This window comes from Mirounga angustirostris, unplaced genomic scaffold (genome assembly GCF_029215605.1).
Source record: "Mirounga angustirostris isolate CCGP_5_RB_7025 unplaced genomic scaffold, mMirAng1.0.hap1 SCAF_11, whole genome shotgun sequence".
NCBI classification, from domain to species: Eukaryota; Metazoa; Chordata; class Mammalia; order Carnivora; family Phocidae; genus Mirounga; species Mirounga angustirostris.
In genome coordinates, this window is record NW_026991719.1 from 39,136,141 (window position 1) to 39,207,884 (window position 71,744).

Here is a 71,744-nt window from a genome sequence, read left to right on the forward strand (position 1 = left end):
TCTCCACACCCAGTGTGCAGCCCATCACAGGGCTCTATCCCATAACACTGAGATCACGACCTGAGCCAAACTCAAGAGTCGGATGCTTAACCAACTGAGCCACCCAGAAGCCCCCAAAAAGGGAAGTCTTGAAGCTTGTGCTGAGCAGGCTAAGTGCTGATTTGTTGATCTAGGCCTTCCTTTTCCAGGAGAGCCGAGCATAGAAACTTGGTTAAGTTTTGGTTTGCTGCCACAGGGCTTAGCATGAGTGACTCCATCTTGGGTCTAATCTGGTGCCTTTTACAGTGTTTGGATAACTCTATCTATGTAAATGCCATTTAAAGCTGAGCCCTGTAGTATACAATGCTCACTCTTCCTTTCCTGAGAAACTTCTAATTTTCTCAGAAGTTCTTAACTGTGTTAATTCTTTTGCTTGTTTCTCTCTGTACTTACTGTTAATTCAAATTCAAAGACTTCACCAATGGTCTAAATCTTCTCTCAAAACATTCAGATGCTTCAGGTTTGCATGAGTTGCATCTTCCTGACAGAATGGTTGAAGCCTTCTGACCTGCTCCCCTGTGCACTGGGTGGCCCCATACCTGGTGCATGGCTGTCTCCTGCCACCAGGGACTCCTTTGTCCCGTGCCCAAGCCCTTGTTTCCTACACCTCGGGCCTCCTTTATCTTGGTCTATTGCACTCTTTGGTAGAACACATCCTCCCATAGCTTCCTAAGACAGGATGCTTGAGAATGGAAACTTCTAGAATTTGGATGTCTGGACTTGATAGTTTGGATATAGGACTGATTGATACTTTATTTGGGGTAGAAAATTGAAGGTGGGAAATAATTTTCTTTCAGAATTTTGAAGTTGTTGTCTTCTGGCTTCTAGTGTTGTGAGGAGTTTGAGGCTATTCTAACTTCTGACCCTTTTTAGGTGACCACTTGCCCCACCCCCAGCCTCCTGAAACTTGTAGGGTCTTTCCTTTGTCCCTAGGGCTCTCAACACTCATGCATTGTAATGGGCACTCCAAAGTCCTTCCAATGTCAACACTAATGATGTTTCATTCTGGAAAATCTAATTTTCTTGTTGATGATCTCCTCCTGTGTGTGTGTGTCTATTTGTCTGTGTGTGTTTCTGTTTGTGTGTCTGTGGACACACAAAGGAGGGGGGACCTAAAAAGAATTAACACAGTTAAGAACTTCTGAGAAAATGTGTGTCTCCATGTCTGTGTCAGTATCTGTTTGAGTATGTGTGTCTGTGTTTCTGTATGTGTCTTTGTGTGTGTGTTTATGTCACTGTGTGGTGTCTATGTTTATGTATGCATCTGTGTGTGTGTTCTCTTTGGAACTCCTGTTATTGGATATGGGACCTCCTGGACTAATTCTGTAATTAAGTTTTTTTTTCTCATTTTTAGTCTGACTTTTTGCTCTGCTTCCTAGGAATTTTTCTACTGCTCAACCCTGGGGAAATTTGGGGCATCAAAATATGTGATAATAATAAATTACAACCCATTGAAAAAAATAATCTTCCCATTATTATTCTGGACATAAAAGAGATGTGAAAGCAAAAAGAAAATAAGAATCCACGAGTCCATATTTACATAAATGTATTAATAAGTAAGTAGGGAGGAAGAAAAGTTCTTTTGCTTTACAATAGAATGCCAACCAATACATGTAAAAGGAATAATAAAATTAAAAAAAATCATCATTTGGCAACCACCATAGTAATAACTGATTCAGGCAAAATTGTCAATGGATGCTAAAACAAATGGGAGGGATTTTGATGAATAGAGGATACTTGCATAATCTCAAAGGATTTCTTCTCCAATTACAGGTTAAATTTACAGTGCTGGGACCTGGTAGACCTCAAGTTAGCCAAGTGAACATCATGAATAATGGGACAAACTGACCTCATATGTTTTCTGATAAGGAACAACAGACTAACCCAAACTGAGGGAAATTCTACAAAATAACAAGCCTCTCTTCTTCAAAGATGTCAAGCTGATGAAACACACACACACACACACGCAGGCTGAGAAAATGTTCCAGATTAAAGGAGACATGCCAACTAAATGCAGTATATGATCCTGAATTGTATCCTGGGCCAGAAAAAAATTTCTATGAAGAATATTACTGGAGAAATTAGAAAAATTTGAATAACACCTGTGGTCAGATAACAATGTTGCATCCATGTTAATCTCCTGATTTTGAGAATTGTGCTGTGGTTATGTAAGCCTTTATTTTATTTTTAGGACATAAACCCTGAAGTTTTTAGGAGCACATCTGCAACTTATTCTAAGATGGTTCAGAAAATGCTGGTTGCGGGCGGGGGGATGTGGGAGGGGGGAGAGAGAGAGAGAGAGAAAGATAGAGGAGGAGAGACAGGTAGGGAGGGAAAGAAAGAGAAATGAAGAGGAAGAAAATGAGAAAGCAAACATGGAAAGAAGTAAACAACTGAGAATACCGATACAGGGTCTATGGAAATTATGTGTACTCTTCTTTCAACTTTCCTGAAAGCCTGAAATTATTTCAAACCAATATTAGAAAAAAAAAAAAAAAAAGAAAAGGAGGGGGGACCTAAAAAGACAATGAGGTGCTCTGGCCAGCCTGTGGGGATTGTCAGCTGTGATCTTCCCTGTAGAGACATGAGTGGGGTGGTTGGGGGGCTTGCGATGGCAGGAGTTTTTAGCCTTTTCCCTGGGGGCTCCTTGGCCAGTTCTCCTGCCTGGGGTGGGGGGTGGAAGGACAGAGAGCCTGCCAGCGCAGGGGAAGGCATGGAGCATCTGCTGTGCACACATGCCCTCGATCTCCCAGTTTTCAGTGTGACCTACTATTCTAATCTCTGTGCTGTCCCTAAAGACCCTTGGACTCACTCTCCCCAGGGAAGGAGTTTCTGATCTTTTGTTGGCTCTTGGAGGGCCATCACCTGGCCATTACCTTGCTGTGAAGGTTGGGGCGGGGGTTGGGGGGCAGGGGGTGGGAGATCCGGGTTCCATTTGCTACTTCTTTTTTTAAATTTAAATTCAATTTAATTAACATATAGTGTATTATTCGTTTCAGAGGAAGAATTTAGTGATTCACCAGTTGCATAGAACACCCAGTGCTCATTCCTTATGCCCATCCCCCAGTACCCCATCCCCCCACCCCCCGCCCCTCCCGCAACCCTCAGTTTGTTCCCTAGACTTAAGAGTCTCTTATGGTTTGTCTCCCTCTCTGATTTCATCTTATTTTAGTCTTCCTTCCCTTCCCCTTATGTTCATCTGTTTTGTTTCTTAAATTCCACATATGAGTGAGATCATAGGGTATTTGTCTTTCTCCGACTGACCATTTGCTTCTTAAAATGGCCTTTTAAGACTTATCCTTATTTCAGTCTTCCCCCTTACTTCCTGAAGGATCTGGTGCCACCAACTCCTCAACTTTTTGAGAGATTCTGTGGTGTAAATTGTAATGGTTCTCGGTATTCTTTGCTGCCAGCTTCAGATTCCGTTCTTTTGGTCCTGCTAAGTTATTTGCTTTCCAGCGTTCAGAGTTTTGTTTCTATTTTTCTCCTCTCATTTCCTCCTGTGTGCTAGTCAATGCCTATTAAAAATTCCACTTACTCTCATTTTTGTAGAGGTTACAAGTGTTCAGTCGTGATTTTTAACAGTCAGTCTGTGCCTAAATCTCTCTGCATTCTTGATTACTTCCTTTGGGTAGCATCCCAGAAATGAAATTATTGGGTAGAGTATGCAATCCTTTTTGAGGCTCTTGATGAACTTTGCCAAATTAATTTTCATTAGGATTATATTTTCACCAAATTTCCATGACTTGCCTCTTTTCCTGAATATTTTCCCTGCCTTGGGTAGAATCATTACAAAAATAAAATACGAAAATACGCGTTACTTTAACCAGGGGAATGTGAACTCACTTTTGGCACATATTCCCCCCTCAGGAATGATTTTTCAGAGAGAAGCTCCAGATAGGGGCTTGAGGCAGAAACGTGGATTCAGCTAAATAGGGGGGAGTGCAAAGGTGTGAAGGGGGATTTTAACTTGTGCTATACGCTCTCTCTACATCAGGTACCATGGTTTGTGTGTAGAGGGGAAGGAAGCAGAAGTGAGTATGTGAGCCCCAGGTCTCTACTGCTTTCCAGTGTGGTAGGGGTGGCCCTGGCTCGAGTATGGGCACATTCACTTAAGCCAATTGAGTAAGAGAGGAGCAGAGAAAGAGCAGTAGCAATGAAAAGGCTTGTAGTCCGTGAGCTTCACCCTAGAGTAAGCCCCAAATGGGAGACCTGAGTCTTCCTTTTTTTTTTTTTTAAAGATTTTATTTATTTGGGAGAGAGAGAGAGACAGGGAGGGAGAGCACAGAGGGAGAATGAGAGGGAGAAGCAGATGTCCCGGTGAGCAGAGAGCCCGATGCGGGGCTTGATCCCAGGACCCTGAGATCATGACCCGAGCCGAAGGTAGACACTTAACCTACTGAGCCACCCACGTGCCTCGTGAGTTGTCCTTTTAATCCAACTCAGTTTCCATGTTTTTTTCATAGTCAGGACCATCTTATCACATGGGTAAAGCTTTCACGTTTTGGGCGATGTCTTTTGTTGTATACAGCACAGCTCCAATACGCAAGCCAGCTTCCTCACCTGGTGCCCAGCCAATTTCTCCCTCATTCCCCAAGTTGCTTTTTTTTTTACTTTTTATTTTGGAATAATTTTAGATGGACCCAAATGTTCCACACCAGTATACAGAATTCCCATCTGATTTCCCCTAATGTGAACATCTTACCAACCATAGGACAATTATTAAAACTAAGAAATTAACATTGATGAAATCCGATGTACTAATCGAATAGACCTTAACTGGGATTTCACCCCTCGTCCCACAGAGAAAAAAAGAAGCAGCCCACAATAGCTGGGAACTGGCCCCTTGGTGGAGTTCAGGGCTGGCCTGGCCCACACCTCAGGGCCTCTGTGTTCTTCTCGAACATAAACAATCACTCAGATCACGAACATCAAACAAGTCCACTCTGTGACCACAAAGAATCAAGACAAAACAAGGCCATGCTGTACTCATGTCTGAACACAAACAACAGCACGAACATTGTGGAACCAAAAATAACCGAACTTCCCCTTATCCTGGCTACTATGAGTGACTGCTGCTTTCCTAACAACAGTGTTAGCTTACTTCATCCCCCCTGTCCTAGAGGTAAGATTTATGGAGGTGTACAGTCATGGATTTACCCCCACTTCTTGACAGCATCCAATCCAGAGCAAAGCCCCACTCCCTTGAACCCTCCCCAAACTCACCTAACAAGCTCTAATCCTCTACAACGTCCTTTCTGCCCCCAACTCACTGAGACACCTTATGGCGCTCCGTGGTGTGCATTTCCCCTGTTGCCATGAGCAATAAACCCAACCTGTTCCACTTGGGGGTGTGTTCCTGGCAAGTTTTGGCTGGTGGGTATTGACACCACTGATGTCCCTTTTCTGGGACAGGATCCCATCGAGGACCCCACATTGTGTGTAATTCTCACACCCCCACTCTGTGCTAATTCTATAGTCCTTCCTTCCCTTTCATGGCCAATTGTAGGATGTCCCTCGATTTGTTAGGTGTTATCTCATGATTCGATTGAGGTTTTGCATTTGGGGCAAGAAAACTTCAGAAGTGATGCTGTGCCCTTCTCAGGGCATCATCTCAGGGGGCACACGATGTCTATGTCACTTATCATCGCTAAGGTGGACCCTGATGACTTGGCTAAGGTTGTGTCTGCCAGGTTCCCTCACCATCAAGTTACTATTTTTCCCTTCGTTCTTTTTTTTTTTTTTTCTTCATTTTTTTATTCTTATGTTAATCCCCATACATTACAACATTAGTTTTAGACGAAGTGTTCCATGATTCATTGTTTGTGCATAACACCCAGTGCTCCATGCAGAATGTGCCCTCCTCAATACCCACCACCAGGCTAACCCATCCTCCCACCCCCCTCCCCTCTAGAACCCTGTTTGTTTTTCAGAGTCCATCGTCTCTCATGGTTCGTCTACCCCTCCTATTTCCCCCGCTTCATTCTTCCCCTCCCGCTACCTTCTTCTTCTTCTTCTTCTTCTTTTTTTCCTTAACATATATTGCATTATTTGTTTCAGAGGTACAGATCTGAGATTCAACAGTCTTGCACAATTCACAGCATTTACCAGAGCACATACCCTCCCCAGTGTCTATCACCCAGTCCCCCCATCCCTCCCACCCCAACCCCCACTCCAACAACACTCAGTTTGTTTCCTGCGATTAAGAATTCCTCATATCAGTGAGATCATATGATACATGTCTTTCTCTGTTTGACTTATTTCACTCAACATAATACCCTCCAGTTCCATCCACGTCGTTGCAAATGGCAAGATCTCATTCCTTTTGATGGCTGCATAATATTCCATTGTATATATATACCACATCTTCTTTATCCATTCATCTGTCGATGGACATCTTGGCTCTTTCCACAGTTTGGCTATTGTGGACATTGCTGCTATAAACATCAGGGTGCACGTACCCCTTCGGATCCCTACTTTTGTATCTTTGGGGTAAATACCCAGTAGTGCAATTGCTGGATCATATGGTAGCTCTATTTTCAACTTTTTGAGGAACCTCCATACAGTTTTCCAGAGTGGCTGCACCAGTTTGCATTCCCACCAACAGTGTAGGAGGGTTCCCCTTTCTCCGCATCCCCGCCAACATCTGTCGTTTCCTGACTTGTTAATTTTAGCCATTCTGACTGGTGTGAGGTGGTATCTCATGGAGGTTTTGATTTGGATTTCCCTGATGCCGAGCGATATTGAGCACTTTTTCATGTGTCTGTTGGCCATTTGGATGTCTTCTTTGGAAAAATGTCTGTTCATGTCTTCTGCCCATTTCTTGATTGGATTCTTTGTTCTTTGGGTGTTGAGTTTGATGAGTTCTTTATAGATTTTGGATACTAGCCCTTTATCTGATATGTCATTTGCAAATATCTTCTCCCATTCTGTCGGTTGTCTTTTGGTTTTGTTAACTGTTTCCTTTGCTTTGCAAAAGCTTTTTATCTTGATGAAGTCCCAATAGTTCATTTTTGCCCTTGCTTCCCTTGCCTTTGGCGATGTTTCTAGGAAGAAGTTGCTTCGGCTGAGGTCAAAGAGGTTGCTGCCTGTGTTCTCCTTTAGGATTTTGATGGACTCCTGTCTCACATTGAGGTCTTTCAACCATTTGGAGTCTATTTTTGTGTGTGGTGTAAGGAAGTGGTCCAGTTTCATTCTTCTGCATGTGGCTGTCCAATTTTCCCAACACCATTTGTTGAAGAGACTGTCTTTGTTCCATTGGACATTCTTTCCTGCTTTGTCGAAGATTAGTTGACCATAGAGTTGAGGGTCCATTTCTGGGCTCTCTATTCTGTTCCATTGATCTATGTGTCTGTTTTTGTGCCAGTACCATGCTGTCTTGATGATGACAGCTTTGTAATAGAGCTTGAAGTCCGGAATTGTGATGCCACCGGCTTTGCTTTTCTTTTTCAATATTCCTCTGGCTATGCGGGGTCTTTTCTGGTTCCATACAAATTTTAGGATTATTTGTTCCATTTCTTTGAAAAAAGTGGATGGTATTTTGATGGGGATTGCATTGAATGTGTAGATTGCTCTAGGTAGCATGGACATCTTCACAATATTTGTTCTTCCAATCCATGAGCATGGAACGTTTTTCCATTTCTTTGTGTCTTCCTCCATTTCTTTCATGAGTATTTTATAGTTTTCTGAGTACAGATCCTTTGTCTCTTTGGTTAGATTTATTCCTAGGTATCTTATGGTTTTGGGTGCAATTGTAAATGGGATCGACTCCTTAATTTCTCTTTCTTCTGTCTTGTTGTTGGTGTATAGGAATGCCACTGACTTCTGTGCATTGATTTTATATCCTGCCACTTGACTGAATTCCTGTATGAGTTCTAGCAGTTTTGGGGTGGAGTCTTTGGGGTTTTCCACATAAAGTATCATATCATCTGCAAAGAGTGAGAGTTTGACTTCTTCTTTGCCAGTTTGGATGCCTTTGATTTCTTTTTGTTGTCTGATTGCTGTGGCTAGGACTTCCAATACTATGTTGAATAGCAGTGGTGATAGTGGACATCCCTGCCGCATTCCTGACCTTAGGGGGAAAGCTCTCAGTTTTTCCCCATTGAGAATAATATTTGCTATAGGTTTTTCATAGATGGCTTTTATGATATTGAGGTATGTACCCTCTATCCCTATACTCTGAAGAGTTTTGATCAAGAAAGGATGCTGTACTTTGTCAAAAGCTTTTTCTGCATCTATTGAGAGGATCATATGATTCTTGTTCTTTCCTTTGGTAATGTACTGTATCACATTGATTGATTTGCGGATGTTGAACCAACCTTGCAGCCCAGGGATAAATCCCACTTGGTCATGGTGAATAATCCTTTTAATGTACTGTTGGATCCTATTGGCTAGTATTTTGGTGAGAATTTTTGCATCCATGTTCATCAGGGATATTGGTCTGTAATTCTCCTTTTTGATGGGGTCTTTGTCTGGTTTGGGGATCAAGGTAATGCTGGCCTCATAAAATGAGTTTGGAGGTTTTCCTTCCGTTTCTATTTTTTGGAACAGTTTCAGAAGAATAGGTATTAATTCTTCTTGAAATGTTTGGTAGAATTCCCCTGGGAAGCCATCTGGCCCTGAGCTTTTGTTTTTTGGGAGATTTTTGATGACTGCTTCAATTTCCTTAGTGGTTATAGGTCTGTTCAGGTTTTCTATTTCATCCTGGTTCAGTTTTGGTAGTTGATACATCTCTAGGAATGCATCCATCTCTTCCAGGTTATCTAATTTGCTGGCATAGAGTTGCTCATAATATGTTCTTATAATTGTTTGTATTTCTTTGGTGTTGGTTGTGATCTCTCCTCTTTCATTCATGATTTTGTTGATTTGGGTCATTTCTCTTCTCTTTTTGATAAGTCTGGCCAGGGGTTTATCAATCTTGTTAATTCTTTCAAAGAACCAGCTCCTAGTTTCGTTGATCTGTTCTACTGTTCTTTTAGTTTCTATTTCATTGATTTCTGCTCTGATCTTTATGATTTCTCTTCTCCTGCTGGGTTTAGGCTTTATTTGCTGTTCTTTCTCCAGCTCCTTTAGGTGTAGGGTTAGGTTGTGTACTTGAGACCTTTCTTGTTTCTTGAGAAAGGCTTGTATTGCTATATACTTTCCTCTTAGGACTGCCTTTGCTGCATCCCAAAGATTTTGAACAGTTGTATTTTCATTTTCATTGGTTTCCATGTATTTTTTTAATTCTTCTTTAATTTCCTGGTTGACCCATTCATTCTTCAGTAGGATGCTCTTTAGCCTCCATGTATTTGAGTTCTTTCTGACTTTCCTCTTGGGATTGAGTTCTAGTTTCAAAGCATTGTGGTCTGAAAATAGGCAGGGAATGATCCCAATCTTTTGGTACCGGTTGAGACCTGATTTATGACCTAGGATGTGATCGATTCTGGAGAATGTTCCATGGGAACTAGAGAAGAATGTGTATTCCGTTGCTTTGGGGTGGAATGTTCTGAATATGTCTGTGAAGTCCATTTGGTCCAGTGTGTCATTTAAAGTCTTTATTTCCTTGTTGATCTTTTGCTTAGATGATCTGTCCATTTCAGTGAGGGGGGTGTTAAAGTCCCCCACTATTATTGTATTGTTGTCGATGTGTTTCTTTGCTTTTGTTATTAATTGCCTTATATAATTGGCTGCTCCCATGTTAGGGGCATAGATATTTACAATTGTTAGATCTTCTTGTTGGATAGATCCTTTAAGTAGGATATAGTGTCCTTCCTCATCTTTTATTACAGTCTTTGGTTTAAAATCTAATTTGTCTGATATAAGGATTGCCACCCCAGCTTTCTTTTGGTGTCCATTAGCATGGTAAATGGTTTTCCACCCCCTCACTTTCAATCTGGGGGTGTCTTTGGGTCTAAAATGAGTCTCTTGCAGACAGCATATCGATGGATCTTGTTTTTTAATCCAGTCTGTTAGCCTGTGTCTTTTGATTGGGGCGTTTAGCCCATTTACATTCAAGGTAACTATTGAAAGATAGGAATTTAGTGCCATTGTATTGCCTGTAAGGTGACTGTTACCGTATATTGTCTGTGTTCCTTTCTGGTCTATGTTGCTTTTAGGGTCTCTCTTTGCTTAGAGGACCCCTTTCAAGATTTCCTGTAGGGCTGGTTTTGTGTTTGCAAATTCCTTTAGTTTTTGTTTGTCCTGGAAGCTTTTTATCTCTCCTTCAATTTTCAATGACAGCCTAGCTGGATAGAGTATTCTTGGCTGCATAATTTTCTCATTTAGTGCTCTGAATATATCCTGCCAGTCCTTTCTGGCCTGCCAGGTCTCTGTGGATAGGTCTGTTGCCAATCTAATGTTTCTACCATTGTAGGTTACATATCTCTTCTCCCGAGCTGCTTTCAGGATTTTCTCTTTGTCTATGAGACTCGTAAGTTTTACTATTAGATGTCGGGGAGTTGACCTATTTTTATTGATTTTGAGAGGGGTTCTCTGTGCTTCCTGGATTTTGATGCCTGTTTCTTTCCCCAAATTAGAGAAGTTCTCTGCTATAACTTGCTCCATTATACCTTCTGCCCCTCTCTCTCTTTCTTCTTCTTCTGGGATCCCAATTATTCTAATGTTGTTTCGTCTTATGGTATCGCTTATCTCTCGAATTCTGCCCTCATGATCCAGTAGTTGTTTATCTCTCTTTTTCTCAGCTTCTTTATTTTCCATCATTTCATCTTCTATATTACTGATTCTCTCTTCTGCCTCATTTATTCTAGCAGTTAGCGCCCCCATTTTTGATTGCACCTCATTAATAGCCTTTTTGATTTCTACTTGGTTGGATTTTAGCTCTTTTACTTCTCCAGAAAGAGTTTCTCTAATAACTTCCATATTTTTTTCAAGCCCAGCTAGTATCTTTAAAGTGATGATTCTGAACTCTAGATCTGACATCGTACTAATGTCCGTATTGAGCAGGTCCCTGGCAGTCGGTACTGCCTCTTGTTCTTTTTGTTGAGGTGATTTTTTCCGTCTCGTCATTTTGTGCAGAGGAGAATAGATTAATGAGAGAACAAAATGCTAGCAGAGTAACCACGTCCCCAGAAAATATACTCTAAACAAATCAGAAAAGACCTGAAGCAGTGGGATAAGAAGGGGAAAGAGAGAAAAAAGAAAAAGAAAAAAAAAGAAAAAGATGAAGATAAAAACGAAAACAAACAAAACAAAACAACAACAACAAAAGAAAAACCAGAATGTGATCAAATATGATCTATATGGTATATAGATCAGTGCCACACACTAGATTTGGGGTGTATTTTGGTCTTTTAGAAGAAAGTGTCTCCCAAAATTTTAAAGAAAGAAAAACTTATATATGTACAAAAATAAGGGTTGATATGATGAAGGGATGGAAAATGACTGTAAAAATGGAAATTATAAAAAATTTTATAAAAGGAATTGATAAGAAGTTGTTTGAAAAAAGAAAGAAGAGGATTTAAAAAAAGAAAAAAGAAAAAAAAAGGGAGAGGATGTGATCAGGCAGGGGAATAGAAAACACCATATACTAGAGATTTAGGGTATATTTTAATCTGTTAGAAGAAACTATCTCAAAATTTTAAAGAGAGAACAACTTATATATATAAGCCAAAAATACGGGTAACTACTATGAAGGGATAGAATATGACTCTAAAAATGAAAAATAAAAATGTTTTTTTTTTTTTAAAAAAGGGATTGATAAGATGTTGTTTGAAAAAGGGAAAAAGAAAAATTCAAAAAGAAATAAAAAGACAAAAAGACAGTTAAAAAAAAATTAACTTTAAAAGACTAAGGAATCATGGTAAAAAAGCCATGAATTCTATGTGCAGTAGTCCCTTAGCGCTGGAGTTCTGCTGTTCTCATTGATCGGTGAACTTGGTCTTGGCCGGCTGTTCTTGCTGATCTTCTGGGGAGGGGCCTGTTGCCGTGGTTTCCAAATGTCTCTGCCGGAGGCGGAAGTGCCCCGCCCTTGCCCCCTCCCGGCTAAGTCATCTGCTCGGGTTTGCTCTCCGCGGCTTTTGTTCCCTGCGAGCTTTCCGTACAGCTTTGGAGGCGGAGAGTGAAAATGGCGGCCTCCCAATCTCCGCCCCGGAGGAGCCGAGAACTCGGGGCCCCGCTCCTCAGTGAGCCCCCAGAAAAAGCCGTCAGTCACTCTCGTCTCCCCAGTCTCCGGCCACACCCCGTGCTCACCCGGCCTGTGACCGCGCGTTTCTATCTCTGGCCCCCGACCCCGGGCGGAGTCTCCAAACCCAGCAGATCCCTGCGGTGCCCTCCCGCGCGGCTCCTCCCGGGGGAGGAAGGGGAGTCTCCCCGGATCTGCCGCTTGTCGGGTCCCTGCTGGAGGAGCAGGGGCCCGACTGGGCCGCGGATCACGGTTTATGGCAGCCCCGAGCTGAGAGCCCGCGCCTGGGCTCCGCCTCTGCAGCCGGCTTCCCCGCTCCGATCCCTGGGAGCTCTGCCACACTCAGGCACCCCCGGTCTTTCTGTGACCCCGAGGGTCCTGAGACCACACTGTCCCGGAGGGTTCCACCCCCCGCTTAGCCACCAGAGTGACGTCCCTCGGCGGAGCAGACTTTTAAAAGTTCCGATTTTGTGCTCCGCGGCTCTATCACTTGCCAGAAGCGGCCGACGGAGGCCCCTCCCCCGCCGTCTATCCTCCCAAATATCGCCTCAGATTCACTTCTCCGCACGTCCTACCTTCCAGAAAGTGGTCGCTTTTCTGATGAGAGAGTTGTTGCTCTTCTTTTCTTCGATCTCCTGCTGAGTTTGTAGGTGTTCAGAATGGTTTGATCCCTATCCAGCTGAATTCCTGAGAGGAGACGAAATCCAGGTCTCCTACTCCTCCGCCATCTTGCTCCGCCCCCTTCCCTTCATTCTTAATGAGTAGACTCAACTCAAGACAACTTTGAGTTGATGCAAATGTCCTGTGTCTCCTACTTTCATCTGGTTTGAGCTCCCACTGAGGATTCTTGCCTGCAATAATTATTAGTGTGGTGTTTGCCAAGTGGTGACTTTTCACTCCCATCATTTCTTCTACACTTATGAATTGGAATTCTACCCTAACCAAGAGCTCTTGCCTCCCCCCCTTACTTACTTATTCAAGTATTTATTTATATCAGTATGGTCTCCTAAGAATTGACTTTAATTATGGATTATAATCTTTGACTATCACTATTTATTTTGTAGCTCAGATTGTCCCAGATTTGGCAACTGGGAGTCCCTTCAAGTTGGCTTCTGTGTCCTTTTGACATGCCCCCAATTTTCTGAGCATTTCCTTTCTTTCTGGCAGCATAAGATTATTCCAGAATCATCTTCTGCTTTCCTAGTCTTGGAATCAGCCATTTCTCCAAAGAGCTCTGGTTTCTTTTACTGGAGAAACCAAGACCAGGTAGTGGGGTGTTGCTGCTTATAGGTCTTCTCTGAGACAGAGCTGGGAAATAGAGTTCTGACACTCACATCTGTATTTCTGTATCTATCCATCCATGTATCTACAGCACAAATCCTGTGTTTTTAGTGATACTTCCAATTCCAGTCCAACCTTAGAGGGTTGAAGTTTGCCCTCCCTCCTTCCTTGCTTATAACTCCTTTCTCCAATGGTAAGAAGCCTGTCTCTCATTACCCACAATATATTTAGTTACCTGCTCAACACTTAAAATAATTTTGGAACAGCTAACCCACATCCCCATGGGAAAAATTTTACTAACTAGAGCACAATTTTTTGTGCATGGTTCTTTGTCTCCTTTCTCTTTCTTCTAAATCGAGGTGAAATTCACATAACACAAAATGAACAATTTTAAATTGTGTGCACGGTTCTTTTTGTCTTTAGCCTTATACTGTTGTAGTCGAAATGCTTACTTTTCAAGTTACTTAGGCTAGTTCTTCCGTGTTGTTATCCTAGTCATGTGTAACACAGTTAGGTCCACTGGCTATGGTTTGTATTACATCTTAGTGCAACCCACATCCTGGGGGATCTTAATTATTTATTTGTGGGTTGTGTGAGGCATTCCCGTGGTTCTAAGAGTCAGATTTATACAAAAAGTTATACTCAGAGAAGGTTGACTCTCTCTTTGTCCCTACCTCCATTCCCATTCCTCCCTTCTTTCCACCCCATTCCCACCACCCCCTGTAGGTAACCAATCTCGTTAGCTTCTGGTTTATTCTCTCTCTCTTTCTCTCTCTCTCTCTATATATATATATCTCTGTGTGTATATGTATTATATAATATCTTATATATAATATATATTTTCATATAATATATATTTGTATCACAAGTGAGCAGATACATAAATGTTTGCTTATACTCTTTCTTTCTTACATGAAAGTTCGCATCCTCTAAATACTCTTGGTGCTTTGCTTTTATGTTGTTCTTGTTTAGCTGTGTATCTTGCAGATCTTTCCGTATCAGTTCATAGAGATCATCCGCATTCGTTTTCAAAGCTGCATGGCACTCTGTGGTGTGGAGGTATCATGGTTTATTCAACTACTCTCCCATGTACGGGCACTTAGGTTGTTTCCAGTGTTTTCGATTATAAGCAACACCACAATAAATAACTTTGACATGCTGACTTTTGCAAGAAGGGCTGGTGCAGGATCTGACACCCTAGTGGGACGGGGTTGCTCTCCCTCCTTGTCTGCTCCTACAAAGAGCTACATGGGGCAGGCCACTTGAACTGGTTGCCCAGCTCCCCTTTGCTGGCCTGTTCCTCTCAGTTGCCTTTTGGAGGGTCATTATATCTGCAAATTCACTGCCCCCTGCCTGGGCGTTGACCCTCCCACATGTCTTTCAACCGCAACTGTTCCTAAACAGTGCCCTGAAGAGCTGCAGACAGACCAGGAGTATACCTGTGCACACGTGAGCCCAGCTGCACCAGTATACGCGGCCAACAGGCCTGGGGTGGGCAGAAAAGCCACATCTCCGCACACAGGCTTTCAACTGGCCAAGATGGCTTCCGCATTTCTCTTCAGTGCTGAGCGCGGATGGACTTCCCAAGGCCCCCAACATTACCTGCTTGAGGAGGATTCCCTTCTGCGCCTGGGGGAGGGCTGGGCTGAGGAGGGGAGGACAGTGGCTGCCCAGCTGTCATTCATGATCAAGCCAGAGTCTGGTTAGCAGGAAGCCGTAACAATGGCCCCAGTCAGACTGTCTACCAGCCCGCGGCATCCTGGCTTCCTTACGCTCCTCTGCGCTGGAGCAGAGCCTTGGGGCCGGGATCAGGGGGCCTCCCAGAGCCTGCCACACTCTCCTTGGCTCTGTGAGGAGCCCTTTTGTACTGGGAGACCCTCTGTTCTTGCCCTACATCTGCCTTCAGATACACAATGCCTCTATGTGCCAGGCTCTTGAGAGACACTGTATTATTAAAATAGGACAGTGACCCTGCGAGGGCAGAGCCTTTCCTCCCCATCTTATGCAGGCTCAGAGAGGTTAAACAACTTGCCCAAGGTTACACAGGAACCAGCCGAATCATTACTTGAAACCAGCTCTGTCTGATTCCAGGGCTGTAGATCTTTCCCAAAAGAATACAAGTCGAGCAAAGTATTGATTTATTTAGCAAACTCTTTATCCTTTAACCCTAGAGGAAACTTTCAGGCTCACGGAATCACTGGCGGGCAGAAGTCAGATGCTACAGGAGAGGACTGGAAAAATGGTCACTTGGAATGAATCGCTTGAACCCGTTTCCTCCTTCGAAGAGTTGGACTTGCCCGCCAGGCTGTGGTTCTGCCCACATCAGGCTGCGGCACGTGGAATGCATTCTCGTAGCTCAGTTCCTTTGCCATGGTGGTTGTTCCGTATTTCGTATACGGCCTCTGGTCCCACACCTAGTTCCCTTGGTGGTGGAGGTCAAAGGAGATGCCAGTGAACCCCAGGGGCATTCTCTGCCGAGGTGAACAGTTCATATTCTCAGGCACCCAGGGCCAGCTTCACGGGCACGCAAGCTCTGCAGTCTCACGGGGCCTGCACTTGGTTTCATGCTCTGTTGTCTGGCCAGTCTTAATAACAGGAGGCCCCACTTTTTCATTTTGCATGAGGCCCCGCAAATTAGGGAGCTGGTCCTGCAGGCCAAAAAGGCAGTAGCTAAAAACTCTCAGGGAAGCCGCTCTGTCCTGCGTATGGCCGGCAACGTGTCTCCATCTGTTTGGGTGGCTTTAACAAAATACCATAGACCCGGGGGCGGGGGGGCTGACAGGCAACAGACATTTATTTCTCACAGTTCTGGGGGGCTGGGAAGTCTGAGATCAAGGCGCTGGCAGGTTCTGTGTCTGGAGAGAGCCCTCTTGCTGGTGCATAGATGGCCATCTCCTTCCTGCGTCCTCATGTGGCAGGAAGGGCAAGGGGGCTCCCTGGGGTCTCTTTTAGAAGGGCACCGATCCCATCCATGAGAGTTCCACCCTCATGAGCCAATCACCTCCCCAAGGCCCCAGCACCTAATACCATCACCCTGGGGGTTAGGATTTCTAGAGAGGAATTCTGGGGAGACACATGAGTCTAGAGAACATAGTATGTGACAAACGCCAAGCAAAAGGGCCTAAAGAGTGTACTGTTTTTCGAGCACCTGCTCTGTGCCCGGCTGGGTTGCTGCGGAGAACACAAAGCGCCCTCACCACCGCCATCCGCCATCCGGAGGCTGCTCTCAGCCGGATGGGAGGGTGGGACACAGATCTCTCCGGAATACCCTTCGGATTAGCTTCACATGGGCACAGACCTATGGTTCAGGGGTACAGAGAGGGGATTCAAAAAGGGGTCCCTGGGGGCCGGGCTGTCAGGAAAAGCTCTGGGTCAAGGTAGGACTCAGACAGGATCTTACATGATGTGTGGGACTTGGTAAGTGGAGAAATGGAACCGTCTGAACCTCAGCCCTGGGTACAGATGCACACGACACATTCCCTCAAGGTTGGGCCTGGCCTTTGAACCCATCACTGTAGACTGGACTTGGGGAATATTGCAGGTTGGGTCAATCCTCTCCCCTCCAGACCGAGCCAGAAGGCCACCGTCTCCAACACTCTCAGGCAGCCCAGGCCTGCCCTTCCAGAAGCTTGGCCTGCCATCCTCGCTATCATGGTTGCCCCAGGGGTTAGTGCCTGGAGCTGTCAAAAGGCAAACCCCCCCAAGGCAAGCAGTCTGGTGGACAATGAAATAAGACATTTCTTGGCCCATCTTTAAATGTGAGTGAAGGGGCCAAAACTGGGTAGGACAGGGTGCGAATCAGCAGCCGAAGGGGAAGGCAAGAGGAACATGGACCATCTCAGCAAGTTGCTCTTCCTCCTGGGCCTCAGTTTCCCCATCTGTTAAGTCAGGCATTCTGACCTAAAGGTGGTGATTTAGAGGGAGACGAGAGGAGGCCGACTGGGAGGTCCCTAAGGGTAGAGGGCTGACAGGGAGGCTGGACAAAGGGTCAAAGAGCCCCCCACTAAGGCTTGAGGGGCCAGGGTAAGAATCCACATGGAGGCCCACATACCATGTGACTAAATATTTCAAAGGTATAAAGCAAACTAACACACTGTTGAATAGAATACGTTCTGTTGGCTGACCTTGAAAAATACTGTTGCAATGACCCGTAAGGCCGAGTTCAAGGAAAATTCTCAGACTCCTTCGACTGCTACACTGCAGGCCGCGGTGAGGACAGAGCTGGCCTGGGGCCCCGGCTGTAGCTGGCGTGTCCTGCTTGGGCCTCCGGCTCCAGGGAGCAGAGCTGGCCGCCGGCCCTGTGCTGCGCTCTCAACGTCGTCTCTGCGGGGAGGCCAAGGGCACGCTTCCCACAGGCTCTTCCCTGCCAACGACTGAGGGCAGCAGGGCCCTGTGGAACCTTCCTTTAGATATAGCACCAATGCCACTCTTAGAATGCCTCTGCTGACCTTCTCTGCCTCCCTTGGGCTCAGACTGGCAACACCGCCTTCTTCCCTCCTATGCAGCGATCTTCTTTAATACGATCCTTGCCCAATTCACCCTCGTCCTGACACCTGCTTCTCAGAGGTCCCGGACGAACACATTGGCCCCCCGCCCACTGCTCATCTGTTCTCAGCCGGGGCTCCTTCTCACGCCACGAGGTGCCTCACAGGAGCACCCGGGACCCCAGGCACCCAGACTGTGCACCTATCCACGTGTTTCTTTAGCCTGCCGTCTCCTCACTCCGTGGCAGTGTGGGCAGCATGGCGGGAGGGCTAGTGCGAGGGCCCAGGGAGCAAGAAGGGGGCCCCTCATGTTTGAGCCCGACACGGTCCTGGCCAGGGGCCTCACCTTCCCCCTGCCTTCCCTCCATGTCAGCCTCCACCTCCACGGCTCTGTCCCATGTGTCCTGCCTGCGCGTGTTTCTGGAACACTCTCTGTAACCACCTGCCCATGTCCCTGGCCCTTCACATCCCTGTCTTCTTTCAGTAACTCAAGAGTCTGGTGGAGAACAGAGGACACTGAGGCTCAGCGAGATCCAGTGACTGTCTGCGGTCGGGTCTTCTCCGACCCAGCCCGGGGCTTCTCCGTGACGCTGTAGCCAGCAGGGGCAACCGTGCTGTGCGGCACGACTCCCCTCTGGTCGTCAGAGTGTTCCTTCATTCCCGGGAAATGAAGGTGCCTCTCTCTGAATGTCCCAGGACGGAGCTGCTTCTTTCAACCTTGCAGCGACCCGCCTGGGCAAGGGAGGGCCAGGGACGTTGTCCCCGGAGGCCGGCAAGGCTCCAGCCGCTCAGAACTTATCATTATACTTGCAGTCTGGGTAGCGGTAGGCGAATCTGGGGTCACAGGTTCTCAGGGGCCTCAAGATGTCCTTCAGCCGGCTGGCGGCCCTGAGCACTTCGGGGTCGGGGTGGGCGCCCTCCCCACACTGGGCAAGTGCCCTGTCTATCTCCTCCTGCACCGGGGAGGGGAACTTCCCCAGGAGGAGTCGAGGTAGCAGCTGCCGACACACGAGCACCAAGCTCTGCTTCTCCGGGATGGTGTAGCAGGAGGGCAGCTCAGCCTGGCAGCCCGAAAGCAGGCAGCTGAAGATGTCTTTACTCTCTCCTGCCCCAGCGGCTGCCGGGCTGCCTAGAAGAGAGATGCACAATATTACACACCCTACGACCTGTGCTCCTTGCAGGGGAGTGGAGCGGGGCGGGAGGGGGGGAGCGCCACTAATTAGAATTGCTGGATGAATGTTCAGTGTCCTAGCATCTCCTGTCACCAGGAGATTTAGAGCTTGGGGGCACAGTGGTCCCTGCTGAGGACAACACGGGAGGGACTCTCTGTGCTATGGCAGGAGGAGGCCACGGCATAGAAAATGCGCTGATCCCCGCCAGAGGTTGGGCTTCGAATGGTAGGGCTCACCCCCACACTGTGATTCTCCCGTTATTATTGCGGAAGGAGTGAATGCAGGAAATGCCTAGGACCCGTCTCATCCGCCCATGTGGAGGACAACGTTGGGAGAAAGAGCAGAAAGAGCAGGTGGTGCCGAATATGCATGCAGTGGGGGCCAGTGGGACTGCCCAGCACAGTGGTTTCCGTCGCCCCAATATTCTGCCATCAGCCTCATTTCTTCTGACTCGATTCTTCTTAAGAAAGGCAACTCAGGAAATGAGTCAGTGCGGTTTCACTGGTCAGTCTTCGGAGGCCTTCTCATATCAGCAAAATCCGAGATCAGAGAAGAAAAGCCTCCGTCCTGTGACTGGGCTCAGAAAATGTGGTCACCGCTCGGGACTGGGATGCTCAAAGAGTTCTAGAACGCTCGCTGAGCCTGTGCGGGCGGGGAGAAACCCGATTCACTCATATACCACATTCGATGCCATGCTCTTTCATTTGGAAAGTTTAGAAAAAGCAAAGGTGCCCAGACGGATGGCACCGTGGACCAGGGCATCAGCCAGGTAGGGACGTTTCAGATAAAGGCTAGAAGCATCGGAGAGAGAGGCTCCGAGGAGGCGGATCCGGAGGTGGGGCCTGTGCCACACAGACGGCCTGGGACACCAGCAGCGCCCTAAGGATGTAGGCGGGGCCGCGGGGCAGAAGGCCCCCATGGACAAGGTCAAGTCCGGTTCCCCTTTGGAGAGGGAGTTGGAGCCCAGACTCAAAAGGAGAAGAGGGACATTTTACGAACTGGGGCTGCTCTTTCGGTGACACACGGAGACCGGAACGGCCCCAGGATGCGACCGCCTCCACCCCAGTCACCCCTCCCTGGCCCCTGTCACCCTGACTTCCCCTCTACCAGCTGCTCAGTGAGGCCCATGCTGGGTACCTTCCTGCTTGTCGATGACGCCCAAGGCGCTGGCATCCCGGATGAACAGATGCCCGTTGTTAAAGATGCCAAACGTGCCCGCGTCGACGTGGGTGAAGTAGAAGAAGTAGTTCAAGTCATTGCTCCTCAGGGACTCGAGGACACCGAGGAGCTGGTAGGCCAGGTCGGCCGCCTGGTCCGGGGCCGCGCCGTAGAAGTCCCGCAGCGGGCTGGTGCTGGTGCTGACCGCCAGTCGGCCGCAGGAGCCCAGGTACTTGGGCAGCGGCCAGCCCTCGGCGCCCGGGAAGATCTGCCGAGCAGGAAGGGGGAGGTATTCGAGGATGAGAGACAACAACTCGCCCCCGCCTCTCACCAGGAGCCTCCAGAGGGATGAGCCTCACCGGGCCCCCTCCGTCTCCGGATGCCTCGGCCGTGTGTCCCTCAGCCTATTCTGACCTCTTGGACCAGGGACCCCCCCCACCCTTTCGTTCCATTGTCGATGGATGAAGGCATTCAGAAAAGTCAGTCCCTATGTCCATGCAGCGGATGCATTTCAACAGGTTCCCCAAGCGAGGGCCGATTTTCCATGGGCTTCCAGATTCAGGGGACTATGTTTATTTTAAGAGCTGAAGAATCCAAAAAAAAAAAAAAAAATGCGACTCATTTTTGGGATTTCACGGGCAGCCCTGTCTAGGAGGAGGCCATGGGGTGAAACAAGAGGGTCAAGTTCAGGCCGATGTAAAGGAAAATATTTTCAAAAATAACAGTGCAGGCACACGTTCTGGGAAAGAACAAAAATCACGACAGTGGCCCTCGGTGGCTCGAGTCCGGGGAACCATGGCACTGGCTCTGGGTGAATCTGCCTGGCCGGGGTAACTACCTACTCACAGATGCTGCACCTGCCCCTGCCCCCCGCCTGACTGGAACCTTCTGACTGCTTAACACTGATCTCCGGAAGCATACAGTCCTGGGGGGTCTCCTTGGTGTCCTGGTAAGAGCACCACATTCGTGGATTTCTGAGATGAAAAAGGAAGGTGGGAATCCTGGCTGCTCTTTTCTTGACTATTTATTGAAGCAGTTGTATCTGGAATGGTGTTTCTTTAAACGAGGGAGAAATGACAGAAACTGTAAATACCACTTTTTTTTTCTTCTTTTCCTTCTTTAAAAAAAAAAAAAGAAGTTCTCCCCCTCTCGGACAATTTTCTGTAGTCTTCTGTCCATTTTAACCCACCCGCTGGTTGTGAAGAACCTTTTCTTGCTTCCCCTGCCCACCCGGGACCTCTCCCACTAAGTGCTGTGGAGGGAGGTCGCGGGCCCCCTGGCGAAGTCTAACTACGCAGCCGCGGGGTCATCCCGGGGTTGGACAAGGGTGACAAGATCCAGGCTCTTCCCAGGTGGGGCGAGGGGTGGATGGAGGGACCTGGTCCAGGCCTCTCAGGAGTCTGCTGCCACCATTGAGGTTAGGATGCTGGGAAAAGGAGACCCCCGAGAGGGACAACCAGCAGTTCCTTCTCCTTCTCTAGGATTTAAAATGCCAATGTTACTAGGCAGGTTTTAGCATATGGACCTTGCAGTCAGACAGCTCTGGGTTTGGGTCCCATTGCTGACATTAGCTAAGTGACTGTGGTTAAGTCACCTCACATCTCTGAGCACCCCCTACCTCATCTGGAAAAGGGGACAATAATAATATTTCAGTGGGGTTGTGGAGTTGTGATGTAAAACCATTCAACACAAACCCCTGTACACAGTAGGTGCTTAATAACTAAGAGCACCTCATTGATTATATATCAATATATATTAATTATTCATATATTAATAAATATGCATTAGACAGTAAGTTATATAGTAATATATTAATTATATCACATTATATTATGATTATTAATATATTATATTGTCTATTATTATATATCATATATAATCATATAAACTATATATAATATATAAACTATATAATATATTAATAATCATATAGATTATTAATAACCACATAGATTATTAATATATTATCACATATGTTATATATGATAATATATTATATAATTATTATATATTATGCATTATATAATATATATTATAATATTATATATAATATATAATTATATTAATAATATATTATATTAATCATATATAATGTATATGATTATTATAGAATATACATCATATATTATATATATTATAACTTATATGATTATTATATATCATTTTATATATTATATCGTATTATATAATATATTACATATTATGCTATATATAATAATGATTATATATTGGTTATATATATAATTATATATAACAAATAATATATAATAATAAACATCATATAATTAGATGTATCATAAATAATAAATAAAATATATATAAATATACTTATATCAATTAGGTAATATAGACTAAAATATGTAATGTAACAATGTAACAATGATTACTGATTATGTATAATTAATAACAGTATACAATTATATTTAAAATTAAATTGAAATGATGAAATTAATAATTATGTAATATTATGTGATAATAAACATGAAGTGTTTTTGTTGTGGCATCTTCCTTCTCTACTTGCACCTTCTCCCTCTCCTTTCCTTCTCTTTTCTTTCCCCTCCCTCTCCTTTCTCTCCTCCTTCCCTCATTCCTCTTCCTCCTTCTGCTCCTCCTCTCCCTCCTCTTTCTCCCTCCTCTCTCTAGCCCTCCTCCTTTTTCCGTTCCTTCCTCCCACTTCCTAGTTTCCTTTGTGCCCACACCGTGAGCGTCCTGACCCTTGGGATTTGGGGGAAATCGGTATGATTGGGCTCCGCATGCTCTGCGGATGCTTGCTGACTTGCTAAGTGTCTGTCTCCACCTCTGGACTGGAAACTGCAAGGAAATCGGGGCCACCATGACTGCCTCGTTGACCAGTGTATCCCCGGGTTCTAGTGCACCCTCATTTACTTGACCATTCCCCTACTGATGGGCATCTACCCTACTTCCGTTTTTCTCTCCTTTCCAGGTATGGCTGCAGGGCATATCTCCGGGTGGTGGCCCCAAGGCTCTGGGTAAAGGGGAAGAGAGCTCAGCCCAGGGCTGGCCCCCTTGGAGCCCGACATGAAGCCCCTCCCTGGCCGGGGGTCACTGCATACCTGCAGGAGGATGGGATGAGCATTGACAGCCAGGGTGTAGAGCAGACGCAGCTTGTCGCGGTCAGTGAAGTGGTCCATGAAGATGCTGCCGGCGTCGGCCACCTCAGCATAGCGCCGGACCACACGGTCCAGGAGTCGCTGCGACGGGCAGCGCAGGAAGGGGCTGGGCAGGCCCTGCAGGGGGTGGGTGGGAGAGACCCCAGGAGCGGGGGAAAAGGTGCTGAGCTCTCGTGGGGAGCCATCAGGATGGGACATAAGCAGGCTCTGCTGGTGGGGGAGACACCAGGGTTGGGGGACAAGATGGGCCTTGTCAGGGAGAGACCCCAGGTCAGGAAGGGGGAGTCTGAGCACTACTGGACGGTGGGGTGTAAGGGGCTGTGCGGGCGCGGGCTGGGGTCCTGGGGAGAGACCCCGAGGGCCAAGGGGAACGGACTGAGCCATCCTAGGGGCAGGGCAGGCGGGCACTGGGCAGGTGGCGCACCCAGCATGCACTCAACACGTTGGACCACCTGCATCTCCACCACCATCGCACCCCCACTCCGCCTCTCCACAGAGAGCCAGTCTCAGGCTGAATTAATCAGATCAGCCCTCTGCCTCTACCTTTAGATTCCTTCCACCATTTCATGACAATGTCACCACAGTTGTGACACTAACACACCTGAGCGTCTTCCCATGTGCCACTTTGTTTTTTGTTTTTTTTTTTTTTGTGGTGGTAGAGGTCATACTTGTGTCATTCCAGATTTTTTTTTTAAGATTTTATTTACCCACCTGAGAGAGAGAGCGAGAGCGAGAGAGCAAGAGAGAGAGCACGACCAGTGGGAGGAAGGGCAGAGGGAGAGGGAAAAGCAGACTCCCTGCTGAGCAGGGAGCCCGACGTGGGGCTCGATCCCGGGACCCTGGGATCATAACCTGAGCCAAAGGCAGCCTCTCAACAGACTGAGCCACCCAAGTGCCCCTACTTTGTTCTTCTTGGGCTAAAATTGGGAGGCACGGACCTCTGTTTATTTTCCACGACCTTCCACCCCACCCCTGTACCTTTCTCTTCACATTGAACAAACACAATGAACCCAACCTATGAATAAAAGGAAAGAAACAGTTAAAACTAGGGGCCTGGGGCCCAGGTGGCCAGAATTCAGCTCCGGGGCCACACCAAGCAGCTAGCTGTGTGACCTTGGACAAGTTCCTTACGCGTCTCTCTGTACTATGGGTTACACTGTAAGGAGAGGGGGCCGGTAACAGCACAATAAGAGATCGTGAGGATTAAAAAAAAGCTAACAGGTGGAAAATACTAGAACAGTGCCTGGCCAGCAGTAAGCACTCAATAAATGCTATCTGCTCTTATTAAATGGAAAAAGTTTAAACTCGGGGCTCCTGGGTGGCTCATTTGGTTAAGCGTCTGCCTTCGGCTCAGGTCATGATCCCGGGGTCCTGGGATCGGGCCCCGAATCGGGCTCCCTGCTCAGCGGGAAGCCTGCTTCTCCCTCTCACACTCCCCCTGCTTGTGTTCCCTCTCTCACTGTCTCTCTCTTTGTCAAATAAATATATAAATCTTAAAAAAAGTTTAAATCATCGAACATTACATCAAAAACTAATGATGTACTATACCTTGGCTAATTGAATTAAAAAAAAAAGTTTAAACTCCCAGCACAGAGAATAGTGGTGATAGCCAATGATAGCAGTGATCGCAAGAGTCCGTCCGGCTTTGCGGGTAAGAGGATTTTCAAGTTCTAAGAGCCTGGCTTCCAAGATGAAAGATCGAGGGCAGAAAGTGTGCCCCCAGGTGTCTGTAGATGGTGTTTGCAGGCTGCCTGCCTAGTGGAGGTGCTGACCGAGTGAGCCGTGGGGGTAGGTGGCGAGGGGCAGTCTCCAGAGCCCCGGACACCCGGGCACTTGGCAGGGCCAGCAGCCTGGAGCCCTCCCTCTCCCCAGCCAGAACCCAGGACGGTTGCAAGCACCACTGGGAGCCGGGAGAAGTCTTGAGAGTCTTGGAGGTTGATGAGGGCATGGGCAGGCTCCCAGGGTAGGATGCTCAACCATCCCTGTCTGCTTGGGACTGAGGGTTTCCTGGAACGTGGAGCTTTCAGAGCTAAAACTGGGAACCCGAGACAGTTGCTTGCTCACTCTACCACAGGGTCCCAGCTGGACTGTGGCTTCTGCTCCCAGACAAGGACCGGAACCGACTGGTAGAAGCCAGAGTGGATGCTTGTTGAACTACCATGATCTGGGTACCCAGTGAACCCCTGGGCTCCCCAGGGACGGAGGGGGCTGGTCCAAATCCTGAAGTGACTGGGCATGATGAAATGTGACCGGGGTTACCCGACAGTGTTTAGATGCCACTTCCTACTGCCTGGCGGCAGGGGGGGCGGGGGGCGGTGAGAGCACAGGAGTTGAGCTCAGGGAGAGAAAATTAAAGAACATTCCATGTTGGCACCTCTGAGTCTGTGAGTGTCCAATTCATGTGCACTCCAGCCTTCGGGAACGTGTATAGATGGGAGGAGAGGGGACAAACCCACTACATGCCATGCAGCGGGCTGCGGATTTCCCATGTGATTTCTCATTTAATCCTCCCAGGAACCCACGAGGCAGGTGCCATTATGAGCCTCCTTTTGCAACCGAGGAATTGGAAGTCTGCCGATTGTAGGTAAGGGGTGGATTCAGGATTTGAACCTGGTGTGGACCGCATGTTTGTTCCCCTGCCCCTCCTCAACACCTCACCCCCTCCAACGCAATTCATATATTGAAACCCTAATCCCCAGTGCAATGGCATCAGGAGGTGGGGCCTTTGGGAATTAACTAGGCCAGGAGGGCAGATCCCTCCTGATGGGATTAGTGCCCTTTTAAGAAGAGCCGTGAGAGCACCATGTGAGGATACAATGAGAAGGCAGCTGTCTGCAAACCCAGAAGAGAGCTTCCCCTGGGAGCCAATTGGCTGGCACCTTGATCTTGAACTTCCCAGCCTCCGGAAGTGTGAGAAATAGTCTTCTGTTCTTTAACCCACCTAGTCTATGGTACTCTGTTAGAGTAGCCCGAGCTAAGATAGGACCCAGTTGTTTCGACTCCAATGTCCATGCAGTTTCCCCTGTAATAGGACCTGCCCCAACCCCGCCCCCCCGGCCCCATAAGCTACCCAGGTGGGGACCAGAGAAGATGATCTGAAGCTTGGAGAACATCTCTTTGCTTTTCTTTTTTCTCTTTTCTTTTTAAAGATTTTATTTATTTATTTGACAGAGAGAGAGAGAGAGACAGCACAAGCAGGGGGAGCAGCAGAGGGAGAGGGACTCCCCTCTGGCAGGGAACCCCATGCGGGCTTGATCCAAGGACCCCGGGATCACGACCCAAGCTGAAGGCAGACGCTTAACTGACTGAGCCACCCAGGCACCCCCATCTCTTTGCTTCTGATAGTCTTTCCAAGGCAGCCTGAAATTCCACCATTACAGATAATCACTGGGGACTGGGGGAGGTAAGTAATCTCTTCTCTCCTGCGAGAGCCAACTCTCAAGTGAAAAAACCTCTGGGAGAGGTAGGACACTAATTGGCCATAATGACAGCAATAATAATAGGTGATCATTATTGAGAGCTTTCTATACGACAGGATGTTCTAAGCCCCTCACATGTAGTGTATTCTTTCATTTACTCCTTACAAGACCCTAGTGAGGGAGGTACTATTAATATTGATGAATTCAAACATTTCCTTGGACCTAAGAGTTCATTTTTTCCTTCTGATTCTAAAAGAAATGAAAACATGTCCATGGGCCCCTCCGAATCTTCTTGGAGGACAGTGACGTCCAGGCTGAGGCCTGAAGTGTGGATAGAGTGAACCTGTAGAGAGGGTGGGAGAGGATTCTATGCAGAGGGAACACCTTGCATTAACCTTGAGATAAGAAAGAATATGCTGGACTGCAAGTAGGATAGTATCTTTGAAGGTGAAGTATTGCTAGTAACGGTTGACAGAAAAGAAGCCCAGATAGCAGGAACATTGGAGTTATTTTAAGGAATTTTAATTTTATCCAGAAGCGATGGGGAGCCACTGAAGGCCTTGAGCAGGGGAGGGATATACTCAGATATGCATTTTAGGGAAAAGATTCTGGGTGTAGCATGAAGTGTGGATTCAGAGGTGTCCAAGACTGCTATTTATGGACTCCTGGATGTTAGTGAGGCATACGGCTGCCCAGAATAAAGATTACATTCTCACCTTCTTTTGCAGCTAGGTGTGGTAGTGTGACTAGGTACTGGTCAATGAAATATAAGTAGAAATTTCTGGGAAAGATCTTTTAAGGGAGAGGGTGTATCCTTCTTCATTCTTTTTTTTTTTCCCCTGGCTGGAATGTGGAAGTGATGGCTGGTGCTTAGGCAGCCATTCTGGATCAGGGCTTTGTAGAGGAGCAAAATGAAAGTAGCCCAGATCCCTGAGAATCACAGAGCCACTACATCAGCCCTGGATAGCTATGTATTAGTTTCTTTTATGTAAAAGAGAAGAATATTTTGATTTTGTTTAAGCCACTGTTATTTGGATTTTTTGTCATATGCAAATGAACCTAATCCTAAATATCACGGGAAGAAAGAGTGGAGGCGGGAAAGTCAGGAAGATGCAGGGCTCCAGGTGTGAGATGAGAGAATGAAAAGATTTGAAGATATTTGTTGGTGGTAGAATTTATAAGCCTTGGTGACTGGCTGGATGGGGGAGGAGGGGCAAGAAAGAGGGAGGTGTCAGAGGAAGTACCACCAGAGGTATCATTTGCTAAGGTGGTTTTATTTTTTAAAAATTTTTTAAAGATTTTATTTATTTATTTGAGAGAGAGAGCAAGCACCAGCAAGGCGGGGAGGGGGTGGAAGGGCAGAGGGAGAGAGAGAAGCAGACTCCCTGCTGAGCAAGAAGCCCGACTCAGGGTTTGATCCCAGGCCCCTGAGATCATTACCTGAGCTGAAGGCAGACGCTTAACCAACTGAGCCACCCAGACGCCCCATAAGGTGGTTTTAAAACATGTTCACAAAGTCTTTGACACTCCTCCCATCAAGGGGTGAAGTCTAATTCCCCTCCCTGGAATATGGACTGGCCTTGGTGACTCAAGTCTAGTGACTGGCACACTTATAGGAGTGATGCTACATGACTTCTGAGCCTTGGCCATGAAAGGTGACTCAGCTTCTCCTTGACTCTCTCCTATCCCCAGCCACCATGCTGTAAGGAAGCCCAGGCCACATGGAGAGAAAACAAGATCCCCAGCCTTCACCCCAGGGGAGTGCCTAGCTGACAGCCAGCCCCGACCTGCCAGCCAGGTGAATGAGCCATCTTGGAAATGGCTCCTCTTGTGCTGGATTGAGCCATGTCAGCAGATGCCACGTGGAGCTTGGTGAGCCTTCCCTTCTAAGCCCTGCCCAAATTGCATATTTATGAGCGAAACTGATGATTGTTGTTGTTTTAAGCCACCAAATTTTGAAGTGGTTTGTTACACAGCAATGAGTAACTGATATATTTGTAGAGAAGATTCTGGGCCACCTCTTGAACTACAGCCAGAAAAGGCTTGAAAACTGTCTTGTACCCCAAGTCCCTTTACAGTGGCAGCAGCTGCTGCTCAGGGTCCCCCTCAGAGAGTGGGGCTCCCTCTAGTTCTGTTTAGTGTGCGCTGGCCACGCGCAAGCCCACAATTATATTGGCTAATGGCAAACAGAATTGGGAAATCAAACATTTTTCAATAAAATCAAGACTCATTCCAAAGCAAAATACAGCATTTTGGGGGATGCGCCACTGCTCTGGAGTTTCCAAATCACTCCTCCCTTCCACATACATGGGCCACCAGGCTAAAGCAGCACCTTCCAAGGAGAGGCAAAAGGACAACCAAACCCTGGTCCACTGTTGCCCTACCCCTCCCATTCTTGCCTGGATTCCTCATCCTTCTCTTTCCGGTCTGGTGCCATCCCTTAGGGAACCAGCCAGCCCGTCAAAGTCTTCACAGTGTGGGGCTAGTGACTGGGCTTTTGCTCTGCTCTACAGTCACCTAACAGGGGCCTTCTGTGCAGCGGGGTACAGAGATGATAGTCACACTTCTCCTCCACAATCCTTAATGTCTGTACATCAGTCAATAAAATTTATTGGGTATGTCCCTGTGATGGTGTTTCATGAGTTAACTATGGTGCCCAGTTATTCCATCAAACACCAATCCAGGGGTTGCCATGACAATATTCTGTAGATGCGGTTAACATCTACAGTCAGTTGACTTAAAGGAAGGGAGATTGTCCTCGATAAAGTGGGTGGGCCTGATCCAATCAGTTGAAGGACCTTAAGAGCAAAACGAAGGTTTCCCTGAGGAAGAAATTCTGCCTGTGGATTGTAGCATCAGTTCCTGCCCAGGGGACTCGACTCACCGGCCTGCCCTGTGGATCTGGGACTTGCCAGCCCCCATAATTGCATCAGCCAATTCCTTGACGTAAATCTGCTCATATGTATGCTTATGCTTAAGCATACATATGCTTATATGTATGTATATATATACACACACATATAAAATATTCTGTTATATATAATTAGAGATTATACAAAATATTTATATCATATTAGTTAATAATACACATCACATTAATATTAATAAATTATTAATATTGTATTTAATATATTAATATGTTACACACACATTACACACTGGCACTAAAAGAAAAGCACTTGTTCATTGTGGAAATGACAGCAACCGAGATCAAAATCTAGGTTTGCTTTCACTTTTGAAGCTTCTAGTGAAATCGGACTACGCAAGATGTGACTTCCCCGATGAGTTGTTTGACCTTTGGTTGGCTTTTACCCACATTTTCAAGTGTGTTGGCTCAAAAAAACATTATCAGCCACCAAGAGTGTCCTCATGTAAGGGGTTCTTACCAGAACAGAAGCATCAGGGGTAAATTGTTTAGACAAACGATTTCGTGACTCTGTTGGAGGTACTTAAGAAGTAAAAGAGCTATGCTTGTTATTCCTTTCTAGAAGCTACAGATAAGAGAGTTCATCCATAGGCAGACCACAACTGAAAGTTATATGGATCTCCAGGCACCATGCCAGAAGTGCCCCAGCTCCTTCTCAAGTTCTATCCCATGGGTGAGATCTGCCCAGCCTGAGGGTTCCCACCGGAAGTGAAAGATGGCAGCAGGGGGACCATGTCTCAGTTGGGGTTTGACCGCCAACCATGAGAGAATGTCGTGCACCCGCTGCCCATTCCCAGTAAATTCGGGACAACGGCATGGGGAGCTGCTTGCTGCAGAAGCCTCTGTAGTGATCGCTATCGGAAAACATGGTTGGCATGACATGGCTGAGGAAAGGAGAGTGACACTTGCTATAAGTTTTAACTGGGGGCACCTGAGTGGCTCAGTTGGTCAGGTGTCTGCCTTTGGCTTAGGTCATGATCCCAAAGTCCCAGGATCGAGCCCCACATTGGGTTCCCTGCTCAGCTGCTTCTCCCTCTGTCCCTCACCTTGCTCGTGCTCTGTCTCTCTCTCTCAAATAAATAAATAAAATCTAAAAAAATAAATAAATAAAAATTAAAAAAATAAAAGTTTTAAGTGTCAGGCCCCATGGCAAGCCTTTTCACGGACATTATCTCGACAGACACAGGGACTCTGAGCCTTTATTTCTCTCTTGGCCTGGTGACTATCCTAGAAATTTAGTGATTGCCTAAAAAAGGACTTCAAAAATTTTTGGAAAATTGGGGCTCCTGGGTGGCTCAGTCAGTTAAGCATCTGCCTTCAGCTCAGGCTCAGGTCATGATCTCAGGATCCTGGGATTCAGCCCCGTGTTGGGCTCCCTGCTCAGTGGGAAGTCTCCTTCTCCCTCTCCCTCTGCCCTTGCCCCTCCCCGCTTGTGCTCTCCCTCTCTCAAATAAATAAATAAATAAAAATCTTTTAAAAAATTTGTGGAAAATGCAATGACATTAATTTTCATAGCCCATGCTGGCTAATGCAAATGGTAGACTGTACCATCACGCCATCTGGCAAAATGCTCCCATTTTCCAGATAAGCCATACTAAGGTAAGAACTAGGAAAGGGAAGTGACTCGTTAAAGATCATGATGCTTATTGATACCCAAGCCTGCATTCATACCCAAATCTCAGTAGGGCATCAGAAATGACATTGGTGATTTCAGGGTAGGGTAGCATGTCCTAAACTTGACCAACAAACGAAGGCTTCAGAGTGCTATAAAAATACAGAGCCCTAGGCCCCATCTAGAAATTCTGAATAGATAGGTCCAGTGAGGGCCTAGGGTTCTGCATTTTTGACAAGTGTCCTGGGTCGTTCTTGTTATCAGGTAGGTGGGAGTGTGGGATGAGGGGACCAACTGTGTTTCAGCGTTCTTATCTTGGGAGCTTTGGAAGAAGTTCCAAGGCAGAGTTCTTTCTTTATTTGGGATACAGATAAAAACGATCTCGCACTCTTGATGGCAGAATGTGGACATCTGGTAGACAAGCACTTCCCTGTCACTCCTCAGACAGTTGGGACCTTTGCCCAGAAAGTTTTGGTTGATAAAAGCCCGAAGAGCTACCCTTCAAAGGGGGCTGTGCGTGCTGTAATAAGGGTGCTCTGGAAGCTCGAACAACCTTCAAAACCCAACTGAGTCAATCTCTCAGGAGGGAATCAGATGCTTGGAGGAGGGATGGGTTGCTGAGCCCTGCAGTCCCATCTCAGACCTGCTCTGCTTTCCTCTTCCAGAGAACCAGGAGAGCCTGAGCTGGAGGAGGAATCGGGGCTGCCAGGGTGCCACGCTGCAGCTGGAAAGGCATCGAGTGTCCAAGGGCTGTATACTGACTCAGACTGGCCATTAGCCTCAAGCTGTAACCCAGGGCGACAGGACCAGAAGGAGAACTGGACTCCTAGATGCTTCCATTTTTTAAAAAAGATTTTGTTTATTTATTTAAGAGAGAGAGAGAGAGCACAAGCGGGGGGAACAACAGGCAGAGGGAGAGGGAGAAGCAGGCTCCCCACTTAGCAGGGAACCCAATGCGGGACTTGATCTCAGGACCCCGGGATCATGACCTGAGCCAAAGGCAGACGCTTAACCCACTGAGCCACCCAGGTGCCCTTAGATGCCTCTATTTTTATACTTCTTATGATGTTGGGTCAGGAAGTTACTAGGATTGCCCCTTTGGTTATTTTGGCCAGGAAACAGTGCCAGAAGTCACGCTGCTGAGTTGTCCATTTTCACACAGCAGAAAGACTAGAGAAGTTGTTTAGATTCCGTACTACTGCCTGTCCCACTATGTCTTTGAGAACTGAGCGCCGAGCCAATTTACAAGCCTCACAGAACACGCATGCAAAAGGCTTTGCATTCGATAAATGGCACAAATTATTGTCACCATCATTGTCCTCAGTATAAGAGTCATCACTGCCACATTATAGATGCACTTTCTAAACAGCCATGGTACTCTCCAGGCCCTATGTCCCTGTCTAGCTGAAGCCTCCCCTTCCATGGCCGCATGCTTAGGCAAACAGGGTGAGGCCATCTTTGATGGGATTGGGGGTGCCTGGTGCGAATGGGGTATCAGTGAAGAGTTAAGCCAATTTTTCTGACTTCCTTTTGGAATTTAGATTTGGGATCCATCTGAGAAAGGGGGGAATGGGGCAGAGCTGTGGAAAGAAGCATGGGTGCCATGAGCCAGGGTGATTGGGAGCCCACGAGACACTGGCTGAGTGCTAGATGCATGGCTGCTGGATGTGAGTTGCCTCAGGTCCCACGAGCTTCCAGACCCAGTTTTAGGCCAGGGATGGCCTTACCACAAACTCCTTTTCCAGAGAGTGGGTTCGCTGAATCTTTGCTCCTTGCCCCCGGGGAAGCCAAGCAGCCCACCAACCCACAGAAAAGCATCCTCACTGAGGCACGAGGGAAGGGCAATGGGTTTGGATTGGAATCTTGGCCCGACTGGGACTCAGTCTCCTTCTCTGTAAGAGGAGATTATGGCGCCTCTTCTACCTCACAGGAATGGCAGGAGGACTCAGGAAGACGGTGTGTGCCTTATAGCCATCCTAGCCCCAAGCTCATTTCCCATATTAATCGTCCCACCTGGGTCTGGATGACTTTGGGCTGTTTCCCAAAAGCAAATATGACTCGGAAGACAAAGATTTACCATGACTGAACATATCTGAACACTTGCTCTGATGGAAATAAATGTGTAGAAGAAAGAACACTAACTACTCTCAGGAAGAAAATCTAAGGCAAGAAGGATGGCTTTCCTTTTTAAAGATTGGAAGTCAGCAATCGGAGGTCATAAAGATGGCTAAAGGCACAGCTGGATTCAGGACTCTGACCTCTCTTTCCAAGGACACGGTCAACTGACCAGTGGAGAGCTTCACGTTGAAATGAGAATTAGTTTTCACTTCTCAGAATCTGTTCTTCTAAGGCTTTACAGAACATAAAAATAAGGCAAACGGACATTATTTCATGTTCACAAATTATGACACATGCTAAAGACAGCAGATGTGCTAACTCAAGTCATTTTACCCCCTTTTAAAAAATTGATTAATTTATTTACTTATTCCTCACCCCACCTTTTAAGATTTTATTTATTCATGAGCGAGAGAGAGCACGAGGGAGGGGTGGGAGGGCAGAGAGAGAGGGAGAAGTAGACTCCTCGCTGAGCAGGGAGCCCAATGCGGGGCTTGATCCCAGGACTCTGAGATCACGACCTGAGCCGAAGGCACATGCTTCACCGACTGAGCCACCCAGGCGCCCCCATTTATTTCCCCTTTTAACCTTTTCCAGGGTCACCACCGTCTTCCCCATCAATGGATTAGGCCACAGATATAGAATGCAACCGGGGCACTTTTTTCCACGCACTGGGAGGAAGGAGGCTTCCAAAGTCGGCCATCCCGTGCACGTTCAATGTCAGACATTCAAACGATATGGAACTGTACGGTGTGAAAGTGACTAAGAGCTCCTGTTACTGCCCCCAGAGGCTACCATCGTTATATGTGGGGATGCAGTGATACCAGGGGAAAAAAAAAAAAAAAAAAGATGGGAAGTCAGCTTTTCCAGCGAGAAGATTGCCCTGACTGGCTCAGTTTGGAGGGCTGAGGGAACTCGCCAACAAATGAGTTTTTACTCTTAGTGAATTTACTGTTACCCAGCTCTCCTAGCACCCAGGGAGAAAAAGAGAAAGTTCGAGTGCTAATAAACCTCTGAGTTGACTTTCTGGTTACACAGCCGAACACCTTTTACATGATTTGGTTGTTAAGTATGCTTGCGACTCAGGGTTTAGGTTGATTATGTATCAGAGTTAATAAGTGTGTCGTAATTAAGACAATGATGATTCACTGTGCCGGTTTGTTCTGGGTAATGAAGTCGAAAGTTACAGAATGTTTCCTCAAGCTGCATTGTATTCAAAACCAGGAAAACCTATTTGGTTTTTGTTATTATGAGAAAGAGCTCACAGTTCTTTCCTACTCCAGTAGACAGAATCCCCCCAGAATCCCCCCCTCCCACTTTTACTGAGATGCTTTCTGATTGTTTTTCTCATCTGGAACCCGGACACCGCGCAAAGGTTCTTGGTTTGTTAACTTTTCGTTCTGCAAGTGCTGGCCGCCACAACGACTATTTGAGAGAAACCGTTTGGATGATTCAAAAAGTTTAGACATCTAGGGGCGCCTGGGTGCTCAAGTCAGTTAAGCATCCGACTCTTGATCTCAGCTCAGGTCTTGATCTCAGGGGTGGGAGTTCAAGCCCCACGCTGGGGTCCTCGCTGGGCGTGGAACCTACTTTAAAAATATATAAATAAATAATAAAAAGTTTTGACATCTAAAAATGTCCTCATCATTCTCAGTCACGTCCCTTTACAGGCACAGTGCATCCTCAGCCACTGTTACTGGCACTGGAGAAGGGAGGGAACTTGGTACAGTAGCTGGTGCCCTCATCATCCATGATACGGTGGATTTGTCATCGGCCCCTTCCCCCCTTAGGAAGTTTCTCTCTGCTACTGTTTGCCTGGGCTTATCAATTCTGGTTCCTTACAGGTCAGTCACTGATGGCGAGTTGGGCTTGGAAGAGTAGAAGCAGAGACCGAAAATGAGCCGAGAGCAGGTGCAGAATTTGGAGTTTGCTTTGGATCCCCTCCAAGCGGATAACCTCCCCGGGAAGGTTGTGTTGACGTGAACACAACATTCAATTAAAAAAATGAAACAGGGGCGCCTGGGTGGCTCAGTTGGTTAAGCGACTGCCTTCGGCTCAGGTCATGATCCTGGAGTCCGGGGATCGAGTCCCGCATCGGGCTCCCTGCTCAGTGGGGAGTCTGCTTCTCCCTCTGACCCTCCCCCCTCTCATGTACTCCCTCTCTCTCATTCTCTCTCTCAAATAAAAATAAATAAAATCTTAAAAAAACAAAAACAAACGAAACAGGTTTGGTGGCACGGGGCAGGGCGCGGTGTTTCCCTGGCACAGGATGGCCAGGCTCTGACAGAGCTCTGGTTTCCATGTAAAACAGGGCCTCCAACTCTGGGTGACATCCCGTCCTCGGGCAGGGATTCTGTTGGTTTTCTCTCCCCCGTAGTCCCGGGCCTCATGGGCAGGACCTGGATGCCAGGCGTCCTCGCTTCCCCAGGAACCCTGGGCATCGTCTGGCCTGTAGTGGTTGCTGTACCTCTTGGATGTGCCCTACCCTGCCCTCCACTCCCCCCCCGGCCCCGGCTACTTTCTTCCCCAGCTGCTGTTGTGTGTGTATGGCCCTGCCTTACTTTTGCTACCCAGCCTCCCCGACCCCACTATGGACCCTTGTCCATGCACCCTACCTACTACTTTTTGACCCATTTGTGGAAAGATCCCCTGTCCTCACGTCACTTGTCTTTTAGAAACGCAAATTCTCGGTCCCTGCGCCAGACCTGCTGCATCAGAACCTCCGGAGCTGGGGCCCAGCTCTGCCTCTGTTAACGAGCCCTCCGGAAGATTCTGACGCAGACTCAAGGTTGAAAACCGCTGTCCTACAGAATGAACGTCAACACTTGCTGCCTCCCAGTCCTGCTGATGCAATGCCACCCACTGCTGCGGACGCACACCGTGATCATGGACTTGACATTTAACTACTTTCCACATTCACACCTTATTCCGCATCTTTGCCTGGCACGAGTTTCTTTTATTCTCTGGAAGATCTGCCAGGGACATTTCCCCCAGCCCATCCTTCCCCTCCCGGGTCAGATCACAAGTCCTCTAAGCAGCTTTCCCGACCTAAGCAAGCCCTCGTTTTCTTCCTTGTCCTGGAGTCTGGTCCTCAGGCCCCATCGTGCCTCAGTTCTCACATGCTCGTGGACAGGGATGCTGAACACCAACACTTCTGTAACCTCCTCAGCTCCCAGTCCTGGGCGGGCACCCAGGAGGTCCTTAGCAAGCACATCCTTGGTCACAGATAGATGGATGTGCCAGAGCGCACTTACTTTGGGTGTCTGCTCCAACCCCCAGCTCCTGGGAGGCTGAGCCAAGCGGCCGGTGGTGGGTCTGGGAACGGTAATGTCCTGTCACGTTGGGGAGGAGCAGGGAACATGACCACATAGGGAGATCCAGTTTGCCGAGAAGGTGATGGAGCAGACAACCAAAAGAAAACAGAGATGAGAAACAATGCGGCCCCCGGAGGCAGAGATGGGCTGAGTAGGCGCCTTGGAACTTCCTAGTTTCCATGAGGTCCCGATGGATGTATTTCTGGCACAACGAACCCCCCCTTTTCACTTTAACTGTTCCGAGGTGGTTTCTGATCCCTGCAACTTCTGATCCCTGAATAAGTTACAAGCAATTGTTTCCTTTTAGAAGACGTGCGTCATTTGTGGTGTTGTAGGTAACCCCTGGCGCTGAATTCCCCACAGTGTCCCTCCTGGTATCTGTGGTGCAGAGGTTGTGGTCGGGCCTCCTCCTTTCCTTGCCTCCCTATGCTCCTTGCTGTCAAACCTTCGGCAGCCAGAGGCTCGCTCGGTGGCAGTCGTGGCCCCCTCTTCCATGGGGTAGCCAATATCTTGGATGACCCTGCCTATGGGAGTGGTGGCTAGTTTCGTCCTCCCATTGGAGTCTCTCTTTCTCTCTTCCCTCTCATCCTCCATCTTCCCCCACTCTGGGGCCCCAGGCTTTGCCACTGTGGAATTTGTGAGCTGCTCAACGATTTTCCACTGTGGCAGATGAAATAATCTTTGTGGCAGGCAATTTAGCTGATAGTTGGGACGGACGGGGCAGCTGATGCAGACGAAAACACATTATTTCATGGTCTGTCATTTTGATTCAGGTATGCCAAGGCTGGTCATAATTCTCCACTGGGCCATTTCGTTTTATGGGCTGCTGGGTTCCCCACCCCCACCTTTCTTTTTAAATCAGAAGACAGGACGCCGAGTGCTTCTGACAACTCACTTGTGCGTGCAAGCTTGCAGAAACTTCTGTAGGAGCTCAGTGGCTTCTGCTGTGCAAAGGTCCTGTGGTCCAGGAAGCTCAGACAGAACCCCGATTGTCAGGAAAAGCTTCCAACTAGCCTTGTGCTTGCGTGGGGGAGGGGCTGCCAGGCTTCTGCTTCTGTCGAGGTTGTACCAACCCTATCCCTCAGGGTTCAGTCAGAGAAGCAGAAACACTAGGTTGTTTTCTCTTCTTTTTAAAAAAAACGGGGATTTGACCTCACACAACTGACCTCACCCCAGCAAGGGGAGCCAGTAGAGGGGACACTGTGTGTGAGCTACAAAGTGGTCACGGTTTCCCTTCTGCCTTCCAAAACTCCCAGAGAAATCTTTCTGTAGCCCACTGGAAATGGAAGCTAACAGGGAGGGGAATTCTGGGAAATTCCAGTCAGCCAGGCCAAGGTGACGCGTTACAAAGCCACCCCAACATCTTGGTCTTTCTTTGTGTGTCTCATGGCGACTTTTCTCTTCATTAATACCAGCGAGAGTATGTGATACCATATTAAGTTACAGAAGAACGTGCAACATTCCATATATTGCATTTTCCATATATTTAAAGATTATTCTTATCATTTTTCAACTTATTCAACTTCTTCGACTTCTTTGTAATTAAGTTAATATGACTAGAAAAAAGACAAGAAGGAAGAACTCCAATGTATTCACAGTGGTTGCCTCTGGGGGGGTGGGTTCTAAGTGATTCCCCCCCCACTTCCTTATGGATTTTAAAATATATATACTTTAAACATTTTTATAATGAATATATGTTACCTTGATGATTAAAAATAAAATTTAGGGGTGCCTGGGTGGCACAGTTGGTGAAGCGTCTGCCTTCGGCTCAGGTCATGATCCCAGGGTCCTGGGATCAAGTCCCACATCAGGCTCCCTGTTGAGCGAGGAGTCTGTTTCTCCCTCTGCCTCTCCCCTCACTCATGCATGGTCTCTCTCTCTCTCAAATAAATAAATAAAAATCTTAAAAAAAATAAAATTTAAAAATTGAACGGGAAGGGAAAGACCTGGTTTTGGGGGGTGAGGAGGGTGGTGGCAGGTGGCCGGGCTGAGGATGTGTCTGGGAAAGCAGAGGTGGGGCCAAGGGATACAGGTGACAGGGCTCTCTGAAGCATGCCAGAAGTGGTGCCCTGTCCCCTTCCAATGGGCGGGGAAGTGCTGAGGGTGCTGTGTCGAAGGACTTGGTTGGAAGAGTTCCCTGTGCAAGAGGTGTAGGGAGAGGGAAGGGGATCTGTCACGGGGACCTCCTGTGGGAAAATATGCTCAGGCAACCTGATGGCCTCCAGGGCCGCAAGCACTTGAGGTATTAAGTTTAAACAGACAACTAAAAGGGGAGGCCGTAGATGATTGGCCACTGGGCCAAGGGCAGGACTTCAGGGAGGACAGAGAGATCAGATGGACCCAAGAACAATGAGTGTTAAGAACGGGGTGAGCCCCGTGACTGTTCACACATCACTGTAGCCATCTGGCCATATAAAAATCAGGTAGCTTCACATACAGAGTCCCTTAGACCCAGAACCCTAGGAAAGGACAGTCATTTTAGGCTGAAAAGAAGACGCCGATCTCAAAATACTAGAAGGTAGCTATATCTGTTGGTTAAAGCAAAAAAGTCACTTATGTTTTCGGAACTCCCTTCCCTACCAAAAGCATACATGTTGTCCGCTGTCTTGTCCCCAGAACTGGAAAGTGCCACGTGTAAACGAGCACCTGCTGAATCTCAGGGACAGTGTGCAGGTCTCCACAACATCCAGTGCCATTTTGGGGGCCCTAGATGCATGGTCACCCCGGACCACTGACCTTCCTGGAACCTCTTGGTAGGGAGGCACTGCGGACCCTGGGAGAAACAGTGATGGAAGGCCAATTGGTCTTTTGTTGTCTCACCTTCCCTTTGGAGTAGAGTCCTCAAAGGTGCTTGGTCCAACTTATCAGGGGACCCCCCCGGAGGAACCACTTTTAATTCTCCTGAGCAAGAGGCTCCCCATCAACTTCTCCCTTGCTGCCCTGGGTCAAAATGCCTTAGTTGTCTCTTTTCCAAGATAACGGTGTTGAGATCAAGCCTTGGAGAGTGTTAATGGATTACCATGTCACCATCCCTCCTCACTTGAATCCGTTAGACGTTTCTGGTATCAAGAGTCCTATTCCAAGGAGTAGGAACCATGATACTGAGTCAAGCCAGTAAAGATGTTCTCTTGGGGAAAGTCAGGACTTTCTGAGACTCTGAAATCCCATGGCCTCTGGAGTTAGCCCAGGGAGTCAGCCCTGGTGGGGGTTGAGAGTCACCCGGAAGCCATGAACAGTGAGTGATGAATGATGTCCCATCCATTCACTCATTCTATCACTCCTTCATCTCCCAAACATTTGTGAGGTGTCTACTCCATGGCAGACATGGATGAGGGAAGACATAGATGACTAAGAAGCAGTCCCTGCCCTCAAGCAGCACCCTGTCTGCTTTGGCAAAAGCCAAAAGAACGAAAACCAATGCCATGTATTCTGATCTGCTGTAAGTGTGTTATTAAGTCGGGTTCTCCTCCGACTCCCATGCTAGGCTTGGTTCCTTTTTTTAAATATTTAATAAATATTTTATTTATTTTTGTGTGAGAGAGAAAAGGAGAGAGAGAGAGAGCGAGTGAGCACATGAGCAGAGGGGAGGGACAGAGGGAGAAGCAGACTCCCCGCTGAGCAGGGAGCCTGGCATGGGACTCCATCCCAGGACCCCAGGATCATGACCTGAGCGGAAGGCAGATGCTTCACCGACTGAGCCACCCAGGCACCCCAGATCCATGGTTCTTGAGAAAAAGAATACACATGAACCAAGCTCCATAGTCACGCTATCTTTTGCCCTGAGGGCATTTTCCAAGCTGCCGTGCAGTCTTGCTGGGTAAAGGAAACAGTTTGGGGCTTCCAGAGTCGCTGGGATTTGGGGGTAGGGTCCTATCAAGGAGAAAGCCATAGAGAAGGAGCCCCCCAAATACGTGTAAAAGTTCCTGCCAGGTCTCTGGCCAACTCCTAAGCTGCATATGAGCAGGTGGGTCTCCAGGCATAGCACAGAACCACAGAAGGCTGTATCCCTGAGCAGAGATTTCAGAGGCTGCATACTTCTGGCAAGATGGAGGCTGGACTTTGAGCCAGACATCTTAGCACCCTGGGCTTTGAATTGGACCTCAGGAAGTCCATACTCCAGTAGTAAGGATCATGTCCTACCAGCAAGGACCATGTCCCAGGAGCAAGAGCAACACTGAAGAAGATCTACACGAACAAAGTCTAACCCCAGCCTCAACATGATTAAGGCAGTGATTCTCAACTGGGGGGGCAGTTTTCTCCCTCCGAGTTGTTTTGCAACATCTGGAAACATTTTGGGTTGTCCCGACTGGATGTTGTGATGCTATTGGCACCTAGTGGGTGGGGGCCAAGGATGCTGCTAAACATCTTATGATGCACAGGACAGCGTTGCCTTCATCCTCCCAACAAAGAATAATCTGGCCCCAAATGTCCATAGCTCCAGGATTGAGAAACCCTGGATTTAGGTGATCTGGGAGCAATGTAATTGGCTGCTAGAACAAAAGTCAACAATCTTTGAAAGAAGATAATATAAATCAGAACCTCTACAATGTATTATCCTTAAAACCCAGCATACAATGAAAAAAATTGCCGAAAAATGTGAAGAAGCAAGAAAAACCAATTGGCAATCAAGAAAAAGGAAAACAACCAGCAGAAGCAGAAGGAGAAGCAGAGATAATCCAGAGTTAGCAAGTATGGAATTCAAAGCAACTATGATTAAGATTTTACGAGAAAAGAGGAAAAGACAGACAAAATTGATAAAGAGGAGAGAATTTCAACAGAGAATTAGAATTTATTAAAAAAAACCCACATGACATTAGAAATACAAAATGCAATATCTGAAATTAAGAACTTATTGACTGGATTGGATACCAAACTGGGCACAGCAGAACATATGATTAGTGAGCTATATATGAGAGGTAACTCATGGAAGCTTCTAGAAGTAAACAGGGGAATACTTTTATGACCATGGGATAATCAGGATGCTAACAGCATTAACCTTAAAATAAGCAGTGAATAAATGGGACTACCTTGAAATGAAGAATTTCATTTCATCAAAAGATACTTATTAAGAGAGCGGAAAGGCCAGCTGTGGACTGGGAGAAGATATTTGTAATACATATATCCAACAAAGAGCTCGTATTTTATTTTATTTTTTTATTATTATTTTTTTTATTTATTTATCTGAGAGAGAGAATGGGAGACAGAGAGCATGAGAGGGGGAGGATCAGAGGGAGAAGCAGACTCCCCGCCGAGCAGGGAGCCCGATGCGGGACTCGATCCCGGGACTCCAGGATCATGACCTGAGCCGAAGGCAGTTGCTTAACCAACTGAGCCACCCAGGCGCCCCAAGAGCTCGTATTTTAGAATATAAATGTAACTTTCAAGAATCAGTAAGAAAGGCAGATGACCCAATAAAAAAGGGACAACTTAACCCCCGGGTTTTACAAAAGACGAAATCAAAGCAGTCAAAAAATATGCGAAAAGGGTCTCTATATTATTAGTTAGAAGAAAAATACAACTTGAAAGCACACAATGAGATACTGCTAGACACCCACCAAGACGACAAAAATGAAAAACTCACAATATCCAGTGTCGATGGAGATGTGGAACAATGGAACTCTCTCTTCCATTGCTTATAGGAGGAAATCAGTACAACCACTTTGGAAAACTGGTAGTATCTACTAAATGAGTGCCTATGTATGTGCCATCATCCAGCAGTTTTACTTCCATAAGTATACTCATGTTCACCAACTGACATCTATAAGGATGTTTGTAGATAATGTTTTAAAATTCCAGATTTGGTAGGGTTCTTTTTTCTCCTCCTTTTTATTATTGTTAATGTCTGATGCTATTGCCTTTTATTTATTTTATTATTTTTTTAAAGATTTTATTTATTCCTTTGAGAGACAGAGACAGAGAGAGCACAAGCACGGGGAGAGGCAGAGGGAGAAGCAGACTCGATCCCAGGACCCTGAGATCATGACCTGAGCTGAAGGCAGACGCTTAACCATCTGAGCCACCCAGGGGCCCCTGCTTTTGCCTTTTAATCAGAGAAAGTGGTCCATGTTATTTCTACTTTTTAAAATTTATTGAGAGGTTTTGTGGCCGAATAAACTGTTTTTAGAACACAACCAACTTATCAATTAGTTTCATCATTAATTATTTCGAGTGAATGTCTTTATAGATATCTGTTATAGGTTATATAGTTTCACCTCTGTTTACTTCATATTATGTGGACATATGTAGAGGCACAGCCAATTCTCAGGCCTCTGAGCCAAGCAAAAGAATTTGTGCCAGCATATATCAAAATAGGGGTATTGAGATAGCAGAGGAAGAAATCATAGCAAGAGCAAAGGATGGCTTGATTTATTTAAGAACGGGTTTGGTTGGCTAACATCCAAGTTCAAGGAAAGCTGAGAGGCCCGTGAAGGCAGAGCCTGCAAACATCTTGATGTTTTTCCAGCCTTCAGTTTTGCCTTGACTGTGGACTGCCTCTATTCTGCTTTTGAGCTCTTTGGGAAAGGAACCCCTGGTGACTCATCTCACGCCTACCTTCCCTGAGTCTTCTCTTGCCTCTCTTCAATTACCCAACTTGTTTGTGTCAAGGTGGGGAACACCTTTCACTATCTTCTTTTCACTCACGAGGTCCATCAGGAGTAATTTAGGACTCAGTTGAGCAGACAGGCTGAGCGATCTGCTAGTCCCTTTTCTATGAGCCTATGATAAAAGGGAGGCCTGGAAATGAATAGGTTAGTCTCTAGCCCATTCCAAATAACGTGCTGGCCACAAATGCCGAGGTGATGACGTCTCGGGGCTTGTAACTCTCAACAAATCCCATGATCCAAAGCCTTAGTTGTTTCAACTGTCAACAGTTCCCTGACTGGAAGGAGAAAGTGGGCCGGGCGGGGCTCAGATCCATGCCGTAATCTCTCCCCAGTTGGCTCCTGGAACTCCCGTGGGCGACAAAAAAAGCACCATTGACTACTTCCCAAGGGTCATGGGGAGCAGGGTCTCGTGACCACAGTGTACCTCGGAAGGGCCTCTGCTCTCCTGAGACGGGTCAGCCAGAGGGTGTTTGCTGATGTTCTGGGAATATTGACCTATGGTGGGACTGGCCAGGCACTTTTAGTAGCTTATACTTCCTTTTCCATTAATACTCATCATCTTTGACTCCCGTATGCGATCAGTACGAAAATGGTATGGCCACCGATCAGCTGTTTTTCTTTTTCTAGCACCAATCTGGTCATGTTATTAAAAAAAACACAACAACAACAGCATATGTAACTTTTTGGAAAGGTCCTTGACCTGGTAGCCTGTGAGAGATTAAAATCTTTATGGTCTGAAAACTAGCTGCGACTCTAATACAAGATTTTCATCTTTATTCAAACACGTTATCATAACCCGTCTCGTATCACAGTGGGTCCCCGCCCCAGCGGAGCATCGTCTCCCAGAGTGCAGGGACCTTGTCTCGACACCCTTATCCCCTCCTAGGGCCTTGCATAGGTCCAGCAAAGCCCTCTTAACCGTTTTTGAATTAACTTTAAGCACAAATGAATTTTACTGTAGTATTTACCTCTAAAACCACATTCTGATTAAATGGTTAAGATGCATTTTGCTGAATTTGCTTACTGCCCCTAATTCTATCTCTTTAAACAAACAACCAAGACCGAGGAAGTAAAATCGCCCGCCATCCTTGTGTTGGACGAAGCTGCCCGAACACTATACTGCCATCTAGTGGGAGAAAAGGCTCGGCGGCCACGGAATCCGCTCCCACTGGCGGCGGGGGGGAAACAGGGTCTGTGTTTAGAACAATGTCAGAAGCAGCCGGTAGTTGAGGGGATGGGAGGGGGACGCAACGGGGGATATGTGTTTTCCTCCGATTAGCCGCGCACTGCTGAGGGCGGGTGCCTCTATGCACTTGGCATAATAGCAGAGGAAGCCTTCTTTGTGGTTTTTCGAACAGGCACATCATGATAAACTGGGTGGTGTTCTTGGCTGTGGTTCTATCTGTGGGCTAGTAATTTAGGCTGTGGGATATTCCCATCAGAACAATGCAGTTTTTAGAAGGAGAAAAGTCACGGTTTTATTAGCATAAGTCACACACACACACACACACACACACACACACTCACTCTGCGTTGTTTCACCCTCTGGCTGATTTTTCTGGTCCCTCGCTACCTCTTTGGCAATGCCTCGCTGCAGTATACCGCCTGTGGCTCAAGAGAGTGTCCTTAATACAAAGCCGTGCTTGGCCCTGCAGGAGTGGGGAGCCACGGACTCCCTGGCTCAGCCTCTAATGGTGACCCCTGGGGCTTTTCATCCAAGTTGACTTTATTTATTCATAAGCAGAACTCACAATCGAGGTTCGGAGGGCCCTGCACCTGTCACATCCCCCCTGCCTTCAATTTTCTTTTATTTCTTTGACTGTTTCTCTTCTCTTCCTTGTCAGTTCTCTGAGCAAACCTGTGGGCTCCCTGCGGCCCCTTTTCCTTTCCCAAACACGCACCGGCATACACACACACAGATACACACTCTGGAGGGCCCTGGCCTAGATCCCGGTTGGAAAGTGGCTTTTGAGAAAATCAGGGAACACCCACTCAAGTCATGGTCGACAGAATTCCTGGGGCCGGCAGAGCTGTTCGGCCAAATCTGGGATGAATGGTCACTCTGAAACAGGCTGGTTGCTCAGATCATCGAGAAGGATTCTGGGGGCACATCTGAATTTTGTGGGCAGGGGGAAGGATGCAGGGATGTTTTAGGAAGGTGTGAGATAGTCGTGGGATGGACAAGTACGAGTATTACCATATCGGTTTTACACACAAATGGTTTCTTGGAGAGCTAACAGTGAAATGCTATTAGCTGTTAACATCCTGGCATGAATTAAATTATTGGATTAGCTGCCCATCACCTCCTGGGACTCCAAGGGAATGAAGTCACAGGATTGGTGAAGTTTCTATGGGGCTTATTCTTCCTTTTTGTTTTTAGTTGAGGTGAAATTCGCATAACATAAAGTGTACCGTTTTCTCCATTTTAAGGTGTATAATTCAATGGCTTTTAGTATAACACAAGGTTGTACAAATATCATCACTCTAACTCCAGAATTTTCCCATCACCCTCAAAAGACACCCTGTGCCCATGAAACATTCACTCCTAATTCTCCCCCTCAGCTCCTGGCAACCACTAATCTGCTTTCTGTCTCTATGGATCTGCCCATTCTGGACATTTCCTATACATGGAATCCTCCAATATTTGTCCTTTTGCATCTGGCTTCTTTCTCTTAGTGTAATGTTTTGAAGGTTCATCCGTGTTGTAGCAGGTATCAGTCCTTGATTCTTTTTTATGGTCAAATAATATTCCATCGTGTGGCTATAACATGTTTCGTTTATTCATTCCTCAGTTGATGGATATGTGGGTTGCTTCCGCCTTTTGGCTCTTGTGATTAGTCCTGCTGTGAGCATTCACATACGAGTTTTTATCTGAAGACTCATTTTCGACTGTCTTGGGCAGATGAGTGAGTTTCCTTCAGCCCCACCTTTGGTGATGATGGATCCATTTTAAACCATCTGGGAGGTGAGTTTTGCTAAGAAGAAAAGTGTGGTAGTTTGGGTGCTGCCTGGATGGGACTTGGGAGGAAAAGGGTGCAGAACACCTAGGGCATTCTGTGGGATCCTAAGGCGAAAGGGTCTCTGGAAAGGAGGACAGGAGAGGGAGGAGGTGGGGCCCAATGGGGTGCCAATAACCTTGAGCTTTGGTGAATGGAGGAAAAATGGGGTTTGGTCAGCATTTATAAAATGGCTGCTGATATTTTTCTGTTTTTTTTTTTTTTTTTTTAATAAGGAAAGGAAAATAATCATGTAATATACATTGGTTAATTGAATTTAAATTTAAAAAAAAGGAAAGGAAAAATCTCTGGTGGGTGGGGATGAAAAGATGAGTTAGCAGAGAAGTGAAAATGGGTGTGGCTTTGGATGTGTCTTAACGGGGTGTTGTTAATGGATGTGTTTTTGTCAGAAAGAAGGAAAGTTTGTTTGGCCACATGTTAAGGTGAGAGGACAAATTTGGTCGAGCAAATTTTAGCACAACACACTGAAGAAAGGGATCCTCTCAGTACAATAATGTTGCCATGTATTTCTATGGCGATGGACTTTTTCTAAAGCATATGTAAAGCTCATTAGGATGAATGAATCGGATAGAGAAGGCACTATTTGCTGCCCTTTGGGAAGGAAGAAATCAAGGGACGCCTGGGGGGCTCAGTCAGTTAAGCATCTGCTTTTGGCTCAGGTCATGATCTCTGGATCCTGAGATCGAGTCCTGCATCGTCGGGCTCCCCTTTCAGCGGCGAGTCTGCTTCTGCCTCTCCCCGCTGTTCATGCTCTCTCTCTCTCTCTCAAATGAACAAATAAAATAATAATAAAAAAAAGAAATAGGAAATCAAGGCATGCAGCAGAGTACCTGCTGATAGTAGTCATTCATCAGGATTGTTAAATAATAAGCGAAGCAGAGTCATCTCAAGTCAAAGGATGTCAGAGCTGGGAGGCTCTTTGAGATCATCCACCAGGCCTCCCCTCAACCCACTTTGGGAAGAGGGATGTGGGGGCAGAGTGGGGAAGTCCTGTGCTTAAATGCCACGTCACCTGGTTGGTGAGTGAAGGACCCAAGTCAATAGTTTGTCCTCTGTTCCCTTACTGAGTGTCCTCATATCATCCACTATATTGCTTTGTGGTGGTTTGTGTTCTTACCTGTCCTCGCTGGGGGCCACCTGCTCCTGGAGGTGGGGCTTGTGTCAGATTCATTTTCGTGTCCCCAAGATAAAGCACAGTGCTGAAGCTTGTTGACCAGAGGCACGGGAAGCGGCAGCTCTTTGCTCTTCCTGGGTCTCCGCTCCTTCTCGTTTGGCCCCAGGTTTGAGTGGCAAAGCCAGGGCTCAGACAGTTTCCAGACTCCAGAGATCTTTTGTCTACACCACAGTGTCTACACTCATCATGGTAGGTGACACTAGATGTCCTGGGCGGGGTGCTTTGGACTTGCCGGGGTCGGGGAGGGGGCATGGGATAATCCCCACTGGATTGTTATTATGGAAATCTCTAGAAGCTGAGGGAAAGAGGGAGCTTTCCTTAGTTCGTCGGCCTGGCCACTTTCCGTGGGATCTCAAGTGTATCCTGAGCACCTGGCTGTCCTTTGTTGTTTTGCGCAGGTCCCAAGTGGAGGTAAGTCTGGAACCAGTGCCTTAGGAGAACTGTGTCCTTCGGCATGGAACCCGTCAATGATGGGGGCCGGAAGAGGTGACGGGATTTTCAAGGGGGTTCTGAAACAATTCCTTGTGTATCTTGTTTTGCTTTTCCTGGGGGACTTCCACTTGTTCCTGAGCACATAGTTGAGGCAAAGCGGGAAAGGTCTCACATTGGTCCTTCCTGTGGCTCAGTCCTTGCTGTGGCCAGCCTGCAATTGGCAAGTGGCAGGTACCCAGGCCAGGGCGTGGAGGGTCTGTCTGCGAGTGCAGAAAGAGAGGCGCAGGGCGATTATACTGATGGTGTGGACCACGGTGGGGGCTTTGTTATCTGTCCTCTGTTGTCGGGTTCTGCTCAGCGTTGAGCAGCCCCGCACGGGGTTCTTCTCACCTGAGCCTCTGCTTGCTGTCTCCTGCACAAACTCCAAGACCCGGATGTTGGATCCCGCCACCTCCCTGGCCTGGGAATGGCTTGACTTCCTCTGGCTCCTTCTCTCCCCACCCCACGGCAGTGAGCTTCATAAAGTGTAGAGTACAAAGGGCTCCCAGATGGCAGCCATGTTTCCCACAGCTTGATTGCTCCTGATTGTAAAGCAGTGTCCACACAACCCAAGAGCAAAGCCACATGGTCTTGTGACACAGATGAGATATCCAGGGACCAGTGGTTCTTCTTTGCTTGGTGCCCCTCCTCTTGAAGAGGCCAAGGGAAGGTCTGAGTGCTTCAGAAGTCCCTCGAGCAGCCTCAGGTGTCCACGTGAAGGGGGCTTGTGGCCTGGGGAGTGCAAGAGGTGGCCTCGGCATCCCCCCAAGGGGGCCAGTTCGAGCCCTCCAGCCTTGTCATGGCAGGGAGGTTGGGATGAGCCTCTTCTTTCCCATCTTGGCTGAAGGTGAGACCCTCCTCAGTCCTCTGAGGGGGCATCTTCTGCCATCAGGGGCCCAGCAGGGTGTGTGGGGAGGTACAAGGTTATGCTGGTTTGGGTGAGGAAGCAGGATCCCGGGGATGATAGTGCAGGAGGGGGGACCAAGGCAGGGTATGAGGGCGCCAGCAATGTGCTGAAGTCCCGGAGGTAGCCTACTGGGGGGAGTGAGTGGGAGCTCTCAGATGGGAAGAGGGAGCTGTATTATCAGAGCCTACTTCTGTCATGACTCAGGTTTGGTTCTTCTTTCTGGTGGGAAATGGACGAGGAAGCTGATGTCCAAAGTGGGCTCTCTGGATGGTGAAACAGGGTGTCTAGGAGAGCTTTCAAGAAAAGGCACAGTCTGGAAGTTGGCAAAGGTCCCCCGAGAAGCTTGTAGGTGAGCTAAACCCTGGCCGGGGGGAGGGTTGGAAGGGTCATCCCATCAGTTCTTCAGACCAGAGGTAGCAGCCAGAAACTGTTTCCCAAATAGTTGCGGAGGGTCACATCAGCGAGAGTGGAGGATGACAATGGGAAGGGTCACTATAACTAAACCTGTCTAGTTACCGTCTTGTCACAAGCCACTCTGCTTTGTGACATGGGTTTGGTCCCACTTCAGACCATGACTCCTTTTCCCCACATGGAGGTGTGAGATGAGAGTAGATGCCTCCCTCCCCCTCGCCCCCTTGTCTCCTGCCTCACGACCAGCACACTCACCTGCACCAGGTCCGGTGTGAGGCGCTTGGCCTGCAGCCATTTCTGGAACCTCCTGGTTTTCCGCAGGATGCGCTCGATGCTGCAGGTCTTTGGGGCTGCTGCAGAGGCGCAGATTCTCCTGTCTGAGATGTCACTTTGCTGTTTGCTGACCAGCCTGGAGACCTCCACGGGGCGCCAGGTTTTGGAATCATCTGAGTAATTTGCAGGGTAAGAAGGCAAGTAGTCGGGAGGCAGTCCAAGGGGGGAGGCCAGCCAGCTGTCAAACCTGGAAGAAGAGCCCTTTTATTTATTTTATTTTTTAATATATTTTTCTAAAAATTAAAAAATTTATTTATTAGAGAGAGAGAAAGAGAGAGAGCACAAGCAGGGGGAGCTGCAGGCAGTGGGAGAGGGAGAAACAAACTCCCTGCTGAGCAGGGAGCCCGATGCAGGGCTCCATCCCAGGACCCTGGGATCATGACCTGAGCCGAAGGCAGACGCTTCACCGACTGAGCCACCCAGGTGCCCCCAGAAGAGCCCTTTTAGGATCTGCTTGGAGCTGGAAGGATGAAGCGGGGGCCAAGGAGGGACTAGCAATATTGTCAGAGCCAGCAGAACCTGGGGACAGGGAGACAGGCGACAACATCCTGTCTGATCCATTTCTTCTCCTTTGACTGGGGCACTCCACTCTTCCTGCGAGAACACTACTTTTGTTTCCTCAAACTCAGGGATATAAATATGTGATGTCAGAAAAGGTGAGCTAGATACATGCCAGACACATGCTTTATCCTCTTCAGGCAGCTGACGCAGAAGGACTAGCCATGGCTTTTTGAACGGCAGCTTTACACATGCTGGTGCCTTAGATTCTCCTGATACCCCATCCCCACTTTACAGATGGGGAAACTGAGGCTTATAGAGCTTAAGGACCTCACCCAAGTTCAGACAGTACATTGCCAAGCAGACGTGCAGACCCAGGGCCATCTGTTTCAGCAGAGCCCATGATCTTTCCCCTTCCCAACACTGGTTCTATAAACAGCCCACCCTCTGACTAATGGCTGGGTCTTGGAACCATAGTTGGTGAAGAGGCTTCTGGGCCTGCACTCAGAGGAGCACTACCTCTGCATATCCCACCCTTAGTGGCTCCATCAATTTTGCCTTCAGTCCAAAGATTTAAGCCATCCATACCAAGCAAGTCACAGGGAACAGTGGCTGGAAAATGGTCACCAAGTTCAAAGCCATCTGGGATCCAAGACGTGTGTCATGCCACACAAAAGCCTGGTTGGTCCTTAATCCTTCCCTAGGACCCCTTTGCTAGTTTCCTAGGCCCCACCTTGACCTTTTCTCTGGTCATTCTTCTGGCCACATGCCAACATTCCCATTAGGGGAGAATGTGAAATCTTCTTCTGATTTATGTAGGAAAAATTAGGAACGTAACATTTACTTTCATGATTAATAAAATTAAGCTTCTGAGATGTGTTCTATATTTAATTCAAGTCAGAATCTGGAACTTATTATTGGGCATTATTGGATAGCCTCATGACCATGACTTTTGGGGGAATTAGCATTTTGATTGGCTCCAAACTCTACACTGCTTTGTTTTCTCACTTGCATGACGCAGCTTCACCCTAAGAGACTGCAAGCTTCTCAAAGAAGGTGCTCCAGCAGAACCTGTTACTTAGCACCTTCCATAATGTAGTAGTGCCGTCCAAACTGCAGTGGAAGTAGGCCCAAAGAATTCTGTTCAAGAACATTTACACAAATCTATTTAAAAAGGTGAAACATTGTGGGGCGCCTGGGTGGTTCAGTCAGTTAAACGTCTGCCTTTGTCTCAGGTCATGATCCCGGGGTCCTGGGATCAAGTCCCGCATCGGGCTCCCTGCTCAGTGGGGAACCTGCTTCTCCCTCTCCCTCTGCCTCTCCTCAGCTCATGCTCTCTCCCTCAAAAAAATAAATAAAATCTTGGGGCACCTGGGTGGCTCAGTCGGTTGAGCGTCTGCCTTCGGCTCAGGTCAGGATCCCGGGGTCCTGGGATCGAGCCCGGCATCGGGCTCCATGCTTAGCGGGGAGCCTGCTTCTCCCTCTCCCTCACTTGTGTTCCCTCTCTCGCTGTGTCTCTCTCTGTCAAATAAATAAATAAAATCTAAAAAAATAAAAAATGAAAAATAAAATAAAATCTTGAAAAAAAATAAAAATAAAAAATAAAAAAAATGAAACATTGTAAACGAGCAGTGAATCAATTTCACCGGCATTTTTAGGACAACCATTGGGAATGGTCCTCCCCTCTAAGAGGATAAGGAAGGGCAGGGGGCCCCGAGGCAAGCCTGTCTGCTTGTTCCCTGCAGCTGCTCTTGCTCCTGGGGCAACCCCCTGAAAGGCCTGTGACTGAGGATTTATGATAGGTGGTTCTCTTAGACATTGATTGTAGCAACACGCATGTATGAAACATGTAAACACACCAGTCACTGTGCTAAATGCTTCGTGAATAGTAATTCAGTTAAACCTGGCAGCAAACCTGCGAAGTCAGTACTGTTCTTAACCATGCAGATGAGGAAACTGAGGCACAAAGAAGTTAAGTAATTTGTCCAAAGTCGTACAACCAGAAATTGGAGGAAGTGGCATTCAAGGCCCCAGAGCTTGCAATCTCAAGTGCTTTGCCCTGGCCTGGTCCCCTGTCATCCTTTGTATGACTTTGTGGGAACAGATTGGTAGGTAACATTATTAGGGGTTGTATCTAGCAGTATCATAGATTCAGAGCTGGAAGCAAGCAACAAGGTCCAATCCAACTGAGCCCCTCAACATGGAGGACAGTGTGGTGGCGTGGGGCAGAGCAACAGTGTTGCAATGACAATAAAACACTTTCCTCTTGCATGCTCCTCATGCTTACATCCCGTCAAACACTAAGTCTGTAGACATGCCTTCCTAAATATTTCTTGCCTCCCTTTCCTTTTCTCCATCCCTCAGCTTTGCCCAGAACCCTTAAAACATCCAGCGTCTTCCCAAAAGCTCTTAGGACACAGCTCACACTACTTAGAGCACTTCACAGCTTTCTTTCTGGGCCCATCTCCTTCTACTCCCCCTACAACCTTGCTTTGTTCTCACCAAACCACTGATCATCCCTGGCTAAGCCACATTGTTTTGGGCCCCTGAGCCTCCACTCACCTGGTCATGTGCCCATCCCTTTGTCTGAGATACTTTCTTCCATTTTCCCAGTGCCACCACTGTCTTCCCAATGGAGAGTAAACTCCTGCAGGGCTAAGGACTGGGCTTCCTTCAACTTGGTCGCTCAGTGCCTAGCAGACGGCTGGGCGCCAAGTTAGTGCCCAATGCATTTTAGTTGGATGGATGGATGGATGGATGGATGGATGGATGGATGGATGGGTATTTGGATGTATAGATGGATGATAAGTGAGTGGAGGGATACATGGAGGGCTGGCTGGCTGGCTGGCTGCAGAGGGATGGTTGGGTGGAACGATGCACAGATGGACGCCTGAATGAATGGGTAAATGGACAGATGGGCGCATGTGTGGATGATGGAACGTGTACACGGATGCTTTTGCCATAAGCTCTGGGGCCCTGCAGCTCCCGAGACCTCTGAATTGATTCGAGGAAGTGAGTTAAAGCAATAATTGCTATCATCTTCCGAGATGAAAGAGACAGACAAGAGCAAGGGAGAAGAGAAGGCAAAAACAAGCCTAATGATTTACTTATTTTAAAAATACTGCGAGCCCTCCACTACTCAGTTAGAAGTTTTTAAACTTTCTTTAAGACTCTGGGAGTGGGGGGTGGGGATGCAAGGCCAAGTGAGTACAGTAAGGAAGGGAAGGGAAAGCAGGGAAAGCACCTGCCTTGGTGAGAGCCCAGGAATCTCTAGGAGCAATTCTGATCAGAAATACTCCTGCTAAGTCCTCCATCTCCACCTTTCTCCCCAACCTATGATCTGCACATACATGAATCCTGATCAATCAGTTCCTGCTAGATCTCACCAGCTGGCGTGATTGCTTAGGATTTCACAGATAGGTATGTTTTCAGCGGGAAGACTATGTCAATCAGGTTTCCTCTTGTTTTCTGGCTTCCTTTAAGTTTTTTTTTCATTCAGGATTTGAAAGTCCAAACGGAACGCATGGGAAAACTGGTACTGAAAACATTGAAATGTTCAAAGGTTAACGGTTGGGTATGGGAAGCATTAGATTTATCATCAGCGTTCTCGCCAAAGAGAAGATAAGGAAAGATGACAGTCATCTACCAATGATGTGTCTTCAGCTTCCCAGGCTCACTCTCTGCTGCCAAACAAACAAGTTTTTGTCCAGTTCTTACTGAGGCCCTGGCCTGGAATGCTAACGCTTGCCTGGTTATAGCATGTCAGCCAAACAGCTGAGAGTTCGGGATGAGCTTTTTCCTAAGGTATTATCACAGTCATTTGCAAAAGTGAGAAAATATTTGGAGATGAACAAGACGAACAAACACTCTTAGAAAGAGAGGCAAAGGATATGAACTTGTAGACAATTTAGCAAACAAAAAAGGAATAGAAATGGTCAGTACTATATGTTGGCTAATTGAATTTAAATAAAAAAAGAAATAAATTAAAAAATAAATAAAAGAATTATACAAAGCCCCCCCAAAAAAGAAAGAAAGAAATGGCCAGTAAGCCTGAAAAAAAGGCTCAACTCAGAAGACAAACAAACTAAAAATAGTAGTAATATTAAATATTTGTGAGCATGCAAGAAGTGAGCTCCATAGGTAGAAGTCTCCATTTGGAGATATATACATATATAAAGTCTCCTAAAAATGCGCTATATTTTGTGACCCAGAAATTTCCACTTTTGGGAATTTGTCATAGGAATTTTTGATTGATGTGCACAAAAATCGAGCAGCAGGGATGTTCAACATAAGACTGTTTATAATATTGAAAAGAGAAAAAAAACTAGTTGTCTCACAGCAGTGGATTAGTTAAATAAATTATGGTTGACTGATGCGGTTGAATACCACAAAGCCATTAAAAATCAAATTGTGGATGTATCATTTGCAAATATCTTGTCCCATTTGGTGGGTTTTTTTGTTTGTTTGTTTGTTTTGTTGATGGTTTCCTTTGCTATGCGAAGACTTTTTATTTTGGTGCAGTCCCAAGAGTTTAATTTTACTTTTGTTTTCCTTGCCAGAGGAGACATGTCTAGAAAAATGTTTCTATGGCTGACGTCGAAGAACAGTTAATAATGTGGAAAGGTGTTCCTGACATACTGTTAAATAAAAGTTTACAGAAAAGTCTGATCACATTTTTGCTGAAAAAAAATTTAAATCCATACTTAGAAAAAAGGTGGCAAGGATATGTTAACTAAGGGGTGATCCCTCCGTGGAGGAATTATACATGATTTTCATTTTGTGCTTTCTTCAGTATTTCTTGAAAATTCTAAAATAAACAGATATTACTTTTAAAATAAGGAAACAGTTGCTTACGCTGTAAAGAACTATCAACAAGTCCGCATCCCCAGATCCACTCACTGCCTCTCTCTGGGGCTTTGCGCTTGAAGAATGTGCATTCTCAACATGGAGAGCCCTAAACTCCAACCCACCCCACCTGATGCTTTCCCGTTTGTCTCTGCACACATCCCTTTCGGGTGCACATGGAACATAAATTCTGAGGGAGCTGAGGTCATATCCTGAACTTGAATGGAACACAAACCTATTTGGGGAAATGCTTCCTGAATTTGACCAATACCTGCCTGATGAGAAAAACTTCACTTATTGCCACTTGGCAAAGAGTCAACTGTACGATTCATATACTCTGTTTAGTTACCTCGAGGAGGATGTGAACCTGGGACTCTCCTTCAGTTGAATCCCATAAAGGCCCTCCCTCCTGTCGGAAAATCTGTCTGTATTCTCCCCGCCTCCTTTCTCCGAGGAATCAGCCCCACTTTACTCATGTTCTTGGTCCTCTCCATCCCATTTCTTAGACGGGATGGAAATCTTGTGTTCGCTTTCAACATTTCCATCTTTACTTTCTGTCACACTGCGTTGGTCAACAAAAATGACTTCTCTAGCTGAACCCACCCACTGGCATCCTTCCTGCCCTGCTTTGTTCCCACTGACCTTTCTCCTGGACTAGGAGAACTGGTCTGGCTGCCCCCGCCAGCGTCAACCAGTCCATCCTGCACACTGCTTTCTTTTTTTAACTATTATTTTTTAAATTTTTTAAAAAATTATTTATTTATTTGAGAGAGAGAGCACGAGCAGGGTGGCAGGGGGAGGGGCAGAGGGAGAAGCTGGCTTCCCGCTGAGCAGGGAGCCCGACGCGGGGCCCGATCCCAGGACCCTGGGATCATGACCTGAGCCGAAGGCAGACGCACATTTCTTTCCAGGAGATCCTTCCAAAACACAAGTCTCATCTTGTCTCTACCCCACTAAACTCCTTCATCGTTGCCTGCAATAGAGCTTCCCCGGTTGGGAAGGTCTTTCAACTTTTCACCATTTGAAATGCCTTAAAAAAAAAGCCTAAGGGGGAAAGTCTACATCAATATGGTATCTATCATCTCGCAAAAGTTCCACATGTTGGATTGATATTTTCTATTCATTATATTTGTTTAGTAACTTAGTTGAATAATCAAATGTCTTCAGTTAATACAGATTGGAAATCAAATTATTGTAAATTAATGTTGTTTTTTGGTCACCAAATTTTACATGCCTCAGATAGGTCCCTGGGGGAGGGCTGCAGAGAAAGGCCTATTACAAAGGGTCTTCAGTATCAAAGAGGTGGGGAACCGCTGGCCCACAGGAGAAGGTCCCAATTTCTTGGCATGGCATTCAAGGCCCCTGGCCCATCTGCCTCTTCCAATGGCCTCCTTCTGTCACGCCTCCACATAGGCCCCATGCTCCAGCCTCTAAGTGCTTCTCGCCTCTCTGGAGCCACACTCCAGGCCATTGCTTTAGCTTGTCCTTCTACCTTAAGCCCTTCTCCTAAATTTCTCCTAAATTTTAAAGGCCTTGCTCTGAATGCCTTCTCCAGCCCCCATTTGGAATTAGTATTCCCCTCCTTGGAGCTCCCGGAGGTCCTGTACATTTCAGGCCACGTCTTATTATTGTTATTTGTAACATGGCTCCCTCCTCCTGAGCCCCTCAAGGGCAATGACCAAGAGTTACAGTGATGTCATTAGCCCCCCTTGCTGGGTCTTGGCTGTGGTCAAGACTCATTGACTATGTGCTGACAGGCTTGAACTCCAGAGTGTGATACCATCCTTGGTGAGATCCAAATGCATCACCATTTACTAAACTTGGGTTTTCCTCTGCATTGGAAAATTGGTTCCGAAACGTTGGAGCAAAGTGCCCTGGTTTAAATCCCAGATCTGCCACTTACTAGGGAGTGACCTTGGGCAAGTCATTTAATCTTGCTATGGTCACTCTCTGAGTAATGAGTGCAAAACATTAACGTTCTGGGATGGTGATGCAGAGCAAATAAAAATAAGCTTTAAAAGGTCCGTCACATGGTAGGCCTCCTATTAATTTTATTTCCCTCTTTTTATGAGAAATGAACTTGGTAAACTCAATAATCCCGGGCTACTCCATTCATAGAAAAGAACACTTTAAGCTCCCACTTCAAAAGAAAACTTTGGCTTTAGCATTTAGGGCTAGAATTCAGCTTCATACCTTACCCACCCCCCCACCCCCCGCCCAACGTCAACCCATTGCCGCCATGATGACTTGACTTTGCTTCAGCTCCCACCCAGAAACTGCATCCTGACTCATTTTCAACAAACTCCTGGACATCATCACATGAAGGGAACAGGAGTTTGCCCCTCCGAGTTATCTAATGGAGATTCTGACCTTATTTCTTCTTTAAAGAACTTCTTGCAAATTGATGTCCCGATGCAGGCATTGCATTTATCAAGACCGAGGAAAGTCCTTCCAAAATTGTAGCTGGTTCTGCTTCGGGGCACCAGAGAAGGAGAGGGAGAAGCCAGCGAGGAAAGAGAACAGCTCAGGGCTGAGACCCACAGCAGCAGCACGGGCCGGCCTGGGCCGAGGCCGGCAGCCTTAGGCCCCAGCTGGGGCTCCATCTCCTGCTCAGGATTCCCCGCTGCAGGCTTCAGCTGCCCACTCAGGGCTGCACAGAGGTGGGTCTTGGCAAAAGAGAGGGGGCTGGCTTCAGGGCGCTGACCCCATCCCAGCTTCCCCAATTTCTGTTTGAGGATGCTAAGGAGCTTGGGGCTAACAGGGCAGGGGAGGAGGTGAGGAAGTCCATGGAGGATGCTGATAACACCGTTTCCAGAGTTACTCTTCCTCTGTCTGGGGCGGCTGCCTTGGGCTGGGGAAGGGCTGACTGGCAGATTTTGGGAAGGACAATGGTCAGGGCTTCCCTGTGCGGTCCTTTCAACAAACACAGGATATCCTGGCTGGGCAGGAAAGGTCCATTCAGGATGTGTGTCCGACCTGGATTCCACCTGGGAGTTTCAAAGGATCCTGAAGGCCTCCACCCTCCACTGTTTGAGTTCTGGGCACATCTGTCCCTATGGATTGCGCGTGCGCAAACACACACGCACACTACATGCATCACACACACACACACACACACACACCAATTTCCCCCCTCTGCGGTGGATACTTAGGCCCCCGCCTTGACTAGCCATCCCAGCCCCACTTTGATTCTATTTGGCTGTGAAATAACTCGAAGTCAGTCAGCTGGCCATTAAGTGGCGCATTTAACACTGATCTGAATGGCGAAAACTTTTGGCTGTTTTGGGAATAGAAAAACTCAAGTTAGTCCATGTTTCAGCTCCTCTCGCAGATCTGAGCAGGCTGGGGAAAAAGTCTGGTGGCCTCTGATGTGACAAGGGAGCACCAGAAAGATTCTTCTGCCTGTACCCAGCTCTGTCTGTTCCTCTATCCCCCTCCCACCACCTGCCAGTCCCCCTTCCCTTCAGCACCCTGCCTCCTTTCTCCATGGCCAGCCTGACTTGGTGGCGTTTACTGTCCCACAACTGAATCCTCCTGACAGCAAGATAAGGCCCACAGAGTGGAGTGGAAGGGAGTGCTAATTTAGGGATGGAGAGGCTATATGAGGACCAAACCAGGGAAGGCAGACTTGGGATAGGAGAGGGGGGGGGGAGAAGGCAGATAAGAGGGGGCCAGGGATGGTCTCAGGAGAATCGGGGAGTTTTGTTAAGGATTGGCAGGAAGAGCAGGCTAATGGCAGTTTTCCGATGGTTAAACATATGCTTATAAGCTCACAGTCTGTCCTCCTCAGGGAAATGTTCAGTTGTGTTTGTTTTGAATTCTGGAGTTGTGAGAGTTCTTTATATATTCTCGATACTGGTTCTGTGCTGGATATGTGGCTTGCAAATATTTTCTCCCGGGTGGTAACTTGTCTTTCATCTTCTGAACAGGGTCTTTCACAGAGTCAATGTTTTTAATTTTGATGAAGTCCACGTTGTCAATTTTTCCTTTTATGGATCGTGGTTTTAGTGTCAAGTATAAGAACTCTTCATCTAGCCCTAGACCCCAAAGGCTTTTCTCCTAAGACTTCTTATAAAAGTTTTATAGTTTTAGACTTTCCACTTAAATCTATGACCCAGTTTGAATTAATTTTGGTGTAAGATGTGGTTAGGTCAAGCAAAGTTCATAGTTTTGCCAATGGATATCCAGTTGCTCCAGCACCATTTATTAAAAAGACTATCCTTCTTCCATCGAATTGCTCTTGCACCTTTGTCAAAAATCAGTTGTCTGTAATTGTAGGCGTCTATGTCTGGATTCTCAATTCCGTTCCATTGACCTACGTGTCTGTTCCTTTGCCAATGTCACACAATCTTGATTATTGTAGCTATAGACTGAGTCTTGAAATTGGGTAGACTGATAACTCCAACTTTCTTCTTCTTTTTCAAAATTATTCTAGCTACTCTAGTTCACTTGCCTTTCTATATAAATTTTAGAATAATCTTGTCTATACCTACAAAAAAATTTTGCTGAAATTTTGATAGGTGTTGCGTGAAATCTGTATATCAATTTGGGGAGAATTGACATCTTTATTATGTTGAGTCTTCAATTGCATAAACATGTTAGGTCTCTTTATTTATTTGGATCTTTTATTTCTTGCATCAGCATTTGGTAGTTTTCAGCATCTAAGTCCTGTACATTTTTTTAGACTTACACTTAAGTATTTTATTTTTGAAGGAGCATTTGTAAATGGTGTCACGTTTTAAACTTTGGTGTCTATGGGTTCATTGCAAATATATAGAAATACAGTTGAGTTTTGTATGTTGATATTGTATCCTGTGACCTTGTTGAAATGATTTATTAGTTCTAAGAGATTTTTTGTAGATTCCTTGGTATTTTTTTTTAAGATTTTATTTATTTATCTGACAGATAGAGAGACAGCGAGAGAGGGAACACAAGCAGGGGGAGTGGGAGAGGGAGAAGCAGGCCTCCCGCTGAGCAGGGAGCCCGATGCGGGCTCGATCCCAGGACCCTGGGATCATGACCTGAGCCAAAGGCAGACACTTAATGACTGAGCCATCCAGGCGCCTCTCCTTGGTATTTTCTATGTAGATTATCATGTCATCCTGAAATAGGGAGTTTTATTTCTTCCTTTCATCAGTATTTTGTACATTCCAAGATCCGAGCCCTATAAATGGTATTATATTTTAGAATTTGTGTTCCACATGTTCACTGTGAGTTGTTTTTTTGTTTTTCTATTTTCAGTTTCACTGATTTCTGGTCTTAACTTTATTAGTTCTTTCCTTCTGCTGGCTTTGGATTTATTGTGCTCTTCTTTTTTTAGTTTCTTGAGATAAGATCTTAGATTATTTATTTGACAACTTTCCTCATTTTAATGGAAGCATTTTACATTATAAATTTATCTTTTGACACTATATTAGCTGTATCCCACAAAATTTGATATGTTGTATTTTTATTTGCATTCAGTTCAATGTACTTTAAAATTTTTCCATGAGACTTCTTCTCTGACCCATGAATTATTTCAACGTATGTTGTTTAGTTTCAAAGTGTTTGGACATTTTCCTGCTTTCTTTCTGTTAACTGATTTTTAGTTTGATTCCATTATGGTCCGAAAACACACTCTGTATGGTTTCAATTTTTTTTTAGAGATTTTATCATTTATTTGAGAAAGAGAGAAAGAGAGAGAGAGAGAGCATGGGCAGGGGTAGGGGCAGAGGGAGAAGGACAAGCAGGGACCCCCACTCAGGGCTCACGTCCAGGACCCTGAGATCATGACCTGAGCCGAAGTCAGATGCTTAACCGACTGATCCACCCAGGCGTCCCTGGTTTCAATTTTTTATTTCAAATTTGTACAGGTTTGTTTATGGTCCAGGATATAGTCTGTCTTGGTGTATGTTTCAGTGAGCTCTTGGCAAAGAATGTGCATTTTCCTCTTGCTGGGCAGAGTGTTGTATAAATGTTGACTAGGTCTTGCTGGTTGACAGTGTTGTTGGTTCTTCTATATCTTTGCTGATTTTCTATCTAGTTGCTTATCAGTTGTGGATTGACTATAATTGTGGATTTTAAGAATTTTCTCTTTCAATTTTATCAGTTTTTGCTTCACATATTTTATGGCTGTCTTGTTTGGTGTACACATTTAAGATTACTATGTCTTTATGATGGATTGACCTTTTTATCACTATGGAATGTCCCTCTCTGTCCTTGATAATTTTCCTTGCCCTCAAGTCTACTTTATATGATTTTAATACAGCTATTCCCACTTTCTTTTGATTAATGTTTGTATGGTGTCTTTTTTTCCATCTTTTACTTCCAACCTAATTATACTGTTATATTGGAAATGTGTTTCTTGTAGACAGTATTGTTGGGCCAAGTTTTGTTTGTTTTATTTTTAATCCACACTGCCAATCCTTGTCTTTTAATTGGTATGTTTAGATCACTAACATTTAATGCAAAAATTGAAAAGTTAGGGCTTAAGTATGCCATTTAATGTTACTTTTATTTGTTCTCTCTGTTTTCTTTGTCCTACCACTGGAACATTTTAGAATTCCATTTGAGTTATCTATAGTGGTTTTTGTTGGGGCTTAAAAAAAATCTCTGTCAGTTGGCCTTTCCAAGTTGCTGGCTTTTCTAGTACCAAATCTTGAATGTATGAGGCAATAAGAAAACATGGGGAGCTCACAACCATGTCATTCCTCAGGTCTCAACTTCCTTAGCTCATGGGTCTTCTACTTTCCATTTTTCAGTTTGATTTACTTATGATGCCTAGAGTTTTTAGTTGTACTTAGTAGGAGTGATAGGGAAATGTACTTCTGTACATCTTTCTGGAAGCAGAAGTCCCTCACAGTCTTTTATAGCCTAATCTCAGTAGTGATGTTCCATCACTGTTGTTGCATTGTATTTGTTAGAAGCAACTCATTAGGTCCAGCCCACACATAAGAGGATTATTTGAGGGCATAGATATCAGTAGATGGAATCATTGGGAGCCATTTTAGAAGGATGCCTACCACACCAGAGCTACTCAAATTATGGCCTCCAGACCAGCAGCAACAACATGACCGAAAACTTGTTAGAAATGCAAATTCTCTGGCTCAAACCCAGACCCACTGAATCAGAAACTCTGAGAGTGGGGCCTAACACTCTGTATTTTAACAAGCCCTGCGGGAGATTCTGATGTATTCTAAAGTTTGAGAACCATTTCTCTAAGTAATTTACTAAGATTTTTCACTGGTTTCTGCTTGATCACTTTAGGTAATAGAGAGCCACCTGCAAAACAACCCATTTTATTTTTTAGCTCCTAGTATTTTATTACATAAATAATCCATATTCATTGTGTTCAAATTAGATAATAGAAATAACCAAAAGAAAAAAAAATCTGTCTTACCCCCACCAAAAGATAAGCACTGCTAAACTTGGTATATATTAATATTCCAGATTTTTAAAAAAGATACATATATTCACAAAAAAAAAAGACATCCATCCATCCATAAATCTAGAACCTGATTTTTTGAAACTTAACCAATTCTATTTTTGAATGATTCTAACAGAAAGTATGTCCTTGTGTTGAGCTCAAATTTGCCTCTTTATAATTTCCAATTAGTTTTTGCTTCAGTTTTGCCTCTCGAATTACAACTGACAAGTCCACTTGTTCTGCCACATAAGCCTTCAAATATAGGTAGCAAGTTACCATGTAACTCCTCTCAAGCTAAATATATCCAGTTCTTTGCACATTTTCTCCTATCATAATGCTCCTAGAACATTTGCCATTGTGTGGTCCCTCTGACAATGTTCTTGCTCAGTGGCTCTCAAAGCGTGGCCCTAAAACAAGCTTTATCTGGGAACTTACTAGACATGCAAATTCTTGGGCCTCACCTTAGACCTACTGAGCGGAAACTCTGTGGTAGGGCCTGTAATCTGTGCTTTAACAAGTCTTCTGGGTGATTCTGATGCATGCTGAGAACCAATGATATACTTAATTGATCTCCATATTAAGGAGTAGATGTGATCTGGATTTCATTCATGCTGGGCATGATATATCTATTGATATATCAGAGATTATATTTTCTTTTTTTGGCAGCTGCATTTAATCCTCTTGGCTCATACAAACTTTCAGCAAACTAAAATACTCAGTTATTTTTCATATGAACTGTTTTTTCAGGTGCTCTTAGTCTATACTAGCATATGAATTAAAAAAAAAGCTTTAACTTGGGCTCTTGATAGTTTTACCTGTTTTATTGCAACTTGAGTTTTTCCTCCCCAGCTTTATTGGGATATAATTGATATATAACACTGCATAAAATTAAGGTGTACAACACATTGATTTTGATACACATACATTGAGAAAAGATCACCACAGTAGCAATAGTTAACATCTCCAACACATCACAAAATTATCTTTTCTTTTTTTGTGGTGAGGACATGTAAGATCTACTTTCTTAGCAACTTTCAAATATATAATACAGTATTGTTAACTATAAGCACCATGCTGTACATTAAATCCCAAGAACTTATCCATCTTATAACTGAAAGTTTGAACTCTTTAACCAACATCTCCCCATTTTCCCCACCCCCCAGTCCCTGATAACTACCATTCTACTCTCTGTTTCTGAGTTTGGTTTTTTTAGATTCCACGTATAGGTGATGTCGTAGTGTTTGTCTTTATCTTTCTAACTAATTTCACTTAGCATAATGCACTCAAGTTTCTTCCATGTTGTCACAAATGGCAAGACTTCCTTCTTCCTCATGGCTGAGTAATATTCCATTGTATACACCACATCTTCTTCATCCATTCATCTGTTGATGGACACTTAGGTTGTTTCCATATCTTGGCTATAGTGAATAATCCTGCAATGACCATGGAAGTGTAGCTATTTCTTTGAGATACTGATCTCATTTCCTTTGGATACAGGCCCAGAAAGTAGAATTTCTGAATCATATGGTAGTTTTATTTTTAATTTTTTGAGGAACTCCCAACACTGTTTTTCATAGTGGCTATACCAGTTTACACCCCCACCAGCAAGGGTTCCCTTTTTTCCACATCCTCACCACCACTTGTTGTCTCTTATCTCTTTGGTGATGACCATTCTAACAGATGTGTGATGATATCTCATTGTGGTTTTGATTTGCATTTTCCTGATGATGAGTAATGTCAAGCACCTTTTTGTGTACCTGCTTGCCATCTTTATGTTTTTTTTGGAAAAGTGTCTATTCAGATACTCTGCCCATTTTTTAATCAGATTTTGTTTTTTGCTACTGAGTTGTATGAGTTCTTTGTATATTTTGGATATTGACCCTTTATCAGATATAGGATTTGCAAATATTTTCTCCCATTCCATAAGTTGTCTTTTTATTTTATTAGTGGTTTCCTTTGCCGTGCTGAAGCTTTTTAGTTTGATGTAGTTCCACTTGTTTATTTTTGCTTTTGCTGCCTTGGCTTTTGGTATCAATCCAACAAATTATTGCCAACTGATCTAAAGGAGCTTACCACCTATGTTTTCTTCTAGGAGTTTTATGGTTTCAGTCTTATGCTCATGTCTTTAATCCATTTTGAGTTGATTTTTGTGTATGGTGTAAGAGAGTGGTCCATCTTCATGCTTTTGCATGTGACTGTCCAGTTTTCTCAACACCATATATTGAAGAGACTGTCCTTTCCTCATTGCATATTCTTGGCTCTTTGTTGTAAATTAATTGACCTTATATGCATGGGGTTTATTTCTGGGCTCTTAATTCTCTTCTTTTGGTCCATATGTCTATCTTTATGCCAGAACCATACTATTTTGATGACTATAGCTTTGCAGTATAGTTTGAAATCAGGAAGTGTGATGCCTCCAGCTCTGTTTTTTCTCAGGATTGCTTTGGGCTATTTGTTTTTGTTTTGTTTTGTTTTTTGGTTCCATACTAATACTAAGATTTTCTTTTAATTTTTGATGAAAAATGTCATGAGAATTTTGACAGAGATTACACTGAATCTATAGATGGCTTTGAGTAGCCCAGATATTTTAACAATATTAATTCTTCCAGTCCTTAAACATGGGATATCTTCCATTTATTTGTGTATTCTTCAGTATTTTTCAGAGAAAGTCTTACAGTTTTCAGCATACAGATCTTTTACTGCCTCAGTTAAATTTATTCTTTTTAAATTTCTTCTTTTAAAAAATTTTTAGTTTAGATTCAATTTAATTAACATATACTGTATTAATTTCATTTTTGATACCACTGTGAATGGGGTTGTTTTCTTTATTTCTTTTTCAGATATTTCATTATTAGTGTATAGAAATACAACTGGTTTTTGTATGTTAATTTTGAATCTTGTAACTACTGAATTTGTTGATTAGTTCTAATGGTTTTTTTGTTGGAGTCCTTAGAATTTTCTATACATAAGATCATATCATCTGCAAACAAAGATAATTTTACTTTTTTTTCCACTTAGGATACTTTTATTTCTTTTTCTTGCCTGATTGCTCTGGCTAGGACTTCCAGTATTATGTTGAATAAGAGTGGTGAGAGTGAGTACCCTTGTGCTCTTCTTGATCTTAGAGGAAAAGCTTTCAAACTTTCACACTTGTTGAGTATGATGTTAGCTTGTCATATATGACCTTTATTATATTGAAGTATGTTCCTTCTATATCCAATTTATTGAGCATTTTTATCATGAAAAGATGCTGTATTTTGTCAAATGCTGGTTTTCTGCATCTATGGAGATGATCATGATTCTTATCTTTCATCTTTTAATGTTGCGTATGACATTATTGATCTGTGTATGTTGAAACATGCTTGCATCCCAGGGATAAATCCCACTTGATTGTGGTATATGACCCTTTCAGTGTGTTGTTAAATTTGGTTTGCTAATATTTTGCTGAGAGTTTTTGCATCCATATTCATTAGGGGTATTGGCCTGTAGTTTTCTTTTCTTGTAGTGCCCTTATCTGGCTTTGGATCAATCATGAGGACCTCATGAAATTAGTTTGGGAACATTTCTTTCTCTTTGATTTTTTGGAATAATATGAGAAGGATTGGTATTAATTCTTCTTGAAATGTTTGGTAGAATTCACCAGCAAAGCCATCTGCTCCTGAGTTTTCCTGTGTTGGGAGGTTATTGATTACTGATTCAATATCCTTACTTGTTATTGGTCTGTTCAGATTTTCTATCTCTTCCTGATCCAGTTTTGGTAGGTTGTACATTTCTAGGAATTTTTTCCTTTTCAGATTTTTATTTAAATTCTAGTTAGTTAACATACAGTGCAATATTGGTTTCAGGAGTAGAATTCAGTGATTCATCACTTACATACAACACCCAGTGCTCATCACAACAAGTGCCCTCTTTAATACCCATCAGCCATCTGGCCCATCCCCTACCCACCTCCCTCCATCAACCCTTAGTTTGTTCTCTCTCTTTAAGAGTCTCTTATGTTTTTGTTTTTGTTTTGTTTTTTAAAGGTTTTATTTATTTATTCGACAGAGAGAAAGATAGCAAGAGCAGGAACACAAGCAAGGGGAGTGGGAGAGGGACAAGCAAGCTTCCCACCGAGCAGGGAGCCTGATGTGGGGCTCGATCCTAGGACCCTGGGATCATGACCTGAGCCGAAGGCAGACATTTAACAACTGAGCCACCCAGGTGCCCCATCTCTTATGTTTTTTTTAAGATTTTATTTTTTTGAGAGAGAAAACAAACAAGAGCATGTGTGCATGTGAGAGAAAGCACGAGCAGGGGCTGGGGACAGAGAGAGATGGAGAAGCAGGCTCCCCACTGAGCAGGGAGCCTGACATGGGGCTCAATCCCAGGACCCCAGGATCATGACCTGAGCTGAAGGCAAATGCTTAACTGACTGAGCCACCCATGCTCCCCAGGAATCTCTTATGGCTTGTTTCCCTCTCTCTCACTCTCTTTTTTCTTTTTGTTTCTAGGAATTTATCCATTTCTTCTAGGTTGTCCAAATTATTCTGGGTTGGTGTGTAATTGTTCAAGGTAGTCTCATGATCCTCTATATCTGTGCTATCAATGAAATGTCTCTTTTGTTTCTGATTTTATTTAAGTTTTCTCTTTTTTCTTATTTACTCTAGCTAAAGGTTTGTAAATTTTGTTTATTTTTTCAAAAACTCAGCTCTTAGTTTTGCTGATCTTGTTTATTGTCTAGTGTCTATTTCATTTATTTCTGCTCTGATATTTGTTGTTTCCTTCCTTCGCTAAATTAGAACTTGTTTGTTCTTCTTTTTTATAGTTCTTTGAGGTGCAAAGTTAGATTACTTATTTGAGATCTTTGTTTTCTTAATATATGCATTTATTGCTATAAAATTCTCCCTCATAATTGCTTTTGCAGTATCCCATAGGTTTTAGGGTGTTGTATTTCCATTTTTATTTATTTTGAAATATTTTTTTGATTTCCCTTTTGATTTCTTCTTGGACCCATTGGTTTTTCAGAAGTGTGTTGTTTAGTTTCTACATGCTTGTACATTTTCCAGCTTTCCTTTTGTTGTTGATTTATAGTTTTATACCATGTGCTTAAAGAAGATACTTGGTATGATTTCAACCTTCTTAAATTTGCCAAGACTTGTTTTGTGTCCTATTATGTGATTTATCTTAGAGAATGTTCCATGTGCAATTGAGAAGAATGTGTATTGTGCTGCTGTTGAATAGAATGTTCTATAAATGTCTGTTAGGTCCATTTGGTCTGATGCATGGTTCAAGTCCAACATTTTCTTGTTGATTTTCTGTCTGTATAATCTAGCATTGCTAAAAGTGGGGCATTGAAGTCCCCTACAATTATTGTATTGTTGTCTATTTCTCCCTTCAGATCTGTTAGTATTTGCTTAATATATTTAGGTACTCGGATGTTGGGTACATATATATTTATGATCATTATATCTTCTTGATGAATTAATCCCTCTGTCATTATATAATAACTTTCTTTAGTTTCGTTACCATTTTCAACTTACAGTCTTTTGTCTGATGTAGGTAGAGCTACCTTGCTGTTTTCCTCATGCATGGAATTTCTTTTTCCATCCTTTCACTTTGTACCTATGTGTGTCCTTAAAGCTAAAGAGTCTCCTGTTGGTATCATATAGTTGATTCTTGTTGTTTTTTTCCCCATCCAGCCATTCTATTTCTTTTGATTAGAGAATTTAATCCCTTTATATTTAGAGTAATTATTTATAGGTTAGGAGTTACTACTTCTGTTTTATTCATGGTTTTTTGGATGCTTTGAAGTTTCCTTGTTCCTTTCTTCCCTTCTTGCTGCCATTCTTTGTGAATTTATGATTTTCCATAGTGGTATGCTTTGATTCTCCTCTCTTTATCTTTTGTGAATCTACTGTGTGTAGGTTTTTGCTTTGTGGTTATCATGAGGCTTGCGTAAAACATCTTATTGATATAACAGCCTATTTTATGCCAATAACAATTTGACTTTGATCACATTCAAAAACTCTACTCTTTTAGTCTTGCCTTTTATGTTTTTAAAAAAGATTTATTTATTTATTTGAGAGAGAGTGAGAGTGGGAGAGGGGCAGAGGGAGAGGGAAAGAGAATCCTCAAGCAGACTCCCTGCTGAGGGTGGAAACCTATGCAGGGCTTGGTCTCGAGACCCTGAGATCACAAGCTGAGCCAAAGTCAAGAGTGTGGCACTTAACCAACTGAACCACCCAGGCGCCCCTCCTTTTATGTTTTTGATGTCATAATTTATCTCTTTTTATGTTATATATCCATTAACAATTATCATGGCTTTATTTTATTTTATTTTATTTATTTATTTATTTATTTTAAATTTTAGCATGGTCTATCCCTACATGGCCCTGAGTCAGGGACTGATCCAAAGGAGTCTGGATGTCGAGTCACACAACACTCACTTGCACAGCTCACTCCTACCTTCAGGCATCAAGCCCTCCCAGCCTGCCAAACAGGGCCTGTCCTCACCCACCAGGCCATCATCCTGAGGCCTACAACTTTCTGCATGCTGCCACTGGCCAGAAAGCCTGAATGATGGTCACCATGAGACCCCACATAGTCCTGAGGTCCTGGGGCCCACTTTACCTTAGCTACAGTTATTTTTAGTACTCTGTCCTTCAACTTTTATACTCAAGTTAAGTGGTTAATACACCATCGTACTACAGCACTAGAGTATTCTGAATTTGACTGCATATTTACCTTTACCAGTGTTTGTATATTTTCATAGCTGCAAAACCCACTAATAGCCTTTTGGGAGTTTCCTTTTAGGTTACAAGCTTATTTTCTCTTTCTGGTTTTAAAATTCCTTTTCTTTGATTTTTCAAAATTTGATTATAATATGTCTTGTAGAGGATTTTTTTGAATTTGTTTGGTGACATATGAGCTTCATTAACTTCCCCAGATTTGGGAAGTTCTTGGCCATTATTTCTTTAAATAAGCTTTTGGCCCCCACTCCCTCTCTTTTTCTCTGGAACTGCAATCATTTGCAAATTGTTTCTTTTGATGGTATCCCATAGATCTTGTTTTTCATTCTTTTTTCTTTGTTCTTCTCTGACTGGATAATTTCAGGCTTCCTGTCTTCCCTTTTTTTTTTTTTAAAGACTTATTTATTTATTTTAGAGAAAGAGAGAGAGAGAGAATGGGTGGAGGGGCATAAGGAGAGAGAGAGAGAGAGAATCTCAAGCATACTCCTCACTGATCACAGAGCCCGATGCAGGGCTTGATCCCACAACCCTGAGATTATGACCTGAGCTGAAATCAAGAGTCGGATGCTTAACCAACTGAGCCACCCAGGTGCCCCTCAAGGTTCCTGTATTCTAACTTAAAGATTTTTTTCTTCTGCTTGATTCACTGTGTTGTTGATGCTCTCTAATGCATTCCCCCTCCATTTCATTCATTATGTTCTTCAGCTCTAGAATTTTTTAAATGATTTCTATCACTTTGTTAAACTTCTTGTTTTGTTCATGTATTGTTTTTCTTATTTGTTTGAGTTGTCATTTTGTGTTTTCTTGTACCTTAGTGAGTTTCCTTAATACAGCTATTTTGAATTCTTTACTGGTAAACTGCAGAGCTCCATGTCTTTGGGATGAATTACTGGAAGATTTTGTGATCCTTTCTTGGTGTAATGCTTCCTTGATTTTTGATGTTCCCTGAAGTTTTGCATCACTGTCTTTGCATTTGGAGTAGCAGGCATCTTCTCCAGTCTTTAATAACTGCTTTTGGGAGAGAAATATCTTCTGTTAGCCTTGCTAGGGATTCTGAAGCTTGTACAGATACACCTTCTCCACACTCCTTGCTCCCTCTTGTGGCAGAATTCTTAAACTGGTATGCCTTCTCTCCATCTTGCAAAGCACCAAAGAGAGTGCTAACAGCCTCACATTTTTTCTCCCAAAAGTAATACTAAAGCTCAAGTTTGTGGTCTCTTCCTGGTCCACAGATTTGGGTCAGCTCTCTAGTCACCTGACAAACCTTGCTCTTGTCACTATCAGGAGCATGCACAGGCAGCCTGCCACAGGGTGAAGGTGTGTGGGGGTGAGGTTCAAGGAGTGCTGGTGGTGCCATGGCCAGTTGGAAAGATTTGAAGTTGAGGTGCCCTTAGTGGCTTATGGGCAGGCTTCTTGATGGAGTCCATCATGCAGTTAGTAGGATTTGCATCCTTTTAATACTCTCCAAGAGTCCTATCTGTTGCCTTCCCAGTCTCTTCCCACCTCTCAGTAATTACAGCTCACTATTCAGTACTCTGGATAGGGTAAGAGTTAAAAGAGCCTCTTTGGCATTGTCTCACACAACTGGGCAATCTGGATGCTCACTCGCATGCTCTTATTTTCCCCTGTGGGAAAAATCATGGGCCGAGATCTTCCTTGGCCCTTGTTGTGCTGCCTCAGAAGAGGGATGATGCAGGTAAAGTCAAACTGTTCCTCTTACTCTCTTCGGTGCATCCAAACTTGTATTTTTTTTGCTCCAACAGTATGCTGGAACTTCTCAGCTGGAAACCTGGAGTTCCACAAAGGCTCTGTCATCTGTGGGTGATTGCCTAAGACAGTGTTTTCTAAGGGATCTTGGAATGTGGCCAAGAGGGCCTGGAGCTAGTCCAGAGCTCACCAAAGGGTCCACAACCAGGACTGAGGTCTGTATGCCTCTTGCCCATTCTGTGGGTGGGTGACACTTCTCCTGAGTCTGTTGGTGTATGGTGCTGGAATCCATAGCTCCCACAAAAGCACTTTTATCTGTGAGTGGATACCAAATTGTTGTTGGGGAGGGGGACATGAACAAGAAACTTCTTATTCAGACATGGTGCTGATGTCACTCACTGTATCTTGGGCTTGGCTTCAGTTTCAGTCTTAGAGATATTTTGGATTTGAGAGTTTGTTAATACCAATTTCTGTCATCTGCAATATTTGTAAGCATGTCTTTATCCACTGTGTTAATAAAAAGTATAAAAATGCTGAAGAAGGTGCAGAATTAACAACAGAGCCCTGGGCAAAGTGCTGGGAATGGTGTTCCCGGTTCAATGTGCTTTAGCAAAATATTTATGGTACTTACCATTACTCGAAGGCCTTATTTTAGGTCCCACAACTGGGCTCTGCAGTGGCAGAGCCAAGAGCCCCGGGGAAATTGCTCATGGCCAGTACAGCAGGGGGTTATTGCAGAGAGAACTTGACTCAGCTCCTGAGACATTGGGAAGAGCACTGATTAGGGATACCAACTGTCTCAGTATGCCTAGGACTTGGTTTAGCCCTGGCATACAAGGAAACCCCTTAATCTTGGGAAAACTTGGAC

General features: G+C 45.3%; 1 protein-coding gene across 1 annotated transcript; it reads right to left on the reverse strand.

Moving 5' to 3' along the window:
• Positions 1 to 17,489: 17,489 nt before the first annotated feature.
• Positions 17,490 to 57,888, reverse strand: DIPK2B (divergent protein kinase domain 2B). The gene is made up of 5 exons (XM_064573960.1): positions 57,404 to 57,888; positions 49,613 to 49,877; positions 23,330 to 23,503; positions 20,235 to 20,523; positions 17,490 to 19,054 (listed from the first exon to the last, which is right to left on the reverse strand). Exons 1-5 carry the CDS (start codon positions 57,634 to 57,636, stop codon positions 18,714 to 18,716), a joined length of 1,302 nt encoding a protein of 433 aa, XP_064430030.1. The 5' UTR covers positions 57,637 to 57,888; the 3' UTR covers positions 17,490 to 18,713.
• Positions 57,889 to 71,744: the final 13,856 nt, after the last annotated feature.

Excerpts from the sequence above, each read along its gene's own strand:
- DIPK2B (XM_064573960.1), bottom strand. The coding sequence starts at position 57,636 with ATGGAGCCCCAGCTGGGGCCTAAGGCTGCCGGCCTCGGCCCAGGCCGG. Across the intron at positions 23,504-49,612 it reads TCACACCGGACCTGGTGCAG|GGCCTGCCCAGCCCCTTCCT; the intron begins GTGAGTGTGCTG and ends CACCCCCTGCAG. Across the intron at positions 20,524-23,329 it reads CTCATCCCATCCTCCTGCAG|ATCTTCCCGGGCGCCGAGGG; the intron begins GTATGCAGTGAC and ends CCTGCTCGGCAG.